This window comes from Bombina bombina, chromosome 1 (assembly GCF_027579735.1).
Source record: "Bombina bombina isolate aBomBom1 chromosome 1, aBomBom1.pri, whole genome shotgun sequence".
In the NCBI taxonomy this organism is placed as follows: Eukaryota; Metazoa; Chordata; class Amphibia; order Anura; family Bombinatoridae; genus Bombina; species Bombina bombina.
This window is the reverse complement of record NC_069499.1, coordinates 1,466,376,685-1,466,448,773: the sequence shown is the minus strand read 5'-3', so window position 1 is coordinate 1,466,448,773 and position 72,089 is coordinate 1,466,376,685.

The window sequence follows — 72,089 nt, the reverse complement described above, 5'->3', positions numbered from 1 at the left end:
CGTTATCACTTGTGCGATTTTGCGTGCAAAATTGAAAAAAGAACCTCCAAGAATGCAGAGGTAATAAGGGCCTAAAGGTAAGCAGTTTTAAATAATAAATAAAAACCCCACATTCAAATTTCTAAGCACAATTTCCAATACCGATACTGTATTTTATGACACTTAAAGGAAAATAAAAACAACCTGTCTCATAGCCAATATATATATATATATATATATATATATATATATATATATATATATATATATATATATTTATATATATATATATATATACATACATATACATTCAGAACTTTACAAAATAAAGTGCCTTTCCATAGCTGAGAGTGTCCCTTAAAAAAGATATATACTTACCATAAGACACCAATCCACATATAGCAGACAGCCAAACCAGTACTGAAATATATCAGCAGAGGTAATGGTAGAAGAGTAATAATGTTGATCTGTAAAGGGAAGCAGCATATGAATCCCTGCAACCAAATTTACAGAGAGCCTTATGAATAGATTTCCCATAGGTAAAAACATGGTATCATCAGGCAATACTCCCTTCACATCGCTCAGATAAACACTGTACTTAGAGAGGAACTGGGCTTCAATATGCTTATAAGCACCTTTAACTGAAGAATCAAGCACATCATGCTTCACCACCTCCTAAGAAGGCAAAGGTTTTAAAACTGATGTATGAGTGAGGTGGGAGGTGTATTTATAGGCATTTGAGGTTTGGGAAACTTTGCCCCCTCTTGGTAGGAATGTATATCCCATCAGTTACAAGCTCATGGACTCTTGCCACCTACATGAAAGAAATAATAACAATTTAGTATACACCTATAGGCTTACAGAATTCCATGCCTATATGAAAACATTGTAGAAACCTAAACATTATTACTAATACTGTTAAAACATTAAACATCACCTAATGACATATACATATATATGTTTATATAAATTTATAACAGTGTTCCTAACCCAAAAATAAAATGTGGTTATGTGTCATGGTTGCTATATGTAGCACACCCACCCATACTTTGTTGAGGGGGAATGTGTAAATATACCTAATAAGGGTCACAAAAATGGATACAATCATGACATAAAGGATAACCAAGGGATAGGATTTTTATTTTAACTTTTCTTCAAATATTTGCATTTTAAAGTTAAAAGAAAGCTTGTAAATCCAAGTCTATATTAAGACCCAGAGGTGTGAGACGGCATAACGTTTTATTCCAAAAGGTCTCCCTTTGTCACATTTTAAGCAATCTGTTGTGGTCTAACGGTTACAAGATCATGCACAATCTTTTAGGTGCTGTCATTTAACTCAAAGCTATTATGCACTGAAATGGACAAATATATTCCGTGATATTTAATTTTTTTTAGCCTTAATGGTAAAAAGACATATTGGGGTAGCTTTATCAATTAGCTGTGAGCAAGATGTCGTCCGTATACATAGATAACTTTTATTGCCAACAGAAATCCCTTATATCTGCTGATTCCATCTAATTTTGTTGGCTAAGACCTCAATAGAAAGTACAAATAGAAGTAGTGAAAGTGGACAGCCCAGCCTAGTGCCATTATGTATTTAGAATGATTTTGACAAAGTGCCATTCACCTTAACCCTTGAATTTTAGTGAGGTATAAAGAGCAAAAACTGTACTAAGAAATTTCTCTCCAAAATTTATCCTAAAAAGTGTAGTCTTCAGGAATTGCTATTCAACCCTGTCAAAAGCCTTTTCGGCATCAGTTGATATCAGAGCCATTGGGATTGAGTTGGTTTGTTAGTAGGGTATAAACTGTTGAACTTCAATGTTATTGTCCCTTGTTTCCCTACTAGGGATGCAGCTAACCTGATCAGATGAGACCAATGCATGTAAGAATTTATTAACCTGGATTGTCAAAATCTTTGCTAACATTTTTATTTCAATATTAAGCAACAAAATTGGCTGGAAATACTCTTGTTTCTCGGGAGGCTTGCCAGACTTAGGCAAAACTGTTATATGTGCCTCCAACAAGGTTTGTGGGAGTTTCCTGTGTTGGCAAGTTCATTAAACAATTTGAGTAATGCTCAGACTATCTGGGCATGGGCTTTTCCCTGTGGGCAATTACCGAATAGTCTCTGATATCTCTTCTGCCATTATGGGGGTATTCAAGTATTCAGTGTCTTCGCAAGACTGAGTTGAAAGTGATATACCTGAAAAGTAGTCCATAATTTTGCGACCCCTAGTATCCCGTTTTTCGATTATACTGTAATTTGAATGGTAACATAATACTCGCTAAATAATTCAGCTATCATCTAACTATCAGAGTACCTTTAACCAATCATACAATTTATGTACACAATATTTCAGTCTTCTCAAAACAAAGGCCTTGCATTGGTATTACTTCTCATTTTATGCTCAGAAGACACTTGATAGTATAACATTCTATAATGCCCTGTGACCTTACCCAGTGCTGGATCACACATTACTTCTGGTACAAAGATGGAGGCACCCAACGGAGTATGCATAGTGCAGGAGAAGCTTCCAGTACAGAACAAAGGGCAATGCATGCTTCCCACAACCAATGATAGCCCCAGCTACAGGGAACATGTAAGCAGTAGGGATGGGCAAATATTTTGCAACATTCGAAAAATTAAACACATTTTGACACATTTGTTTGTTAGTTTCAAATTTTGAATGTTTGTTCAACATTCTAACATTCGTTTAATGTAATAGTATTTCTAATGCTATCATTAAATGTAATATTCTATTCTAATTTTCCTAATTAGAAGATTACATAATAATACTATTATGTGTGTGTCAATTTACTAAATTCTCTACCTCATGAACTATTGAACTTCTGAATAGTATTTGTTAAATCAACTGTTATATTTGAAATTTCAAATGTGGATATTTGATCTAGTTATAAACATTTGAAAAAGGAAGTAACATTCAAAACCAGAGATATCATTTGATTACCGAGTTTTAATGGATTTTTGTTCTTACCAACATTAGATTGTCCAAAACGAATGTCCAAAGGATCACCACATTCGCCCATCCATAGTAAACAGTCGCTGGGAATGCACCTACAAGGAAGGTTTTCACCTGGTACATATTGGATAGTTTGGGCTAAGATAGAAAGATAAAACATTGCTTGATGAATTCCAAACAGAATCTATGCAATAAGGCACCTTGGCAGCTAAACAAGACTAATGAGTCAAAAAGTTCCTAAATTTATAAATTCTATTCTTTATAGTAGAAAACAGTTCACATATCTATGCTTTATGATGAGGGACAGAGAATTTTATTTGAGAATTATGCCAGATGAAAACATTGCAAGACCTGAGAGACACATCTAATTGAACAAACATTTGATAATAAATTCATAGTTGCAGCCTCTCTCCCTAGAAATCAGCAAATCTTTCATAATTACAAAAATATAATGATTTTTTTGTTATTACATTTTAAAAACAGTTCTCCCTTTTTTTAGTATTATTGCTTCCAAAGTGGCTAATTTAAAATAGGGTCTATGGGAGGTGATCTTCAGGTGAAGAGAGCACAGGTGTATGCACAGCCCCCAAGTATTAACCTGCAAAATATTTTATTACATTAGGGAAAGTTGCCTATTGATATCTCTTGTGCCTACCTTATCAGATTTAATGATATCTCTTATTCCTCCCTCAACTCTCCACTAGGCCAGATCACAGTGCTAAGCAGAGAGTTTGATCAGAATGTGTACTTCTTGGCTGTGCTATAAAATTCTGCAGGTTAATACTTCCGTGGGTACACACATGACAATACCCTCACCATCTGCTTTTATGCCAATGAATGTTCCCTACTTTTAAGACAATATTTATATTTACACATCTGTATATTGAGAAAAAAAAATTCTAATGCTTTTTGAAACGTACTGCTAGCAAATGTTTGAGCTAAGGTTGCAGGAGTTTACTTTATTAATCTAGGTATAAATAGTTCAGCTGCCACAATCCTGAAATCTACATTTAAATCTACATTTATTTACCTTCTTTACTTAGACTGTGTGCCAAATGTTATATATGTGTATTTCATCTAAATCCAGTTCTCAACTCTACCTAAAAGGGACAGTAAAGTCAAACAAAATTAAACTTTAATGGACTGAACAGAGCATGCAATTTTGAAGAACTTTCCAATTTACTTTTATTTTCAACTATGCTTAGATCTCTTGGTATCCTTTATTAAAGAGTAATCCGAGGTGAGTTCAGGAGTGTTCACGAGTTTCTAGCCATCTGGCAGCAATGTTTGCAACATTGTTTATTGTTGTACAAACACTGCTGCCATAGACTGCTAAAGACACTTGCATGTTAAAATTACAAGCTATGGGTGGATTTATCAAGCTGCGGTGGACAGTGGTATATATACACGCCCCTGTGCACCGCAGCTCGCCTCTGGCGGGCTGAATTCCCCTGGCAGAATTCATCCCGCCCCCTGCCCGTGCACCAGGATCGGCTCCAGAACAAATTTAATGGGGGGCATTTTTTGTTTCACAAGGGGGCACACATTTACACACACATGCACAGTCATACATACACTTATATACACACTTATACACATTTATACACACACACACATATATATATATATATATATGTATGTATATAGATATAACCAGCTAGCCTGAGTAAGTACACTGACTAGTGAACTGTAATCCACCTATCTTAGTATTAGATGAGGCTACAGGTGCAAGGGGGTTTATAATTGAAAATATAATTAGAAAAAGAAAAACACAGTAAACCCTGTCCAGCACAGCACATAAAGTCTCAATCAAATATAAATTCCCCGGGGCTGTAGACCACTCAAATCCACACACATAACACAGTTGTCAAGGTGCAACAAAGTAATTTATTCACTAAATGTAAAGCAAGAAATGCAATATATGAAACAAAACAAAATATGATACAATTCATTTACTGTATATATCACAAGTTCATTCATTACCCCATACACACACACAAGAGCTCTTATTCATTAGCCAAAAAATAGCAGTGCGTCCACTGATTAAGGTTAATACATCATATGCTTCTGATGCAGTATGTAAGCTGTAAAGTTAGTAGCGTAATAGCATGATAGCTTAGTTAGTGTAGTGTTCAAGCTGCATATCAAGAAGACCAATAGAGCCAATGTCCTCCTGTGTTGCGTGTTATAATGGATCTGAAGTCAGAGCAGTTCACAGTGGTATAGAGCGTATAGAGTTAGTAAAAAGTACACTGTCGGGGCCTTTCAGTGTCAAAGTCCTTATAAATAATCTCCACCACTCGCTCTAGTATGGAGCGAGCTGAACCAATGCCAAAGGGGTCGAGTGAGTCACTCTGCAAGGATAAACACTGGCCTGGTTACTCTCAGCTCTTACGTTGTGTCACAGGAAGCGTTAACATCCAATGCTATGCATATTACCTGTGTCCATAAGCAGTCCTAAGATTGTTTTCACCCCCGTGTAAACTTACTCAACCAGAAGTATAACCACCGCTCTCAATCCAGTAAACGATCCATTAACAAGGTATTGCCATTAGAACGCTGTAATCCAAACACAGCGTGGAAATCGGCGGCACGCCGAATCAACCGTTGTGCTACACGTTTTTCACCCCACGTCACTGAGGGCTTTCTCAAGCTGAATCGATATCCGGTATGACGATTCAGCTCCTTTTAAGTGCTGACAGCAGGTGAAATAGAAAACTGTATATAACATTGCACATTCACACAAAATACTTACTATAGCCTAAATAACATAAATACCAATAAGAAAGATATAATAATCGTTGCAGCTCTTGACAATCGTTTTCGGCACGCAATACAATTAAATCTGTGTATATACACAAAAATTGGTATGTACCCAACAAAACAGGGTATTGGTAGAAAAATATAAGTAAATCTACACAAATACACAGTAAGCGCTAGATTTAAAGTATAAGCTGTATAGACATAAGGGTCTATACACCTACAGAGACCTGAGTTATTTAGGTATTATTGAAGGGGTATTTATTAACTCCTAAAGATATAGATTGTTCTATACATTGCTATTCTACCAATTCATAAAAAGTATTCCATACCATAAAAGTATATATACTTAGCCTATGTTGGCATCCACAATATACATATATACAAAGAATTAAACATCAGTATAGTTAGTGGTGTGGAATCGCAGATAACCATATATTTAGTAATTACCTGTAAGGGGATCTACACTCACTATTTCCATATTAGTAACCAAGGAAAGGTGCATAATTCAATTCTTCATTTAGGCAATTTGGCTGCATCGAATTAAGATTATAAATCTATTTGCATTCGGATTTTAATAATAAATTATCCCAATCACCTCCCCTCTCACTGATGTCAATAAGTTCCAAACCCATGAATTTTAGGTCATGAACGCTGCTTTGGTGCATCTCAGAGAAATGTCTCGCAACACCACTATCCTTAATTTTAATATTAAGGATATCCTTCCTGTGTTCCTTCATGCGTTCCCTGAACTCACAATAGGTTTTGCCCACATAGGCCTAGATTTAGAGTTCGGCGGTAGCCGTCAAAACCAGCGTTAGAGGCTCCTAACGCTGGTTTTGGGCGCCCGCTGGTATTTGGAGTCAGTGATTAAAGGGTCTAACGCTCACTTTTCAGCCGCGACTTTTCCATACCGCAGATCCCCCTACGCCATTTGCGTAGCCTATCTTTTCAATGGGATCTTTCTAACGCTGGTATTTAGAGTCGTTTCTGCAGTGAGCGTTAGAGCTCTAACGACAAGATTCCAGCCGCCTGAAAATAGCAGGAGCTAAGAGCTTTCTGGCTAACGCCGGTTTATAAAGCTCTTAACTACTGTACCCTAAAGTACACTAACACCCATAAACTACCTATGTACCCCTAAACCGAGGTCCCCCCACATCGCCGCCACTCGATTAAAATTTTTAACCCCTAATCTGCCGACCGCCACCTACGTTATACTTATGTACCCCTAATCTGCTGCCCCTAACCCCGCCGACCCCTATATTATATTTATTAACCCCTAACTTGCCCCCCACAACGTCGCCGCAAGCTACTTAAAATAATTAACCCCTAATCTTCCGACCGCAAATCGCCGCCACCTACGTTATCCCTATGTACCCCTAATCTGCTGCCCCTAACATCGCCGACCCCTATGTTATATTTATTAACCCCTAATCTGCCGCCCCCGCTATCGCTGACCCCTGCATTACACTTTTAACCCCTAATCTGCCGCTCCGTAAACCGCCGCCACCTACGTTATCCCTATGTACCCCTAATCTGCTGCCCTAACATCGCCGACCCCTATGTTATATTTATTAACCCCTAATCTGCCCCCCACAACGTCGCCGACACCTACCTACACTTATTAACCCCTAATCTGCCGAGCGGACCTGAGCGCTACTATAATAAATGTATTAACCCCTAATCCGCCTCACTAACCCTATCATAAATAGTATTAACCCCTAATCTGCCCTCCCTAACATCGCCGACACCTAACTTCAATTATTAACCCCTAATCTGCCGACCGGAGCTCACCGCTATTCTAATAAATGTATTAACCCCTAAAGCTAAGTCTAACCCTAACACTAACACCCCCCTAACTTAAATATAATTTTTATCTAACGAAATAAATTAACTCTTATTAAATAACTTATTCCTATTTAAAGCTAAATACCTGTAAAATAAATCCTAATATAGCTACAATATAAATTATAATTATATTATAGCTATTTTAGGATTAATATTTATTTTACAGGCAACTTTGTAATTATTTTAACCAGGTACAATAGCTATTAAATAGTTAAGAACTATTTAATAGTTACCTAGTTAAAATAATTACAAATTTACCTGTAAAATAAATCCTAACCTAAGTTATAATTAAACCTAACACTACCCTATCAATAAAATAATTAAATAAACTACCTACAATTACCTACAATTAACCTAACACTACACTATCAATAAATTAATTAAACACAATTGCTACAAATAAATACAATTAAATAAACTAGCTAAAGTACAAAAAATAAAAAAGAACTAAGTTACAGAAAATAAAAAAATATTTACAAACATAAGAAAAATATTACAACAATTTTAAACTAATTACACCTACTCTAAGCCCCCTAATAAAATAACAAAGACCCCCAAAATAAAAAATTCCCTACCCTATTCTAAAATACAAAAATTACAAGCTCTTTTACCTTACCAGCCCTGAACAGGGCCCTTTGCGGGGCATGCCCCAAGAAGTTCAGCTCTTTTGCCTGTAAAAAAAAACATACAATACCCCCCCCCCAACATTACAACCCACCACCCACATACCCCTAATCTAACCCAAACCCCCCTTAAATAAACCTAACACTAATCCCCTGAAGATCTTCCTACCTTGTCTTCACCATACCAGGTTCACCGATCCGTCCTGGCTCCAAGATCTTCATCCAACCCAAGCGGGGGTTGGCGATCCATAATCCGGTGCTCCAAAGTCTTCCTCCTATCCGGCAAGAAGAGGACATCCGGACCGGCAAACATCTTCTCCAAGCGGCATCTTCTATGTTCTTCCATCCGATGACGACCGGCTCCATCTTGAAGACCTCCAGCGCGGATCCATCCTCTTCTTCCGACGACTAGACGACGAATGACGGTTCCTTTAAGGGACGTCATCCAAGATGGCGTCCCTCGAATTCCGATTGGCTGATAGGATTCTATCAGCCAATCGGAATTAAGGTAGGAATTTTCTGATTGGCTGATGGAATCAGCCAATCAGAATCAAGTTCAATCCGATTGGCTGATCCAATCAGCCAATCAGATTGAGCTCGCATTCTATTGGCTGTTCCGATCAGCCAATAGAATGCGAGCTCAATCTGATTGGCTGATTGGATCAGCCAATCGGATTGAACTAGATTCTGATTGGCTGATTCCATCAGCCAATCAGAAAATTCCTACCTTAATTCCGATTGGCTGATAGAATCCTATCAGCCAATCGGAATTCGAGGGACGCCATCTTGGATGACGTCCCTTAAAGGAACCGTCATTCGTCGTCTAGTCGTCGGAAGAAGAGGATGGATCCGCGCTGGAGGTCTTCAAGATGGAGCCGGTCGTCATCGGATGGAAGAACATAGAAGATGCCGCTTGGAGAAGATGTTTGCCGGTCCGGATGTCCTCTTCTTGCCGGATAGGAGGAAGACTTTGGAGCACCGGATTATGGATCGCCAACCCCCGCTTGGGTTGGATGAAGATCTTGGAGCCAGGACGGATCGGTGAACCTGGTATGGTGAAGACAAGGTAGGAAGATCTTCAGGGGATTAGTGTTAGGTTTATTTAAGGGGGGTTTGGGTTAGATTAGGGGTATGTGGGTGGTGGGTTGTAATGTTGGGGGGGGGGTATTGTATGTTTTTTTTTACAGGCAAAAGAGCTGAACTTCTTGGGGCATGCCCCGCAAAGGGCCCTGTTCAGGGCTGGTAAGGTAACAGAGCTTGTAATTTTTGTATTTTAGAATAGGGTAGGGAATTTTTTATTTTGGGGGTCTTTGTTATTTTATTAGGGGGCTTAGAGTAGGTGTAATTAGTTTAAAATTGTTGTAATATTTTTCTTATGTTTGTAAATATTTTTTTATTTTCTGTAACTTAGTTCTTTTTTATTTTTTGTACTTTAGATAGTTTATTTAATTGTATTTATTTGTAGCAATTGTGTTTAATTAATTTATTGATAGTGTAGTGTTAGGTTAATTGTAGGTAATTGTAGGTAGTTTATTTAATTATTTTATTGATAGGGTAGTGTTAGGTTTAATTATAACTTAGGTTAGGATTTATTTTACAGGTAAATTTGTAATTATTTTAACTAGGTAACTATTAAATAGTTCTTAACTATTTAATAGCTATTGTACCTGGTTAAAATAATTACAAAGTTGCCTGTAAAATAAATATTAATCCTAAAATAGCTATAATATAAATGTAATTTATATTGTAGCTATATTAGGATTTATTTTACAGGTAAGTATTTAGCTTTAAATAGGAATCATTTATTTAATAAGAGTTATTTTATTTCGTTAGATGTAAATTATATTTAAGTTAGGGGGGGTGTTAGTGTTAGGGTTAGACTTAGCTTTAGGGGTTAATACATTTATTAGAATAGCGGTGAGCTCCGGTCGGCAGATTAGGGGTTAATAATTGAAGGTAGGTGTCGGCGATGTTAGGGAGGGCAGATTAGGGGTTAATACTATTTATTATAGGGTTAGTGAGGCGGATTAGGGGTTAATACATTTATTATAGTAGCGCTCAGGTCCGCTCGGCAGATTAGGGGTTAATAAGTGTAGGTAGGTGTCGGCGACGTTGTGGGGGGCAGATTAGGGGTTAATAAATATAACATAGGGGTCGGCGATGTTAGGGCAGCAGATTAGGGGTACATAGGGATAACGTAGGTGGCGGCGGTTTACGGAGCGGCAGATTAGGGGTTAAAAGTGTAATGCAGGGGTCAGCGATAGCGGGGGCAGCAGATTAGGGGTTAATAAGTGTAGGTAGGTGTCGGCGACGTTGTGGGGGGCAGATTAGGGGTTAATAAATATAACATAGGGGTCGGCGATGTTAGGGCAGCAGATTAGGGGTACATAGGGATAACGTAGGTGGCGGCGGTTTACGGAGCGGCAGATTAGGGGTTAAAAGTGTAATGCAGGGGTCAGCGATAGCGGGGGCAGCAGATTAGGGGTTAATAAGTGTAAGGTTAGGGGTGTTTAGACTCGGGGTACATGTTAGAGTGTTAGGTGCAGACGTAGGAAGTGTTTCCCCATAGGAAACAATGGGGCTGCGTTAGGAGCTGAACGCTGCTTTTTTGCAGGTGTTAGGTTTTTTTTTCAGCTCAAACAGCCCCATTGTTTCCTATGGGAGAATCGTGCACGAGCACGTTTTTGAGGCCGGCCGCGTCCGTAAGCAACTCTGGTATCGAGAGTTGCATTTGCGGTAAAAATGCTCTACGCTCCTTTTTTGGAGCCTAACGCAGCATTTGTTTTAACTCTCGATACCAGAGTTAAATTTATGGTGCGGCCAGAAAAAAACCCGCGGAGCGTTAGCAGCCCTTTTACCGCCGAACTCTAAATCTAGGCCATAGAATCTTGGGCATGTACAGTAGGCAGCATAAACTACACCCTCACTACGGCAGGTGATATGGCCCTTAATCCTGTGTGGGCAACCCCTGTTGTCAATTATAGTCTGGCCCTTGTTAATGTGTTTACACATTTTGCATTTACCACATTTAAAACAGCCATCCTTCTTTTGGTGTGTTCCTTGCCAGTCTTTAGTAGCCTTAAAGTGGCTATGGACTAATTTATCTTGAATTGAGGGGGCTCGTTTCGCCATCATTAAGGGGTACTCACCTACTATTTTGTGTATATCTGAGTCAATAGTTAGGGTGTTCCAATGTCTACAAAGGATTTTTCTAAGTTCTCCCCGCTCAGAATTAAAAGTACTGATGAATCTAATTGCTGTATTGGGTTGTTTTTCTACCATGTCATACAAGATTTTATCTCGTGTGACATCTCTAGCTCTATGATAGCCCTTTTAAATGATTTTATTATGGTAGCCCCTAGCCTTAAATCTCAATTTGAGGTCATCAGCATATATTTTAAAAGTATCTTCTGAGGAGCAGTTCCTTTTTTGTCTCAGATATTGTCCAATAGGGATCGCATTAATTTGGTGTTGTGGATGATGACTGGAAGCTTTAAGGAGTGTATTAGCTGTTGTGCTTTTCCTAAATGTTTCAGTAATCAATCTATTGTCCTTCTTGGAAATTTTTAAATCCAAAAAGGACAAAGAGTCCTTACTCCATTCGTAAGTGAATTTAAGGTTCCAATCATTAATGTTAAGTTCTTGCATGAATTTAACCAGCGTATCAGATGTGCCCTCCCATAAAAGGAGGACATCATCGATATATCGAATCCATAATATGATCATTTGGTCATATTCAGTGGCTGTGTTCAAGATAGTTTCATTCTCCCATCTTCCTAAATACAGACAGGCATAAGTAGGGGCACAGCATGCGCCCATTGCTGTGCCCCTAATCTGTCTGTAAAATTTGTTGTCAAATTTAAAATAATTCCTATTGAGAACAAAGTTCAGGAGTTCCACTACGAATCTAGTATGGTCATTGAATTAAGGACCTCTTTGATTTAGTATTTCTTTAATTGTTTCAATACCTTTCGTATGGGGGATTGAGGAGTAAAGTGGCACCAGTCTAAATATTTTGTTACCCCTTCATTCAGTCCCCACAAACCCGATACTATTGGTCTACGGGGGGGGGGGGCACTTTCTGTTTATGTATCTTTGGTGTAGTGTAGAATGTTGGTATGACAGGAAATTTGACCTGCATGAAAGCAAGTTCTTTTTTGTTTATTAACCCCTCTGTTTGTGCTTTAAGTAGAATATTATCAAGTTCATCTTTATACAAATTGGTGGGGTTATTTCTCAATTTTTCATATTGGGACGCGTTATTTAATTATCTAACGCATTCAAATCGATAATCCTGTTTATTGAGTAACACCACGTTACCACCCTTGTCTGACGGTTTGACCTCAATATTTTGATCCAACATCAAATCTTTTAGTGCCCTCTGTTGTTCATTTGTCAAGTTGTCTATTCTATTTTTAGTGGTTGATAAAGTCTGCAAATCTTTCTCCACCAATTTAACAAAAGTCATAACAGTGAGTTCAGGGAACGCATGAAGGAACACAGGAGGGATATCCTTAATATTAAAATTAAGGATAGTGGTGTTGCGAGACATTTCTCTGAGATGCACCAAAGCAACGTTCATGACCTAAAATTAATGGGTTTGGAACTTATTGACATCAGTGAGAGGGGAGGTGATTGGGATAATTTATTATTAAAATCTGAATGCAAATGGATTTATAATCTTCATTCGATGCAGCCAAATGGCCTAAATGAAGAATTGAATTATGCACCTTTCCTTGGTTACTAATATGGAAATAGTGAGTGTAGATCCCCTTACAGGTAATTACTAAATATATGGGAATCTGCAATTCCACACCACTAACTATACTGATGTTTAATTCTTTGTATATATGTATATTTGTGGATGCCAACATAGGCTAAGTATATATACTTTTATGGTATGGAATACTTTTTATGAATTGGTAGAATAGCAATGTACAGGGAGTGCAGAATTATTAGGCAAATTAGTATTTTGACCACATCATCCTCTTTATGCATGTTGTCTTACTCCAAGCTGTATAGGCTCGAAAGCCTACTACCAATTAAGCATATTAGGTGATGTGCATCTCTGTAATGAGAAGGGGTGTGGTCTAATGACATCAACACCCTATATCAGGTGTGCATAATTATTAGGCAACTTTCTTTCCTTTGGCAAAATGGGTCAAAAGAAGGACTTGACAGGCTCAGAAAAGTCAAAAATAGTGAGATATCTTGCAGAGGGATGCAGCACTCTTAAAATTGCAAAGCTTCTGAAGCGTGATCATCGAACAATCAAGCGTTTCATTCAAAATAGTCAACAGGGTCGCAAGAAGCGTGTGGAAAAACCAAGGCGCAAAATAACTGCCCATGAACTGAGAAAAGTCAAGCGTGCAGCTGCCAAGATGCCACTTGCCACCAGTTTGGCCATATTTCAGAGCTGCAACATCACTGGAGTGCCCAAAAGCACAAGGTGTGCAATACTCAGAGACATGGCCAAGGTAAGAAAGGCTGAAAGACGACCACCACTGAACAAGACACACAAGCTGAAATGTCAAGACTGGGCCAAGAAATATCTCAAGACTGATTTTTCTAAGGTTTTATGGACTGATGAAATGAGAGTGAGTCTTGATGGGCCAGATGGATGGGCCCGTGGCTGGATTGGTAAAGGGCAGAGAGCTCCAGTCCGACTCAGACGCCAGCAAGGTGGAGGTGGAGTACTGGTTTGGGCTGGTATCATCAAAGATGAGCTTGTGGGGCCTTTTCGGGTTGAGGATGGAGTCAAGCTCAACTCCCAGTCCTACTGCCAGTTTCTGGAAGACACCTTCTTCAAGCAGTGGTACAGGAAGAAGTCTGCATCCTTCAAGAAAAACATGATTTTCATGCAGGACAATGCTCCATCACACGCGTCCAAGTACTCCACAGCGTGGCTGGCAAGAAAGGGTATAAAAGAAGAAAATCTAATGACATGGCCTCCTTGTTCACCTGATCTGAACCCCATTGAGAACCTGTGGTCCATCATCAAATGTGAGATTTACAAGGAGGGAAAACAGTACACCTCTCTGAACAGTGTCTGGGAGGCTGTGGTTGCTGCTGCACGCAATGTTGATGGTGAACAGATCAAAACACTGACAGAATCCATGGATGGCAGGCTTTTGAGTGTCCTTGCAAAGAAAGGTGGCTATATTGGTCACTGATTTGTTTTTGTTTTGTTTTTGAATGTCAGAAATGTATATTTGTGAATGTTGAGATGTTATATTGGTTTCACTGGTAAAAATAAATAATTGAAATGGGTATATATTTGTTTTTTGTTAAGTTGCCTAATAATTATGCACAGTAATAGTCACCTGCACACACAGATATCCCCCTAAAATAGCTAAAACTAAAAACAAACTAAAAACTACTTCCAAAAATATTCAGCTTTGATATTAATGAGTTTTTTGGGTTCATTGAGAACATGGTTGTTGTTCAATAATAAAATGAATCCTCAAAAATACAACTTGCCTAATAATTCTGCACTCCCTGTATAGAACAATCTGTATCTTTAGGAGTTAATAAATACCCCTTCAATAATACCTAAATAACTCAGGTCTCTGTAGGTGTATAGACCCTTATGTCTATACAGCTTATACTTTAAATCTAGCGCTTACTGTGTATTTTTCTAGATTTACTTATATTTTTCTACCAATACCCTGTTTTGTTGGGTACATACCAATTTTTGTGTATATACACAGATTTAATTGTATTGCGTACCTAACACGATTGTTAAGAGCTGCAACGATTATTATATCTTTCTTATTGGTATTTATGTTATTTAGGCTATAGTAAGTATTCGGTGTGAATGTGCAATGTTATATACAGTTTTCTATTTCACCTGCTGTCAGCACTTAAAAGGAGCTGAATCGTCATACCGGATATCGATTCAGCTTGAGAAAGCCCTCAGTGATGTGGGGTGAAACACGTGTAGCACAACGGTTGATTTGGCGTGCCCCCGATTTTCACGCTGTGTTTGGATTACAGCGCTCTAATGGCAATACCTCGTTAATGGATCGTTTACTGGATTGAGAGCGGTGGTTTTACTTCTGGTTGAGTAAGTTTACACGGGGGTGAAAACAATTTCAGGACTGCTTCTGGACACAGGTAATATGCATAGCATTGGATGTTAACACTTCCTGTGACACAACGTAAGAGCTGAGAGTAACCAGACCAGTGTTTATCCTTGCAAAGTGACTCACTCGACCCCTTTGGCATTGGTTCAGCTCGCTCCATACTAGAGCGAGTGGTGGGGATTATTCAAAAGGACTTTGACACTGAAAGGCCCCGACATTGTACTTTTTACTAACTCTATACGCTCTATACCACTGTGAACTGCTCTGACTTCAGATCCATTATAACACGCAACACAGGAGGACATTGGCTCTATTGGTCTTCTTAATATGCAGCTTGAACACTACACTAACTAAGCTATCATGCTATTACGCTACTAACTTTACAGCTTACATACTGCATCAAAAGCATATGGGGCTCGATCCGATATAAATCGTCGCCCGCAAAAGCCGGCAATGCCAAAATCTGCGCTAGTTTGGTATCCTATATACGGCGTAACCTAGAAGTCACGCTCGTATATTTCTGCCGTCGCCCGTAGTTTTTTGGGCCATAGACAGGTATACCAAACCTGTGCAGTTTGGTATCCAATATACAGCGTAAGGACTTACATGGCGAAAATGGAGAAATCTTACTCCATTTTCACCTCGCCACAAAAAGCAGCCGTAAAAAGCCTTACGCTGTCTATTGGAGCCCCGTAACTACCTAAACTACCTGCAAAATAAAACCTAACGCATGCGCAATGTCTATCTACCTGTCAACCGCGATCCCCCGCCGCAATCACTAATAAAGTATTTAACCCCTAAACCGCCGCTCCCGGACCCCGCCGCCATCTACATAAACTACTCCCCTACTGTGAGCCCCTAAAACTGCCACCATCTAACTGATCTATCCACTAATGTGAACCCCTAAAACCGCCACCATCTACCTTATCTATCCCCTAATGTGAACCCCTTACACCGCCTCCATCTACCTTATCCATCCCCTAATCTGACCCCTTACACCGCCGCCACCTATATAAAAATTATTAACCCCTAATCTAATCCCCCTATACCGCCGCCAGCTATATTAATATTATTATTAACCCCTAATCTAATATCCCTAAAGTAATAAGCTCTATTACCAGCCCTTAAAAGGGCCTTTTGCGGGGCTTTGCCCCAAAGTAAACAGCTCTTTTGCCCTATAACCTGCCCTCCCTACACCGCCGCCACCTATATTAATAGTATTAACCCCTAATGTAAGCCCCTTACACCCCCGCCATCTATATTAAAATTATTAACCCCTAATTTAATCTACCTACCCCGCCGCCAGCTATATTATCTATATTAACCCTAAGTATATTATAGTTAATATAGTTATTACATTATATATATTAACTATATTAACACTAATTATATTAGGGTTAATATAGTTAATATAGTTACTATAGTATTTATATTAACTATATTAACTCTATCTAACCCTAACACCCCTAACTAAATTCTTATTAAATAAATCTAATTCATATTATAAACTAAAATATTCCTAAATACTTACCTATAAAATAAACCCTAAGATAGCTACAATATAATTAATAATTACATTGTAGCTATGTTAGGGTTTATATTTATTTTACAGGTAAATTGTTAATTATTTTAACTAGGTATAATAGCTATTAAATAGTTATTAACTATTTAATAGCTACCTAGTTAAAATAATTACCCAATTACCTGTAAAATAAATCCTAACCTAAGTTACAAATACACCTACACTATCAATAAATTAAATAAACTACAAATATCTATCTAAAAATACAATTAAATAAACTAAACTAAATTACAAAAACAAACACTAAATTACAAAAAAAAAAGATTACAGCAATTTTAAGCTAATTACACCTATTCTAAGCCCCCTAATAAAATAATAAAGCCCCCCAAAATAAAAAATCCCCTACCCTATTCTAAATTATAAAATACCCAGCTCTGTACCAGCCCTTAAAAGGGCTTTTTGCGGGGTATTTACCCCAAGTTAACAGCTCTTTTGCCTGTAAAAAAAAGAACACAACACCCCCCCAACATTACAACCCACCACCCACATACCCCTATTCTAAACCCACCCAAACCCCCCTTAAAAAAACCTAACACTACCCCCCTGAAGATCTCCCTACCTTGTCTTCACCCAACCGGGCCGAACTCCTCATCCGATCCAGGCAATGTCTTTATCCAAGCGGCAAAGAAGAAGTCTTCTTCCCGGTGATGTCTTTATCCAAGCGGCAGCAAAGTCTTCTTCCATCCGGCAGCATCTTCCATCAAGTGGCATCTTCAATCTTCTTTCTTCGCTCCTCCGACGCGGAGCCTCCATCCCGGCCGACGACTGAACAACGAATGAGGTACCTTTAAATGACGTCATCCAAGATGGCGTCCGTCGAATTCCGATTGGCTGATAGGATTCTATCAGCCAATCGGAATTAAGGTAGAAAAATCTGATTGGCTGATTGAATCAGCCAATCAGATTCAAGTTCAATCCGATTGGCTGAACCGATCAGCGAATCAGATTGAGCTTGCATTCTATTGGCTGTTCCGATCAGCAAATAGAATGCGAGCTCAATCTGATTGGCTGATTCAATCAGCCAATCAGATTTTTCCTACCTTAATTCCGATTGGCTGATAGAATCCTATCAGCCAATCGGAATTCAACGGACGCCATCTTGGATGATGTCATTTAAAGGTACCTCATTCGTCGTTCAGTCGTCGGCCGGGATGGATGCTCCGCGTCGGAGGAGCGAAGAAAGAAGATTGAAGATGCCACTTGATGGAAGATGCTGCCGGATGGAAGAAGACTTTGCTGCCGTTTGGATAAAGACATCGCCGGGATGAAGACTTCTTCATTGCCGCTTGGATAAAGACATCGCCCGGATCGGATGAGGAGTTCGGCCCGGTTAGGTGAAGACAAGTTAGGGAGATCTTCAGGGGGGTAGTGTTAGGTTTTTTTAAGGGGGGTTTGGGTGGGTTTAGAATAGGGGTATGTGGGTGGTGGGTTGTAATGTTGGGGGGTGGTATTGTGTGTTTTTTTCAGGCAAAAGAGCAGTTTTCTTTGGGGTATGCCCCGCAAAAGGCCCTTTTAAGGGCTGGTAAGGTAAAAGAGCTTTGAACTTTTTTAATTTAGATTAGGGTAAGGAATTTTTTTTATTTTGGGGGGCTTTATTATTTTATTAGGGGGCTTAGAATAGGTGTAATTAGCTTAAAAATCTTGTAATTTTTTTAAATTTTTTGTAATTTAGTGTTTTTTTTTTTTTGTAATTTAGTTTAGTTTATTTAATTGTATTTTAGTTTAGATATTTGTAGTTTATTTAATTTATTGATAGTGTAGGTGTATTTGTAACTTAGGTTAGGATTTATTTTACAGGTAAATTGGTAATTATTTTAACTAGGTAGCAATTAAATAGTTATTAACTATTTAATAGCTATTGTACCTAGTTAAAATAAATACCAAGTTACCTGTAAAATAAATATAAACCCTAAAATAGCTACAATGTAATTATTAATTACATTGTAGCTATCTTAGGGTTTATTTTATAAGTAAGTATTTAGATTTAAATAGGAATATTTTAATTAATAATATTAATATTAGATTTAGTTTAATAAGAGTTTAGTTAGGGATGTTAGAGTTAGATAGGGTTATTATACTTAATATATATATAATATAATAACGGTATTAACTATATTAACCCTAATATAATTAGGGTTAATAGAGTTAATATATATAATATAATAACTATATTAACTATATTAACCCTAATATAATTAGGGTTAATATAGTTAATATATATAATATAATAACTATATTAACTATATTAACCCTAATATAATTAGGGTTAATATAGTTAATATAATTATTATATTATATATATATGTTAACTATATTAACCCTAATATAATTAGGGTTAATATAGTTAATATAGCTTTCGGCGGTGTAGGGGGATTAGATTAGGGGTTTATGTGTTTAATATAGGTGGCGGCGGTGTAGGGGGATTAGATTAGGGGTTAATACATTTATTATAGGTGGCGGCGGTGTAGGGGGATTTAGATTGTAGGCAAAAGAGCTGATTACTTTGTGACAAAGCCCCGCCAAAAGCCCTTTTAAGGGCTGGTAAAAGAGCAGTTTTCTTTGGGGCATGCCCCGCAAAAAGCCCTTTTAAGGGCTGGCAAAAGAGCAGTTTATTTTGGGGTAATGCCACACAAAAAGCCCTTTTCAGGGCTATTTGTAGGGTTAGACTTAGGTTTAGTGGTAGGGATAGTTTAGTATTTTAGGAGTTAAATAATTTAATATAGATGACGGCGGGGTAGGGGGATTAGATTAAGGGTTAATAATTTTAAAATAGATGGCGGCGGGGTAGGGGCTCACTTTAGGGGGTAGGTAAGGTAGATGTCGGCGGTGTAAGGGGCTCACATTAGGGGGTAGGTAAGGTAGATGGCGGCGGTGTAAGGGGCTCACTTTTGGGGGTAGGCAAGGTAGATGGCGGCGGGGTAGGGGCTCACTTTAGGGGGTTATAGATTTAATATAGCTGGCGGCGGGGTCCGAGAGCGGCGGTTTAGGGGTTAATAACTTTATTAGGTGGCGGGGTCCGGGAGCGGCGGTTTAGGGGTTAATACATATTTTATTGTTAATATAGTGAGGGGGGATAGCGGATAGAGGGTTAGACGTGTCGGGCTATGTTTGGGAGGCGTGTTAGACAGTGCGGGTGATTTCATACTTTAGTCAGGTTTTGTAGGCGCCGGCAGTTTCTAACGGGCCGTAAGTCACTGGCGACTCCAGAAATTTGTACTTAAGCAGATTTGTGGACATAGTTGGTTTATCCGACTTACGGCACTTTAGCATCTGACGGCGCCGTATATTGGATAGCTCGAGTTGCGAGCTGAAACTGCGGGCGACGTGGGTTCCCTTGCTTGCGCCGCAAACTATGCCGTATATCGGATCGCGCCCATGATGTTTTAACCTTAATCAGTGGACACATTGCTATTTTTTGGCTAATGAATAAGAGCTCTTGTGTGTGTGTATGGGGTAATGAATGAACTTGTGATATATACAGTAAATGAATTGTATCATATTTTGTTTTGTTTCATATATTGCATTTCTTGCTTTACATTTAGTGAATAAATTACTTTGTTGCACCTTGACAACTGTGTTATGTGTGTGGCTTTGAGTGGTCCACAGTCCCAGGGAATTTATATTTGATTGAGACTTTATGTGCTGTGCTGGACAGGGTTTACTGTGTTTTTCTTTTTCTAATTTTATATATATATATATATATATATATATATATGTGTGTGTGTGTGTGTGTGTGTGTGTATGTAATGCTTATGTGTATATATCTATATATATATGTATCTTTATATACAAGTTCGGTGTTTATACTGATCTAAATTCACCATATATTTAATACACAGTACCATATTGCCTTATAACTTTGGATAAACATGAAAAATCACTTTATTGCAAGTAAAAATTTACAGGGATTAACTTCTTCATTCAAAATAGATGAAACAATGATGAAGTTAATCTCTCAGTAAATTTTTACTTGCAATAAAATGATTTTTAATGTTTTTCCGAAGTTTCCCTTTCTTGCTATTTTGAATACTTTAAATTTAGGGGCAAGAATAACTATCAAGGTTCAAGATCAAGGCTTTTGTAAATTCCAAAAGGAGCATCTTAGAAAGGTGATCTCTTTTTAAAACATAAGTAATAGAGTTAAGCATCAAATGAAATTTGTCAGACAGTCAGACTCAGTTGTATTTAAAACTCTTCTTTAGCTCCCTACTTATAATAAGTAGCTAAAGAAGAGCTTTATATACAACTGAGTCCGACTTTCTGACACATTTTCATTTGATGTTTAACTCTAAATTTAGAGTATTCTTTCTACTAAAAACAAACTAAAGTCTGACTCTGAAGAGATGACTTGCCTCCGGTCCGGCAGCCCGTCAGCACCTTCACTTGCCGCCTAAGACCTCGCCCTGCCAGTGCTGCCAGCCTGCCACAAACTGCTATGTGCTCAGACTGAACCTCAGCCTGCTGCAGTTAAAATTGTGTGCGCATGGCGTGCCGCATGTGGGTGGGTGGAGCTTCAGCTGAGCAGCCAGCCAGGAGTCAGGAGACAAGGTGATCATCATAATATGTGGACCGGATTCAGGATTTATACACAGTAACCTGGTCCACATATTGCAGGGCAGCAGTAGAGCACTCTTGTCTGCCAGTGCCAAGCCTTTAAGTCAGTCAGTGTATTGTCAGTCATTGTCACTTGACTGATTGACTCACTTACTTACCGGCTCCTTCCTTCCATTCCTTCTCCAAGTCTTCACTCTGAGGCTGAGCTTATTATGATGGCGACACGCAGTCACGCACTAAGTCACACACTCTTCCCTCCCCCCCATCGAGAACAAAACCCAAAGGCCAAAAAAATATATATATACATATATATTACATACAGGGAGTGCAGAATTATTAGGCAAATTAGTATTTTGACCACATCATCCTCTTTATGCATGTTGTCTTACTCCAAGCTGTATAGGCTCGAAAGCCTACTACCAATTAAGCATATTAGGTGATGTGCATCTCTGTAATGAGAAGGGGTGTGGTCTAATGACATCAACACCCTATATCAGGTGTGCATAATTATTAGGCAACTTCCTTTCCTTTGGCAAAATGGGTCAAAAGAAGGACTTGACAGGCTCAGAAAAGTCAAAAATAGTGAGATATCTTGCAGAGGGATGCAGCACTCTTAAAATTGCAAAGCTTCTGAAGCGTGATCATCGAACAATCAAGCGTTTCATTCAAAATAGTCAACAGGGTCGCAAGAAGCGTGTGGAAAAACCAAGGCGCAAAATAACTGCCCATGAACAGAGAAAAGTCAAGCGTGCAGCTGCCGAGATGCCACTTGCCACCAGTTTGGCCATATTTCAGAGCTGCAACATCACTGGAGTGCCCAAAAGCACAAGGTGTGCAATACTCAGAGACATGGCCAAGGTAAGAAAGGCTGAAAGACGACCACCACTGAACAAGACACACAAGCTGAAACGTCAAGACTGGGCCAAGAAATATCTCAAGACTGATTTTTCTAAGGTTTTATGGACTGATGAAATGAGAGTGAGTCTTGATGGGCCAGATGGATGGGCCCGTGGCCGGATTGGTAAAGGGCAGAGAGCTCCAGTCCGACTCAGACGCCAGCAAGGTGGAGGTGGATTACTGGTTTGGGCTGGTATCATCAAATATGAGCTTGTTGGGCCTTTTCGGGTTGAGGATGGAGTCAAGCTCAACTCCCAGTCCTACTACCAGTTTCTGGAAGACACCTTCTTCAAGCAGTGGTACAGGAAGAAGTCTGCATCCTTCAAGAAAAACATGATTTTCATGCAGGACAATGCTCCATCACACGCGTCCAAGTACTCCACAGCGTGGCTGGCAAGAAAGGGTATAAAAGAAGAAAATCTAATGACATGGCCTCCTTGTTCACCTGACCTGAACCCCATTGAGAACCTGTGGTCCATCATCAAATGTGAGATTTACAAGGAGGGAAAACAGTACACCTCTCTGAACAGTGTCTGGGAGGCTGTGGTTGCTGCTGCACGCAATGTTGATGGTGAACAGATCAAAACACTGACAGAATCCATGGATGGAAGGCTTTTGAGTGTCCTTGCAAAGAAAGGTGGCTATATTGGTCACTGATTTGTTTTTGTTTTGTTTTTGAATGTCAGAAATGTATATTTATGAATGTTGAGATGTTATATTGGTTTCACTGGTAAAAATAAATAATTGAAATGGGTATATATTTGTTTTTTGTTAAGTTGCCTAATAATTATGCACAGTAATAGTCACCTGCACACACAGATATCCCCCTAAAATAGCTATAACTAAAAACAAACTAAAAACTACTTCCAAAACTATTCAGCTTTGATATTAATGAGTTTTTTGGGTTCATTGAGAACATGGTTGTTGTTCAATAATAAAATTAATCCTCAAAAATACAACTTGCCTAATAATTCTGCACTCCCTGTACACTGACTTAATTAGTGTAAAAACAATTTTTCTTCATTTTGCCTCACCTGCCCAGGGGAGAGGGCACAGCATTCCATCTGGGCGGGCATTCCCCCCAATGCCCCCCCCTGGAGCTGACCCTGCCGCGCACAGCTAATCATGTGCTGGCAAGAGCTGTCAATCTCCCCGGTCGGACAAGACTGACCTAGTGAATTTTTAATAATCTGCCTATATCTTTGCATTCTTTACTGGGTGTCAAACCTTTTCATTCTGCTTACATGTATCTCAGATGACTCAAAGTTTCAATTCTACATTCAAACTTAAAGGTTAATCCCAATTCTTTAAAAAATCTTATCAAATCATTTATCTACAAAAAATTTCTGTAGATAAACATTAAATACGTCAGCCCCTAGATGAACATACGCTGTATGTTTACCTTCTCTGTCTAGACTGTGTACTAATTTATTGTATTAATTTGAGCATGACTACCTTATTTCCTTCAGCATTCATTTTTTCTTCTTGTTTGGACCCATGTGGCTCGTATTCCCCACACCTACAGATATGTGACAAGAGAACCGGGGGGCTGCTAAGAACATAGAAAAAAGAACATAGCAATGTACTCATACATGCTAAGTATATATCACACTCATCAATAAGGTTAAATGGACAGTTTATCCAAAAAAATATCCCCTTTAAATTGTTGCCAATTATCTATTTTACCTGCTAGAGTGTATTAAATTGTTTACAAGTAGCTCATTTACCCCTATTTTGGCATTTGAAATAGCTGATTTAGCTTGTGGTATCCCCAACTATACTGAAAGTATGTATACTGGAGTCTAAGCTAATGAATAGCCTAAGAAAACACAGCCAGCAGAAGAAATTACACTCCCAGTGGGCTGCAGGATAGTTAAGTAATAAAATTATAATTTTCTATTGTTCTTTCTAAGTATTAAGCTTTGGTTTTCCAGACAAATATAAGATAATGAGACAAGTGTGTGTACACAAACTGATAACATAATGAGATGATATTACCTGAAACTCAACTCATTGTAAAAGGTTGTGGTTTAAAAGCACAAAACCAGCTACTTCATATACACAAATACACCTGAAAATCAATATCAAGTCATTGAAAATATATTAATATAAAAACTATTTTACAGTATACTGTCCCTTTAAAAAACTCTGCGTTCCTATCCAGACTTCAGGTGGTTTCAGTTTCCATCATGTAAAATTAAACAAATACAAGATAGTTTAATACTATTTGGAGAACCACTCCCTTGATTTCGCCAGAGTGTTACTCACCATAAAGCAAATAAATTCTTGCATTAAGAATTTCATTATTCATAGGAATGTTGTTCCTTATAAAATCTTCAAATATACAAATAATAAACCATCCCATTCCAGATAAATATAACTTAGCTCCAAATAAATTTTACTCAGTATGTGTCAGGAATAAATTCACATTCTTTCACAGAATTAAAATTTTAAGAACTATACCCGTCTCCTGCTTTTATACCCTTAGGCCACACCCTTAATCTCAATCATTTGTAATTAGATAATTAGACAATGAAAAAAACTGCTGGTCTAAACAAAGCATGAATCTTTATTTCCAATCCTTAAAAATACAAATGATAGATTAATCTTAAAATATCTACCAATACCTATCAATCAGAAATGTGTTTATGAGCATAGCAACAATATTTGATTTACATTTTGCCTCAAAATAATATAATATAGAAAAAATAATCAAGTTATTAAATTATACAATGCCTCTGAATTAGTTATAGACTAGTGCTTCCTCAAATACCTTCTCACTATAAGGCTCCTAGGTCATCTTCATCCTATTTGTACTTCTGCCTGCAGTTGTCGGTAACATTTAGTTTTTTATTTGTAACATAATATAAAAGGGGTAAAATGAATTTGAGAGTTTTCTCCAAGATGATGTTCTTCATTGTGTGATTGAACTTACTGTTTTAATTACTTCTTTAATTGTATCAACATGCTACATTCGCTGTAAATAGGATTTTGAGTATTTTATTATTTTAATGATACATTTCAAATGGTTTCATCATAGGTGTATCCTCTGCTCAACAGTCCTTAAAGGGACACTGTACCCAAAAATTTTCTTTCGTGATTCAGATAGAGTATGACATTTTAAGCAACTTTCTAATTTACTCCTATTATCAAATTTTCTTCATTCTCTTGGTATTTTTATTTGAAATGCAAGAATGTAAGTTTAGATGCCTGGGTTGTCCTTGCTGATTGGTGGATAAATGTATCCACCAATAAAAAAAGTGCTGTCCAGAGTACTGAAACCATAAAAAAGCTTAGATGCCTTCTTTTTCAAATAATGATAGCAAGAGAACGAAGAAAAATTGATAATAGGAGTAAATTAGAAAGTTGCTTAAAATTGCATGCTCTTTCTGAATTACAAAAGAAAAAAATTTGGGTTCAGTGTCCTTTTAAGGGACATTATACACTCATTTTTTTTTGCATAAATGTTTTGTAGATGATCTATTTATATAACCCATTTAAGTTTAATAACATTGCTCTGATTTTCAGACTCCTAAGTCCCAAAGTTTTATGAGAATACCGTCAGCTACCTTCTCCAGCTTGCTCCTGTTTGTTTAAAAGGGTCTTTTCATATGCAAAAGAAGGGGGAGGAGGGAGTGTCTTATTCCCCACTTGCAGTGGGCTTTCCAGCTGCCTTTTCAACAGAGCTAAACTGAGAGCTTCTAAGTAAGTTTTTAAACAGTTTTATACTGGATTTTTATATAAGTATCTGTGCATCTTATTCTTTATAGTAGTGTGTATTACATGCAGTTATATGAAAATGAGTGTATACTGTCCCTTCAACATTTAAAAACAAATGCATTTCTAATCACTCTTATCTTTCTGTCATTATATCCCAAGTGCCTATTCTCAATTTTCATATCCACCCTCTGTCATCTTACACATGATCTGCCTACTTCCAGTCTCTCTACCCAAATCTTGCAAACTATTTGAAGAATAAAATCAACACTTTGAAACACATCTATCCATACCACATAACAATATATATACCTCCCCCAATCCCCATTCCTATTGAAACACCTCCGCCTCCACTCCTTCAACTTTTTCCATCTCTCTAGATCAGAGCTTTCCAAACTTTTCATGTTGGTGACACACTTTTTAGACCTACATTATTTCGCGACACAGTAATTCAGTTGTACTAGCAAACAGGAGGTTAAACTAACTTGTTTTAAGAGATACGGACAAATACATAAATGATATAATAACGAAATGTATTTACAAGTAACAGTATGTATGTGCAAGAATTAACAAAAAAGCTTAATAACACCAATCGCTACTTACTATTTTAATGGGATGTATGAGGTTTTAATGGGATGTATGAGGTTTGTTGGGATATTTGGTGGAATATTAGATAAAGACACTCGCATTTTATCATCAAGCATTTTTAAGCTTCCACTTCCTATTCATATATCAAGAGCAGAAGCAACAATGCACTACTGTGAGCTAGCTGCAGAAAAAAAAACACTGACATCTGACTTCAGCTCAGCGTTTAAGCTGCCGCCCTTAGAGCTCTGCGAGTTGCACTGACTACTGCCCGCACTGCTATCCCACTCACTGACTACACATGCAGTCCCAAGCCAATGTGCCGCCAAAGGGAATAGTTTTAGTTCCCACTGAGCTGCGCCAATAGGTTAAGATGATCTGTGACCCACTAGGTATCAATCACGAGTCAACCATGTGATATGCGTAGCAAGCAGGAGGAAAGTCGGAAACCAAAAAAAAAAAAAAAGATCTAAAAATAATTTAAAATTCAAAAAAATTTGTGCTGAAGCAGGGACACCCCTACACACTGCTGCCGACACACTAATGTGTCACGACACACTGTTTGGAAAGCACTGCTCTAGATACTCTCATCTCATCCCTAACTTATTTAACTTATATTTTCAACTTATCTTTCACCTTTGAAAATGCCCTAGACTTTTCAAGCTTGCACTTATCACACCAATCTTTAAGTTCTCTCTTGATTAAAATCTGCCTTTGACCACCACCATCTTAAATGGACAGTCTACACAAAAATAGTTATTGTTTAAAAAGATAGATAATGGGGTCAATTTATCAACCCCCTCTCCCCACTATGGCTGCAGGTTCTCACAAGAGAACCTGCAGTCCGTATTTAACAAGCAGCGGTCTAAAGACTGTTGTTTCCCTAACCTTTCGCCACCTCTTAAGTGACGAATTTCAATCTACCCAGTCTTGTCCAACCAGGGAGATTGACAGATCCTGCCCAAGCATGATTGACTGTTCGCAGGCAGGTGGCGGGATTGCCCGCAAATGCAAAATAGCACTCGTGTGCAATGCTGAATTGACAGGGGTGCGTATGTGCGCCCTGCCCCTGCAGCTTGATAAGTCAACCCAATGCCTTTACTACCCATTCTTCAGCTTTGCACAATCAAAATTGTTAGAATAATATACTTTATAACATTTAAATCTCTAAATTTCTGAAGGTTTTAAGGACTCTATTGACAGCCTCTTAATCACATGCTTTTGTATTTGCTTTTCACAACAGGAGACTGATAGTTCATGTGGACCATATAGATAACAATGTGTTCACGCCCAGGAAGTTATTTAAGCATTAGCACAACACAGTACTAAATGCAACTCAATAGATTTTAAATAGTCACAGTCATGTGATCGGGGGCTGTTAGAAGATGCTTAGATACAAGGTAATCACAGAGGTAAAAAGTATATTAATATAACTGTGTTGGTTATTCAAAACTGGGGAATAGGTAATAAAGATATTATCTTTCTTTTATAACAAAAAAAATTCTATTGTAGACTGTCCCTTTAAACATTCTACAGAAATAAGCTCTCACATTAAAAGGTGGGGTATGTTGTTTTCTTGTGTATGTAAATCATAATTAAAAAAATCCAATTGGTGGATAGATAGATGATAGATATTTAGATTATTATCAGTTATTTGTAGCTGTGACATGAAGTGAGGTCAGAGGCTGGTGAGGCACTAGATATGATGCGCCGGAGAAACACATATACCGTGGGCCGCAAGTACCCCCAACAGGGCAGGTTTTAATTATAGCTGAACCAGTGCATAGATGAAATAATCAGCTGATGGGTGAGAGCAGGTTAGTAACCATGGTGTTACTGATCAGCTGATTATTTCACCTGTGCACTAGTTCAACTATAATGAAAACCTTGCCTGTTGGGGGTACTTGAGGACCACGTTTAAGATACATTGCACTTAAGCACTTGAATACAATATATACATAAATACCCAAGTCAGCCTGTTAACTACTTAAAGGCTTAGTACACTGACACAACAGGGTCATCTGGAAACATATTATTAGGGGAGAGGGTAAATTAAAAAAAAATCTTCAAGTATAATAATGTCAGACTTGTTGTCAGTGGCAATGCTCTAGATGGAATAAGGAATTACTCACTGGTAACTAGTGAATTTAGTTGTGCTGTCATACTTAGGCCTTGGGAAATATGCTGCTCAAAGCCTTGTGTACTCAACAATGAACTCAAGAGACAGTGTCAATAGGACAACCTCCGCCACCATACATGACACTGACAGTAGTTAACTTACCGGCGTGAGGCGTCCTCCAGCCATCCAGGGCAGTCAGTCAATGGCACTGGTCATGTGGTCTGGCTGCTGGCACTTCTAGTTCTACTAGGCAGTAGAGGCACTCACTGGGGCTGGGCAAGCCCAGGCTGAGCAGCTCCTCTTCATCTTCTTAACCTGAGTCCTCAGTCCTTGTGCATCATAATCTTGAAACCAAAAAAATAGCCAGTAACAGTTCTAGGGTGGTTCTTAAGCAAAAACAGTTTTTATTTTGGCACCTCACTCACAAAATTGCCAACATTTTGGAATTTTCCAGACCCATTTTTGTACATCCAATTCTCTACCCAGCCATCTTACTGGAGGTCCTGTGCCAATATTGATTAGTCCTATCCTACAGTCAATGAAAACAGAAAGGGCAGGAATCTAGACACTCAGGGCAGAAAGGGTTAATACAAGTATTAAAGGAAGAAGTTTACAGACTTCGAGAAACATTGCAATATTTCAAATATTGCAATGTTTCTTCAAGTCTGTAAATACAGTGATTACATGTATCTGGCTGTAATATAGTGTTGATTAAATTATATATTACATTTACAAAGCAGCAGCATCCGCTATTACCTATCCTGTCTCATGTGTTTAAACCCCTGTGTCTTGCTCTTTCCATCTTTCCTAGTTTTTCCTCTATGATATTTTATCTGCTGCTGTACAGTCACTTCCTTGGATCTTTCCTTTAGGACTTGTATTAACCCTGTCCCTTTCTGCCCTGAGTGTCTAGATTCCTGCCCTTTGCCATCTCATTGTCTGAAGGATAGGAAGGAATAATCAATAACTGAATAGTAGTTACTTTCATTAGAAAATTTAAGCAAGAGTAGGGCGGGCTTTATTATTTGAGTAAAAACATGTGTTTTCCACACATATATATATTGTCTTTATGTATGCATGTGTAATGTATTTAATTTAATAATGTCTTAGCTCAGCTGCAAGTGAAATATTATATTCACTTGCAGCTAACTTTGCTAAGACATTATTAATTTAAATTAAATACATGCATACATACAACATAAACACAATGGGCGCTATCCGATATACGGCGTAGTTTTCGGCGCAAGCGAGGGAACCCGCACCACCCGTAATTTCACCTCCAAACTCGAGCTATCCAATATACTGCGCCGTCAGATGCTAAACTGGCGTAAGTATGAAAAACCGGCGATCAACTAAAATGTGCGCAAATACACATTTTAGTCGTCGCAAGTACTTATGCCAGTATTTTGTTCACGTAAAGTCTCAATAAAGAGTAGTTTGATGCAAATTAGGCTACAATTCGTAAAAATTAACCGCCAGTTCTAAAAGATGCACCACGTAATTACGCCATTCAAAATTCATACATAAACCCATGCGCAGCCGCCATTTTCTTTAGTGTGTTTGGTTGGTTCTTGGAGCTACAGCACACTACAGTGAGTATAGTGATAATTAGTAAGAGCAGTGAGAGAGGCGCAATTCATCAAAGTTAGTTAGGTTGGATTTTTGGATTTGCGTTTGGTTAAGCCTGTACATTTACTTACACTTTTTATTACATATTGCACACATCTTGCATACATCTTGCATACATACATATACAAAATACACAACACTTTTTTTTTCTAACACCTCACACATTTTATTTATCTTTTACAGTGTGATGGGCTGAGTGTTTGGTTGTGATTGTGTGTGATTGAACTGGGAATGAGTGTGAGTGTGTGTAGTTTGAGGATGACAGGGAGAGGTAGGGCGGAGGGGAGGAGGGGAGGGGAGTTGCAGGGAGAGGATTATGGACAGGAGGAGCAGCAGGGTCTCCGTCAGGGAGTAAGTGTAGTGGGGAGAGGGAGAGCCAGAAGGGATGATGGGAGTGGGGCTGCCCCAAGACCAGGCACACTTAGAAGAGGGAAGGGGGTGCACATGGGGACAGAAGGGGGAGGAGGGAGAGGATAGGGAGGAAACCACACCAGGGACATCCCAAGGAGGAAGCCAGGCGGCCATGGACGATGAGCGCATGAGGTGCCCGAACTTCTCTTTTGCTGAAAATCTAGCGTTAGTCCAGGCCGTCATGGAGAACCACACTGTCCTCTTTGGCCAAGAGAAGGGCAAAGGAGTTGTCCGAAGGCATAGGGATGCATGGCTGTTGGTCGAGGAGGCAGTCAACAGCGTGGCCCAGCAGAGGAGGAATGTCGATGGGCTAAAGAAAAGATGGAACGACTGCAAGAGGCGGGTGAAGGAGAAAATGGGCCAAGAAGCCATGCACCAGAGGGGAACAGGCGGTGGTCCTCCCCAGGAGGCTGAATACAATGAATGGCAGGAGATAATACGCAGGTCCCTGAGCATCACAGCAGTCCGTGGACTTCTAGGGGCTCGTGACTCAGGGGCTGCAACATCATCATAGCATGCTGGTGAGTAACATCCCACACACCAGTATTATATGTATTTGAGATATAACATCCTTTAATGTCACACATTCATGTACACAATGAGGAGCATGGTATTTGGCCTACTAACAAAAACATCTACAATTATATTTCACATTAAAGGGACATTAAACCAAATCTTTTTATTTCATTATTCAGATAGAGAATACAGTTTTAAACAACATCCCAATTTACTTCTATTATTTAATTTGCTTCATTATTCTGATATTCTTTGTTTATTAAATATCAATGCACATAAGTGAGCCAATCACATGAGGCATTGATGTGCAGCCACTAATCAGCAGCTTCTGAGCCTATCCATATATGCTTTTCAGCAAAGAATATCAAGCGAATGAAGCAAATTAGGTAATGGAAGTAAATTAGAATGTTGTTTAAAATTGCATGTTCTAGCTGAATCATGAAAAAATAAAAATGGGTTTAATGTCCATTTAATGCTACTTAACACATTGAAATCCATGATATGAGGTGGAATAGTGAAATACTAACATGTCTCAGAGTAACACAGGCCACAAGCCACATGTAGAGTTTTCAGTAAATGGACACTATAGCCATCACAATACTTTTAGCTCAAGAAAGCACGTTATGTGCCTACATCAGGCTAAAGGAAATTGTGTGACCATAGTGTCACTTAAAGAACACATTTTCTCCATCACTGACATGTACACATAACTATTGTATGAAACACATACATGTATACTTTGCATATTAAAATCCCTCATATCACAAATCACAATGTGCACATGAATATTATAGAGTTTGACATGAGAATGAGTATAGGCCCTAGCATGTATCAATGTACATTGTATGCCCACATGGATATATATATGATTGTACTAATACCTCTCATCATTTGACTCCTCCACAGAACCTCCCGTCACCAGGGTGCAAACGGGCATGCATCCACCGCAACCACCAGTCCAGAAAATGCCTCCACCGCAACCACCAGTCCAGAGAATGCCTCCACCGCAACCACCAGTCCAGAGAATCCATCAACAAGGACAGTATGCTCCCAGGCATGAACTTGGTTGGATTGCCTCTGTTGAGGAGCCAGACATCATGCCACCAACATTTGCAGATGAGCCTTGGCAGGATCCCTAGCCGGAGGATTGTTCTTTTGGCTTTGAGGGGCAGCCAAGTCAGCCTCAAAGGGTACATGTCTTTACCCCCCCCCCCCCAATATCAGGCCAGTCAGGGCTTTTAAATACAGGACATGCAAACTGGACAGGCTGAGTGGTCGCACACCAGTGGAGAGCTCCACCATCCGCTTCCCTTGGAAGAGCTCCAGCATCTGAAGAGGAGCATATAGGTGTATTTGTTCCAGATGCAGCACCAGCTGTAGTAGTTCCTCAGGCAGCACCAGCTGAAGTAGTTCCTCAGGCAGCACCAGCTGACGTAGTTCCTCAGGCAGCATGAGCTGCAGTAGTTCCTCAGGCAGCACCAGCTGTAGTTGTTCCAGATGCAGCACCAGCTGAGGATGTTCCAGATGCAACAGCAGCTAGATGTGAACCTGCGCCTATGATCCCTGCTGGTCAACAGCCTGTAGATCCTCTGTATTCTCCCATGGGCGATGAATACATTTCCCTCCAGAGGAGGCTCATAGCAAGCAGCGAGAAAATACAGAGAGACCAACGCAGGTTTTACAGGAGCCAACAGACTTTACTCCAGCGTTCCATTGAGCTGCAACGGGACATGGCAGCATCTTTACATGGTATAGTCCAAAACCAGTCTCAGATGATGAGAGTTATTTCAGATATGCAGATGCAGACTGACAACAGATGGCGGGAACAAAACCAACTGTTGGGTGTGTTGGTGGAGCATTTCACACACCAGCAGGACACTGCCTCCAGCCTCTCATCTGTGGCCAGCACTCCTGCAGAATCCTCTGAATCCACACAACCCAGGAGACCCAGGAGAGCCACTCCAGGCACCTCAGCCCCCTCATCTAAGAAGCCTAAAAAAAAAAAAAAAATTGTTATATTTCAGCATAAATCTTGTCCTCTGTTATTTATCATATAATTGTCATCCACATCCATGTGAGGGGTGTTTTAGTACACTAATATTGTTGAAACATATAATAAGGCCTGTGTGGAAATGGCCCAAAAAAGGTAATATCATCATGTTTATGACATATTCATGTTCTATAAACCACATCACATAGTTGTGTATGAAGGGTACATATAGTGATATTCAATTATAAGATATAAATCAAGGTTTCTCACATCCAATAGAAATTGACACATGTGCAGAGATAGGCACGAGCCAAGGCTGTGGCGGACATTTTCTAAGGTAAAGACCTTTAGTGAAGGGCACCTTGCCTATCCCTGCACATATCTAAATAATAATGTTTTTACAGAAGGTGTGAACATAAGGTATAAACATCCATTTTCATTCTTCTAAATGATAGTCAATAAATCATAGTGACCAAAACATGAATTAAACTAATGATATATTTTCAGTAATTAGGGTGGTTAAGGGAATGGGGGTGGGATGTAGTAGTTTCACTTACATGCAGTGGAAATCCGCAGTATATAATTCGATGGCCAGCTGCAGCAGGGGCAGCACCATGACCAGGGACCTCAGCAGCAACTATAGAATCAACATGTGTAGACGGAACAACAGGGGATTGTAGAGCTTCCAGCACCCCTTGTGCCCAATGATGCACCCTTGTGCCCAATGATGCACCCCTTGTGCCCAATGATGCACCCTTGTGCCCCATGATGCACCCCTTGTGCCCATTGATGCACCCTTGTGCCCAATGATGCACCCCTTGTGCCCAATGATACACCCCTTGTGCCCAATGATGCACCCTTGTGCCCCATAATGCACCCCTTGTGCCCAATGATGCACCCTTGTGCCCAATGATGCACCTCTTTGTGATTGGTTTGACACACTTGCAGGGGCAGGAATAATAAATGCTTTGAAGAGGTTAACTATTTGTGATCAAGCTGCTGATATGTATGTTGTTAAGCATGCATTTGTTAGGCTTTCAGAGAGTTACGTTGGTTTCTAAGTCAGTGCAAGGGCTCCTGCGCCTGCAATTTGTGGCGAGATGAGAATGGAGTAGATTTTCTGAAATCTGCACGCGTAAGTCCTTATGCTGTATATTGGATACCAAACTGCGCGTGTTTTGTATGTCAGTCTATGGGCCAAAAAAATACGGGCGAAGGCAGAAATATACGCGCGTAACTTGTAAGTTACGCCGTATATAGGATACCAAACCCGCGCAAAATTTGGCGTCGCCGGCTTTTGCGAGCGACAATTTATATCGGATCGAGGCCAATATATGTGAGGAAAACGCATGTTTTACTTTTTACTCAAATAAATAAATAAATATAAATAATAAAGTCTACTGACCTACTCTTGCTTAAATTTTCTAATTAAACTATCAGTATAATCTTTATTAACAATTTGTGGGTACCCAGATTTCCTGCCAGGATAAAATTAAGAGGTTTTTCAATAATGGAGTAATAAGGGATTCAAATTTCTTCATCAAATGTTTAATGTATTTTCTAATTTAGTTGAATCTTTTGAAACTCTTACATTTAGGTTTTGATGTTCAGGTAAGCATTTTGTATTGTATATTTGCTATTGAGAAGTTAGTTATTGTAATGAAATAGCACATAACTTATAAGAGATGTCAAATTGGGAGGCATTTGTAAAATTGTTGAAACAATACATGGTTGGCAAACATTCAATTTCATGCATTGTTGTATCATTATGTGACACAAAATGATGCTGCAATAATGTATGTTAAAAGAGCTTATATACTGGTGAAGTAGGAATTATTGGTACAACATAAATACTTCTTAAATATCAAAACAATTAAAAGTTAGGGTAAGGAGAACTGTTTTATCTGCCTCTTGGAGAGTGTCTGCGTCACATGTGTGATTAATCAATCTAGCATATTATATTTTAAAAACTTTTGGATATTTGAATGTTCTTATAATTTTATTCCTTCCTAAAAAAATGTTGTTTTATCTCTGTATCTCTATCCCTTACATAAAAAAATAAGTCAATTCTATTTTTTTACTCAATATTTTGGATACCCAATAAATCAATTTGTAGCAGAATCCCTTAATTTTTTGGGTCAATCAAACATGCATTGGATAATAAACGGCTAGATTATGAGTTTTGCGGTATGAGTGAAAAAGCAGCGTTATGGCTCTTTTTTTTACTACCTCTGGTATTACAAGTCTTGCAGGTATATCTGTACCGCACACTTTTTTGGCCGTAATGCAACGTAACTACTGCAGCTTTTAAAAAGTCCTTTTTCAATGGGACTTCCACAGCGCCGGTATTACAAGTTTGCCTGTCCGGCCAAAAAGTGAGCGGTACAGCCAATACCATCAAGATCCATATCGTAAACTGAAATAGTTATGGGTTTTATGCTACAACGCCGTACCAAAAAAACTCATAACTAAAGTGCTAAAAAGTACACTAACACCCATAAACTACCTATTAACCCCTAAACCGAGGCCCTCCCGCATCGCAGACACTATAATAAAATGATTAACCTCTAATCTGCCGCTCTGGACATCGCCGCCATTATAATAAACATATTAACCCCTAAACCGCAGCACTCCCGCATCGTAAACACTAGTTAAATATTATTATCCCCTAATCTGCTGTCCCTAACATCACTGCAACCTACATTACTGTTATTAACCCCTAATCTGCTGCCCCCAAAATCGCAGCCACTATACTTAAGTTATTAACCCCTAAACCTAACCCTAAGTCTAACCCTAACACCCCAAACTTTAATATAATTAAAATAAATATAAATAAAAATTACTATCCTTAACGAAATAATTCCTATTTAAAACTAAATACTTACCTGTAAAATAAACCATAAGCTAGCTACAATATAACTAATAGTTACATTGTATCTATCATAGGTTTTATTTTTATTTCACAGCTAAGTTTGTATTTATTTTAACTAGGTAGAATAGTTAGTAAATAGTTATTAACTATTTACTAGCTACCTAGCTAAAATAAATACAAATTTACCTGTAAAATAAAACCTAGTCTCTCTTACACTAACACCTAACCTTACACTACAATTAAATCAATTACATTAATTAAATACAATTAACTAAATTACAAAAAAAAAAACACTAAATTAAACAAAATAAAAAATAAATTATCAAATATTTAAACTAATTACACCTAATCTAATAGCCCTATCAAAATAAAAAAGCCCCCCCCAAAATAAAAAAAAACCCTAGCCTACAATAAAAGGGCCTTTTGCGGGGCATTGCCCCAAAGAAATCAGCTCTTTTACCTGTAAAAAAAAAAATACAAACAACCCTCCAACAGTAAAACCCACCACCCATACAACCAAAACCCCCAAATAAAATCCTATCTAAAAAACCTAAGCTCCCCATTGCCCTGAAAAGGGCATTTGGATGGGCATTGCCCTAGGGCATTTAGCTCTTTTTCTGCCCAAACCCTAATCTAAAAATAAAACCCACTCAATAAACCCTTAACAAAAACTAACACTAACCCCCGAAGAACCATTTACAGTTTTTGAAGACCGGACATCAATTCTCAACGAAGCGGCAGAAGTCTTCTTTCAAGCGGGCCGAAGTCTTCATCCAAGCCGGCAGAAGTCTTCATCCAGACGGCATCTTCTATCTTCATCAATTGGGCGCGGAGCGGCTCCATCTTCAAGACATCTGGCGTGGAGCATCCTCTTCTTTCAACGGCTAATGAAGAATGAAGGTTCCTTTAAGGGACGTCATCCAAGATGGCGTCCCTTGAATTCCGATTGGCTGATAGAATTCTATCAGCCAATCGGAATCATAGGTAAAAAAATACAATTGGCTGATGCAATCAGTCAATAGGATTGAGCTTTAATCCTATTGGCTGATCCAATCAGCCAATAGGATTGAGCTTGCATTCTATTGGCTGTTCCAATCAGCCAAACTCGTAATCTAGCCGATAGTCTTTTACTAAGCTATATCTTTTACAGAAAAGTCTTCATTTTTAACATAATTTTAGGTGTTATAATAATTATAACACCTAAAATAATGTTAAAATTGAAGAAGAATAAAGATTTTTTCTGTAAAAGATATAGCTTAGTAGGAGACTATAATATTATCCAATGCATTTTTGACTGCCCCAAAATTAAGGGATTCTGCTGTAAAGTGATGTATTGGGTATCCAAAATATTGAGTAAAAAAACAGAATTTATGCTTACCTGATAAATTACTTTCTCCAACGGTGTGTCCGGTCCACGGCGTCATCCTTACTTGTGGGAATATCTCTTCCCCAACAGGAAATGGCAAAGAGTCCCAGCAAAGCTGGCCATATAGTCCCTCCTAGGCTCCGCCCACCCCAGTCATTCGACCGACGGACAGGAGGAAAAATATAGGAGAAACCATATGGTACCGTGGTGACTGTAGTTAGAGAAAATAATTCATCAGACCTGATTAAAAAACCAGGGCGGGCCGTGGACCGGACACACCGTTGGAGAAAGTAATTTATCAGGTAAGCATAAATTCTGTTTTCTCCAACATTGGTGTGTCCGGTCCACGGCGTCATCCTTACTTGTGGGAACCAATACCAAAGCTTTAGAACACGGATGAAGGGAGGGAGCAAATCAGGTTACCTAAACGGAAGGCACCACAGCTTGCAAAACCTCTCTCCCAAAAATAGCCTCCGAAGAAGCAAAAGTATCAAATTTGTAAAATTTGGCAAAAGTGTGCAGTGAAGACCAAGTCGCTGCCTTACATATCTGATCAACAGAAGCCTCGTTCTTGAAGGCCCATGTGGAAGCCACAGCCCTAGTGGAGTGAGCTGTGATTCTTTCAGGAGGCTGCCGTCCGGCAGTCTCGTAAGCCAATCGGATGATGCTTTTAAGCCAAAAAGAAAGAGAGGTAGAAGTCGCTTTTTGACCTCTCCTTTTACCAGAATAGACGACAAACAGAGACGATGTTTGTCTGAAATCTTTTGTAGCTTCTAAATAGAATTTTAGAGCACGGACTACGTCCAAATTGTGTAACAAACGTTCCTTCTTTGAAACTGGATTCGGACACAAAGAAGGTACAACTATCTCCTGGTTAATATTCTTGTTAGAAACAACCTTTGGAAGAAAACCAGGCTTAGTACGCAAAACCACCTTATCTGCATGGAACACCAGATAGGGCGGAGCACACTGCAGAGCAGATAACTCTGAAACTCTTCTAGCAGAAGAAATAGCAACCAAAAACAAAACTTTCCAAGATAACAACTTAATATCTATGGAATGTAGAGGTTCAAACGGAACCCCTTGAAGAACTGAAAGAACTAAATTTAAACTCCAGGGAGGAGTCAAAGGTCTGTAAACAGGCTTGATCCTAACCAGAGCCTGAACAAATGCTTGAACCTCTGGCATAGCTGCCAGTCGTTTGTGTAGTAAGACAGATAAAGCAGAAATCTGTCCCTTTAGAGAACTCGCAGATAATCCTTTATCCAAACCTTCTTGCAGAAAGGAAAGAATCTTAGGAATTTTTATCTTATTCCAAGGTAATCCCTTGGATTCACACCAGCAGATATATCTTTTCCATATCTTATGGTAAATCTTTCTAGTTACCGGTTTTCTGGCCTGAACCAGAGTATCAATCACAGAATCTGAAAACCCACGCTTTGATAGAATCAAGCGTTCAATCTCCAAGCTGTCAGCTGGAGGGAGACCAGATTTGGATGTTCGAATGGACCCTGAACAAGAAGGTCCTGTCTCAAAGGTAGCTTCCATGGTGGAACCGATGACATATTCACCAGGTCTGCATACCAAGTCTATCAAGATCACCGAGGCCCTCTCCTGTTTGATCCTGGCTACCAGCCTGGGAATGAGAGGAAACGGTGGAAACACATAAGCTAGGTTGAAGGTCCAAGGCGCTACTAGTGCATCCACTAGAGTCGCCTTGGGATCCCTGGATCTGGACCCGTAGCAAGGAACCTTGAAGTTCTGATGAGACGCCATCAGATCCATGTCTGGAATGCCCCATAATTGAGTCAATTGGGCAAAAATCTCCGGGTGGAGTTCCCACTCCCCCGGATGGAATGTCTGACGACTCAGATAATCCGCTTCCCAGTTTTCCACACCTGGGATGTGGATCGCAGATAGATGGCAGGAGTGATTCTCCGCCCATTGAATTATTTTGGTTACTTCTTTCATCGCCAGGAAACTCCTTGTTCCCCCCTGATGATTGATATACGCAACAGTCGTCATGTTGTCTGATTGGAATCTTATGAATCTGGTCTTATGAAGCTGAGGCCAAGCCCTGAGAGCATTGAATATCGCTCTTAGTTCCAGAATGTTTATCGGGAGAAGAGACTCTTCCCGAGACCATAGTCCCTGAGCTTTCAGGGATTCCCAGACCGCACCCCAGCCCACTAGACTGGCGTCGGTCGTGACAATGACCCACTCTGGTCTGCGGAAGCTCATTCCCTGGGATAGGTGGTCCAGGGATATCCACCAACGGAGTGAATATCTGGTCTTCTGATCTATTTGAATCACTGGAGACAAGTCTGTATAGTCCCCATTCCGCTGTTTCAGCATGCACAGTTGTAATGGTCTTAGATGAATTCGCGCAAAAGGCACTATGTCCATTGCCGCAACCATCAACCCTACTTCCATGCACTGAGCTATGGAAGGACGTGGAACAGAATGAAGAACTTGACAAGCGCTTAGAAGTTTTGACTTTCTGACATCTGTCAGAAAGATCTTCATTTCTAAGGAATCTATTATTGTTCCCAAGAAGGGAACTCTGGTTGACGGAGACAGAGAACTCTTTTCTATGTTCACCTTCCATCCGTGAGATCTGAGAAAGGCCAGAACGATGTCTGTATGAGCCTTTGATTTTGATAGGGATGACGCTTGTATTAGAATGTCATCCAAGTATGGTACTACTGCAATGCCCCTCGGTCTTAGAACCGCTAGAAGGGACCCGAGTACCTTTGTGAAAATCCTTGGAGCAGTGGCTAATCCGAATGGGAGGGCCACAAACTGGTAATGTTTGTCCAGAAAGGCGAACCTTAGGAACTGATGATGTTCTTTGTGGATATGAATATGTAGGTACGCATCCTTTAGATCCACGGTAGTCATAAATTGACCTTCCTGAATAGTGGGTAGAATCGTTCGAATGGTTTCCATTTTCAACGATGGTACCCTGAGAAATTTGTTTAGGATCTTTAAATCCAGAATTGGTCTGAAGGTTCCCTCTTTTTTGGGAACTACGAACAGATTTGAGTAAAATCCCATTCCTTGTTCCGTCATTGGAACTGGGTGTATCACTCCCATCTTTAACACAATGTAAGAACGCCTGTCTCTTTATTTGGTTTGAGGATAAGTGAGACATGTGGAACCTTCCCCTTGGGGGTAGTTCCTTGAATTCCAGAAGATAACCCTGAGAAACTATTTCTAGCGTCCAGGGATCCTGAACATCTCTTGCCCAAGCCTGAGTAAAGAGAGAGAGTCTGCCCCCCACTAGATCCGGTCCCGGATCGGGGGCTACTCCTTCATGCTGTTTTGTTAGCAGCGGCAGGCTTCTTGGCCTGCTTACCCTTGTTCCAGCCTTGCATCGGTTTCCAGGCTGGTTTGGTCTGTGAGATATTACCCTCTTGCTTAGAGGATGCAGAATTAGAGCCCGGTCTGTTCCTGAAATTACGAAAGGAACGAAAATTAGACTTATTCTTGGCCTTGAAAGGCCTATCTTGTGGGAGGGCGTGACCCTTTCCCCCAGTGATGTCTGAGATAATCTCTTTCAATTCTGGTCCAAAGAGAGTTTTACCCTTGAAGGGGATGTTAAGCAATTTTGTCTTGGATGATACATCCGCTGACCAAGACTTTAGCCAAAGCGCTCTGCGCGCCACAATTGCAAACCCTGAATTTTTCGCCGCTAATCTAGCTAATTGCAAAGCAGCATCTAAAATAAAAGAGTTAGCCAACTTAAGTGCGTGAACTCTGTCCATAACCTCCTCATATGGAGTCTCTCTACTGAGCGACTTTTCTAGTTCCTCGAACCAGAACCACGCTGCTGTAGTGACAGGAACAATGCATGAAATGGGTTGTAGAAGGTAACCTTGCTGTACAAAAATCTTTTTAAGCAAACCTTCCAATTTTTTATCCATAGGATCTGTGAAAGCACAACTATCCTCGATAGGAATAGTAGTGCGCTTGTTTAGAGTAGAAACTGCCCCCTCGACCTTAGGGACTGTCTGCCATAAGTCCTTTCTGGAGTCGACCATAGGAAATAATTTCTTAAATATAGGAGGGGGAACAAAAGGTATGCCGGGCTTCTCCCACTCCTTATTCACTATGTCCGCCACCCGCTTGGGTATAGGAAAAGCGTCGGGTGCACCAGAACCTCTAGGAACTTGTCCATCTTGCATAATTCTTCTGGAATGACCAAGTTGTCACAATCATCCAGAGTAGATAACACCTCCTTAAGCAGTGCGCGGAGATGTTCTAACTTAAATTTAAATGTCACAACATCAGGTTCAGCCTGTTGGGAAATTTTTCCTGAATCTGAAATTTCCCCATCTGACAAAACCTCCCTCATGGCCCCTTCAGATTGGTGTGAGGGTATGACAGAACATTTATCATCAGCGTCCTCCTGCTCTTCAGTGTTTAAAACAGAGCAATCGCGCTTTCTCTGATATGCAGGCATTTTGGATAAAATATTTGCTATAGAGTTATCCATTACAGCCGTCAATTGTTGCATGGTAATAAGCATTGGCGCGCTAGAAGTACTAGGGGCCTCCTGCGTGGGCAAAACTGGCGTAGACACAGAAGGAGATGATGTAGAACCATGTCTACTCCCTTCATCTGAGGAATTATCTTGGGCAATTTCATTATCTGTGGCAGTACTGTCCTTACTTTGTTTGGACGCTATGGCACAATTATCACACAATTTTGAAGGGGGAGACCCATTGGCTTTCATACATATAGAACATAGTTTATCTGAAGGCACAGACATGTTAAACAGGCTTAAACTTGTCAATAAAGCACAAAAAACATTTTAAAACAAAACCGTTACTGTCTCTTTAAATTTTAAACAGAGCACACTTTATTACTGAATATGTGAAAAAATATGAAGGAATTGTTCAAAATTTACCAAAATTTCACCACAGTGTCAGAGCTTTAACCCTTAAAATAACGAAACCGGAGCCGGTTACAGATTTAACCCCTATACAGTCCCAGCTACAGCCTTTGCTGTGACTTTACCAAGCCCAGAGGGGAATACGATACCAAATGACGCCTTTTAGGAACTTTTCCAACTACTTTCAGGTCCTCACACATGCATCTGCATGTCTTGCTCTCAAAAACAACTGCGCAGTAATGGCGCGAAAATGAGGCTCAGCCTACAACTGGGAAGGCCCTTCCTGACTGGAAAAGGTGTCTAACATAGTGCCTGACGTTAAAAAACGTTCCCCAAGTTTATAAGTGTGAATTATCAGCATAAACATGTATAAAATGTCCAAATAAAGCAATCGATTTAGCCCATAAAAGTGTCTACCAGTTTTATAGCCCATATTAAGCCCTTTATTCTGTTTGAGACTAAGAAAATGGCTTACCGGTCCCAATGAGGGGAAATGACAGCCTTCCAGCATTACACAGTCTTGTTAGAAATATGGCTAGTCATACCTTAAGCAGAAAAGTCTGCTAACTGTTTCCCCCAACTGAAGTTACTTCATCTCAACAGTCCTATGTGGAAACAGCAATCGATTTTAGTTACTGTCTGCTAAAATCATCTTCCTCTCACAAACAGAATTCTTCATCCTTTTCTGTTTCAGAGTAAATAGTACATACCAGCACTATTTTAAAATAACAAACTCTTGATAGTAGAATAAAAAACTACAACTAAACACCACAAACTCTTAACCATCTCCGTGGAGATGTTGCCTGTGCAACGGCAAAGAGAATGACTGGGGTGGGCGGAGCCTAGGAGGGACTATATGGCCAGCTTTGCTGGGACTCTTTGCCATTTCCTGTTGGGGAAGAAATATTCCCACAAGTAAGGATGACGCCGTGGACCGGACACACCAATGTTGGAGAAATAGAACTGAGATAAAACAACATTTTTTTTTTTTTTTAATACAACAGCTTTATTGGTCTAATTATAAGAACATTGACATTCAAATATCCAAAAGTTTTTAAAATAATTACTGCAAAACAAACTGTTTATGAAATGAAACAATTTATTTGATTTTGACATACAAAAAAAAATTGGATTCAGATAAAAATGCTAGTACTACTGAGTCAGCATTAAAATGGTTCAGTTAAAAGGCATTAGGTGATTAGGCCTGTCATTTATTTAGGCAATAAGGGCGGCATACTCATAGTTACATTGACCTAGATTTCAAGTTTTGCGCTATAGAGGGTGCGAAACGAACACAACAAAAGTTGCGTTATTTCACCCTCCATAGCGCTGCCATTATGAGTTTTGAAATAAACTCCTTGTGCGTGCGATATGGTTGCGTTAAGCTCCATAGCGCACAAAATACAAGCGCTGCTTTGACGTGCTCGGGCACGATTTCCCCATAGACATCAATGGGGAGAAAGTGTTAGAAAAAAACCTAACTCCTGTGATCGCGGAATGAAAAGTTGCGTAACGCAACCCTATTGATGTATATGAGGAAAAAAAGTTACGTTTAAACCTAACACCCAAACATAAACCCCACATCTAAACACCCCTAATCTGCTGCCCCTGACATCGACGACACCTACATAAACTTATTAACCCCTATTCTGCCACCCACAACATCGCTGCCACCTAAATAAATCTATTAACCACTATTCTGCTGCCACTATACTAAAGTTATTAACCACTATTCCCCCGCACCCCAACATCGCCCACACTATAATAAAGATATTAACCCCTATTCCGCTACTCCCCGACATCGCCGCCACTAAATAAAGTTATTAACCCCTAAATCGCTGGTCTCCCACATCACTGCCACTAAATAAACCTATTAACCCCTAAACCGACAGGCCCCACATCGCAAAAAAAAACAAATTAAACTTTTACACCTCTAAACCTAACAACCTCCTAACTTTAAATTCAAATTACAAGATTCCTATCTTAAAATAAATAAAAACTTACCTGGGAAATTAAAAAAAAACTAAGTTTAAACTATAAATTAAACTTACGTTACTATTATAATAAAATTAAAATAACTATCAATTAAATAAATTAAATTACTCATTAAAAAAAAACTAACACTGCTAAAAAATTAAATCTACTATTACAAAAAATAAAAAATACTAAATTACAAAAAATAAAAAAATACTAAATTACGAAAAATAACAAACGATATTATCCAAAATAAAAACAATTACACCTAATCTAATAGCCCTATCAAAATACCCCCCCCCCCAAATAAAAAAAAACCTAGCCTACAATAAACTACCAATAGCCCTTAAAAGGCCCTAAAGAAATCAGCTCTTTTCCCAGAAAAAAAAATGCAAAGACCCCCCAACAGTAAAACACACCACCCAACCATCCCCCCAAAATTAAAAACCTAACTCTAAAAAAAACTAAGCTACCCATTCCCCTGAAAAGGGCATTTGTATGGGCATTCAGTTATTTATTCTTGCCCTTAAAAAGGCATTCAGCTCTTTTAAGACAAGCCCAAACCCTAATCTAAAAAAAAAGCCGGATATTTTCAGGATGGAGCCGCTCCGTGCTGCCGGGATGAAGATAGAAGATGCCGTCTGGATCCTACACAGCAGAATATATTTATTTTTAATTATTTATTTTTTATTTTTAGAAAAGCTTTTTATTTCTGACAGTACTTAAGATGACGGGGGCAATTGTGGGGTAGGGGAGGAAAGAGAACTGTTTGAGAGGGATCAGGGGGTGGGATGTGTCAGGTGGGAGGCGGATCTCTACAGTAAAGCTAAAATTAACCCTTCAAGCTCCCGACAAGCTACCTAATTAACCCCGTCTTATTGCCCAAGAGTGGTCTCTTAGTAAGATTTGAAGGTTTAAACTTTTTCATTGGCATGTTGATGTACAGTGTGTATGTGCATATGTGATGCCTATGGGGGACAGTGTGTATGTCTATGGGTGACAGTGTGTATGTGCATATGTGCATCCTCCAAGAAGCCGGCAGAAGTCTTCATCCAAGTGGCCGAAGTCTTCATCCAAGCCTGCAGAAGTCTTCACCCAGACAGCATCTTCTATCTTCATCCATTCGGCGGGGAGCGACTCCATCTTCAAGACATCCGACGCGGAGCATCATCTTCGTTCGATACACACACACTACATAGCTTACACTTATATATGCAGATACACACACACACACTACATAGCTTACACTTATATATGCAGATACACACACACACACACACTTAAAGATACAGATAGACACACACACTACATCATATATGAGTATCTGTAATTCATTGTATGGGGTCCTGGGGTTGGCAAGCACATTAGCTGGCAGTCTGAGGCTGCCACTGTTCGTTACACTGGTGTTAGCACTGCTCATCTTATAAAACTGAAGGCATGCTAGTATTATCACCAGGGGTTAGACGTCATCACTGCCAGAGGTTAGAGGTCACCATTACCTGAGGTCAGAGAGTATACAGCCTTCTTACTCCTGCTTAACCCACTCACCATTCCTTTTCCACAGGGAACTTAACAGGTATCTAACCCTGGGAGAGAAAAGCCAGCTGCTTCTGAGTATGGGCCCAATAAAATAAAAAAATATATATATATATATTTTTTATTTTTTTAAATGCATGGGGCAATGCGGGCAGATGGCTAGCAAACCGGGACAGCGGGATAGACTCCTAAAATTGGGATTGTCTTCCATAATGTAAAGGAAGTTGATGTAATTGTTTTGAATGTAGGAATTACTGTTATGTTCGTTAAGAAAATTAGAATTCAAGGAACACAGAGGAAAGTCCCATCCACACCAAGAGCTTTTGAGGTCCAAAACTATTTGGAAAAATAGGTTAATGTGATGAAGTCTAAAGGTCGCCAGATCTATTTATAAAACACATCAAAGGATTGTTAGAGACTAAAACACTCTTCCTATTGAATAACCTCTGTATGTCTTAAGAAACCTGATTGATGATTAAAAACAATCAAAAACTGGTCAAGCTTCCCACTGATTTTTTCCATTTTAACTGATTGATTTTTTTCCACTTGCAGGGGCAATGCAGGTGCAGAAAATGCAGGTCTAGGCTGATCACCCTGAGTGAACTAGTAAATTGATGAAAAATAACTTGGCTGCTAACCCAAGATTCTAAACAGCATAAAATGAAAACATTTTCTTTGTTTTTTTAGTTTCTTTCTGAAAAGATATGAGAAGCATGCAGGATTTTTTCTTAAGAACAGTTCTCTGACTAGGGTGTAGAGGAATCAAATAGAGTCCTGACAAAATGGTTGGAAAGAGGAGAATGCTTGAACTCATGACAAATATCAACCACAACATCAAGATATCATCAAATGAGAGGCACATGAGTTGTGCAATATTATTCTTTTTCACCTTGAAATATGAAACTCAAAGCTGGACATAGAAGAAATTTTTGCTGTTAATTGAAAATAAATATTTAGTTTCTCCTTTAATGCTGTAAGGCAGAATGAATTAATGAGATAAACTTTTTACAAATGTCAGCATAAGTAAAAAACCAGCCATGCCAGCATCTAACACAAATGCTTTAAAGAGGAATAAAAAAAAAAATACTTTCATGATTTAGACAAAGCATACAATTTTAAACAACGTTCCAAATAACTTCTATAATCAAATTTGTTTCATCCTGTTAGTATCCTTTATTGAAAGTACAGCATATTGCCCACTACAATAAACTGCAAGGAGATAGCTGAACACATATGGTGAGCTAATGACAAGAGGCATATATGTGCAGCCACCAATCAGAAGCTAGATCCCAGTAGTGCATTTCTGCTCCTGAGCCTAAGTATACTTTTCAACAAAGGATACCAAGAGAACAATGCAAATTAGACAATATAAGCAAAATGGAAAGTGGTTTAAAATTGTGTGCTCCATTTGAATTATTAAATAACAATTTTTAATTTTATGTGCCTTTGACACCATTCTTTATATCACATTCCAAGGAAGCTTAAGGCTCAACAGAGTTAAAATGAAACTGATATTGAGTATAATGGCCCTTTAAATTCAGAAACTGCAAATTCCTCATGTGTACATGATAAATTAAATTAAAATAAATACTTAAATAAATACATAAATCCCACTCACCCAGACTCTCTAGGTATTTCCCAAAGATATAACCTGTCAATAACAATAGAGACGTTAGTGCATGTTATTTAACAGTGGTAGATAAGGATTCCCAACATACGAAATGAGCATGTGCAAGCATCAAGTGTACATTATATCAAACACTGGTGCACATATATGCTGCCATCAATATGCACATTGCAGAATAGTACGCATGTGTCTACCTTACTTGAGTGCATACATATCCATGTGCAGCACCACCAAACGTGGGAACTTCCTAACTCAGCAAGCAATAGCACAGTTCATGTGTCATTACATGTTGAGAACCCCAAAATAAATATGTTAAAACAATTTGTGTAAAGATAAGATCACCCCACTGCTCCATAATTTAAATGTATAATATGTTTGTATAAAGTCACATTGTCCTGAGAATAAAAAATAGAGCAATTAGCAGATCCATATACAGGGATTCGCCATAAAGGGCTAAATTACAAATGGCACGCTATAATAGCGCGGGATGCAATAAGCAGTAGCAAAGGATTGTACAAAGATTTGATTTTACAATTCCACGGTAAATCAGATTAACCAGAAAAAGTTTAGAGTGGCTGGCATTGCTCTAGTGCACCCTTTACTTTCAATGGATATTGCAATCATAGTAAATAGCGCCGATGTTACCAGATGAACGTTATGGAATGCACTCAAACGAAAGCCCAAATAGTGCTGAAAGAGCAACCTGAGAGATGAAGTAAATTGTTTCACAAAACACATGGAAAACACATTAAAATAAAGTATTACACTGAGATATAAAACATTTTAAATAAAAAAGATAACATGTATATTGATTAAAAAAAAGGTTTAAAAGGGTTAAAAAGGGATATAGTATATGGCAAGGTGTTTGACTGGAAGATGCTCCAATGTGTGTATATATATATATATATATATATATATATATGTATGTATATATATATATATATATATATATATATATATATATATATATATAACTTTAACCCTTTGTATTCAGAAAATCATTTCTATTTTCTTGCAGTTCACTGCTAGCTTAGTTTATTAATAATTATATTGCTGTAGGGGCATAACCTGTGACTGGTAGGTCTGCTGGATTTTTCCGGAGTAAAAACAGTTTTCAGTAAAGTTTAACCACTTGTGTGCAGAAACATTTCTTTTTACTTGGAGAAAACTGCATGTGTTTGACTGGAAGAGGCTCTAATGTGTGTATATATATGTATATGTATAACTTTAACCCTTTGTATTCAGAAAATCATTTCTATTTTCTTGCAGTTCACTGCTAGCTTAGTTTATTAATAAATATATTGCTGTAGGGGCATAGCATGTGAGTGATTTGCTGGGTTTGTGGGGGGGGGGGGGGGTAAAACAATTTGTAATAAAAGTTTAACCTTTTGTGTTAAGAAACATTTCTATTTTCTTGCAGTACGTTTTAAATTGCATGTTTAGTTTATTAAAAAGTAATTATATTGCTGGGGGGCATAGTCTGTGACAGATAGGTAGACCTGCTGCCTTTATTTGTAGAAAAACAAATTTCAATTAAAGTTTAACCCTTTGTGTGCAGAAACATTTCTATTTTTTGCAGCTAACTGAACGTTTAGTTTATTAATAATTATATTGCTCTGGGGGGATAAAAAAAAGTTTTCAGCAAAGTTTAACCCTTTGTGTGAAGAAACATTTCTATTTTCTTGCAGTTCATTTTAAACTGCAAGTTTAGTTTATCATATTGTAATTGTAATTGTATTGGAAGCATAGCCTGTGACCGATAGATAGGTTTGCTGCCCTTTTTGGAGGGTAAACAAGTTTTAATTAACGTTTATCCCTGAGTGAAGACTTCATTTTTTTCTTGCAGTTAGTGCACATTATTGCATTTTTTTCTATAGTTGTTATCTAGTAAATATATATATTTTATTATATATTATCTATCTATCTATCTATCTATCTATCTATTGTTAGAGAATATTAGTAGTACCCCTCATCTAATTGAAACTATAATTGCTACTGCAGTGGGGGCACCATCCAAAAAAAAAAAAAATCCTTATATAATTATTTTATTCTGTCATAAAATTGATAGTTGTCAGAGTGTGCTATGTTTCCGGCTGCCGCAACCACAGTAGTACCAGCACCGTCACTACCAGAGCAGAGTCCGTGTCTGCTTTTACTTGTGTAAGTGGGGCAAGCACTGTTGTCAAATATAATTTCAAATGCCATTGTCTGCTCTTCTGGCTCAATCATATTGAGGAGCAGCGACAGTTGAGGCAGCGATAGCAGGGTCATATTCAGCATCTGCTGTAGCATGCTTCCCCATGTCCATCAGGAGTATGAGATATGCAGGGCCCACTGCTACCACAACTGGTAGCATCAACAGCATGAGTAACATTAAAGCCCACCCATAAAACAAAAGCGGACAATAAGGGGAACTGAAGAAGAAGGTGCTGAATTGACAATGTTCGGCTCAATGTCTAATAGCAGGATTGGGATCCAAGATTACCAAGTGTCTTCTGTGTATATGTCAGCTCTTTACACGGTCTACTCCCAAAACCACCTGCACCAGTGTTCGCCCCAGTGCCACCATCTGTTCTATCATTGCCAGTTCCACCACTCTCCTGATTCCCTCTATGATTTATAGTAGCAGCCGGGTGAGTTTATCATAATTAGAAAGGCTGTCTCTGAGCAACCACAGCAGCAGCATCAGGGCTGAAGCAGTCAAAGAGAAGAGGGAAGTATTGAACCGGTTTCTTCCTCAGTCTGCATTATTATTATTATCATTTATTTGTATAGCATTGCCAACATTTCCTAGCACTGGGTATAGAAGTAGGGGTATGCAATGACAAAGGTTTGTGATAAGATACAAAAACATGACTATACAGATCTAGTACAGGAGGAAGAGGGACCTGCTCTGAAGAACTTACAGTCTACAGGTTGAGGGTGCAGAGACATATGGTTTGGCGTAGCTTGTCGTGTGAATTGTGGTAGCGGCAGTAATTCAAGGCACTTTAAGATTTATTTTGGCTAGGATGAAAAGCAGAGGAGAGATGGTAAACTTCTCTTAATAAGTTACTACAGCAGCCTCATCCACTACCCATGTTACCAATTCCAATAGTAGTGCAATCTCTGTCAGTACTAGAACCACTGGAAGTTCCACTACCACTATCACTGCCACCACTAGGAGAGGAAAAAGTGTTCCAGGGTAGTGGAAGAGAATTAGTATTTCCACATCTGTCCATGATACTAAGTGTATAATTAGCATAACTAAGGGAGTGGTCCTGAAAAGTTGAGATTGTGATGGGCTGTTTGTACCAATAAATCTATAATATTCTTAATTTTCTGGAGTGCTGCCTCATCCATTTGTAATTCTTTATATGAGATAACTGGGAAGTGGTTCCTGTGAGTGTACAACTAGAGTGTCAGGAGTGCTGGACTGACTTTCTATGTTTGACAAGGCATTGATGGCACCAGTCAGGTACAACATCCTAAATCACAACGTGTTCAGACAACATTTTGGGGGGGTTTCCCTCTAGGGTGATGTCCATGCAGCAATCCTGAAAATAACCTGTCTGATGGGTCATCTGGTAACAGTCATTGGTGCGCCCTTCGCCCAAGCTTGAAGGGGAGTGATTCAAGCAGTTGATGGAAGCAGCTGCTCCCCAATACCACCTCCCTTCATGCAGCACTTCATGCAGGAGCGTAGTCCCCTTACTATATCAAATCCTACATTGCTGTGTTAAGGTATTAGCTGGCAAAGACTTCTGGCCATTTAATGCACTTTACCACTGACTTTTGGAGTATTCCTAGGGGCCATCATGCCTTCCTCTCTCTGACGGCACACTGGTGGCAGTCCAGAGTGTGTGATGAGGATGAAGGTGATACTGCTACTGGTGGTTCAATTCAGGGCAGAAGTGGGTCAGTAGATTGGCAGGGCTACCGATCATTCCCCCTCTATGCCAAGATGTTGGATCAGCAGCATGCAGCTGAAAATATATTGCAGTCTCTAGGGAGGATGGTGGCACAGTGGGTAGGAGAGAAGGCAGGTACCAAGGTGGAAATAGGATTAGTTGTCACCAATAGAGCACCCAATATGGCGAAGGCTCTCAGTGAGGGTGACTTTATGTGCATTGTTCAGCTCACAACTTCAACCTGGTGGTGAAGGCTTCAATCTCTGAAGACAACTCTAGGTTTGCAAGTTTACTTGAACTGTACAGAAGGATTGCAGGCCACTTCCAACACAGTGTTAAAGCCAGTCAGCTCCTTATTCAGGAGCAGGAGAAGGCAAGGCTTCCCCAGCACCATCTTAAGAAAGACATAACTACTAGGTGGAACTCAACTTTGTATATGCTGGAGCGTATCTTGGAGCAGCAGATTATATCCATGCTATGGCTTCAGATCAATGCACTGGCATCGGAAGTCCAATAGGCAGAGATGAGTGGATCATGATTGGTCAATTAGTGGCATTCCTAAAGCCTTTTAGAAATGTGAATGAGAACTTGAGCCAAAACCATACCAGTCTGGGTCAAGTCATAACCTTGTTCACTCACCTATTGAGCAAGATCCTACCTGGAAAATTGGGAAGTTATTCCTGGTGGGGTACTAAAAAGTGAGCTAGCAGCACTTGTGAGGAGGCTGAAGTAGCATCTGAAAGGTCACATGCGGTGCAGTCTGGAGAAATGCTCAGAACTGTTGATGGCCGCCTTGTTTGATCCCAGAATTAAGGGGGAAATGGCACTCAGAACTGATAACCTGCCAGCTGGGAGAGACATACTGATTTTTAGGGTTCCTGCGGTCAAAGAAAAGGAGGGCATCTGTTTGAGTGAGAAGTGCAGCAGCAGGAGGCATATATAATTTTTTCATCTCATACCAGCAGCTGCAGCAACACAACACAGATTAGTGAAGCAGCTGCATTTTGGTTAGAGGAAGTAGACTGTTTGGTGGGACCCTCTGAAGCCCCCTCAAGAAGAGGGAGTAGTACAGGTTCCTCAGACATGGAAAAGGGTTATCTTTGTTAACCTCCTATTCCCCCTACAGCAGACTCTTTTAGCTATTGGGATGACAGGAGGACTGTGTGGTCTACTCCTTTCTTGTCCCCCAACCACCATGCAAAGTGAGCAAGGGTTTTTATTAACTGGTTATATACTGAACCCTCAGCGCTCACAAATTCCTCCACAGCTCAATGAGAAAATGGCATTTCTCAAATTTAGCATGCCAATGCTAGGTTACCCTACCCTTATTATTGAAACCGATAAATTTTGAAAAGTTTTACACTCCTGCTGCTTTGTGGTGGTCATCATCTGTCAATGCCAATGTCAATGCTGTCAATGCTGAGTCCTCAGGGAACTGCTGTCTGCTGTGTCCAAGGGGCTGTAGGCACGTGTCTGCCCTTCTCCTCTCCTGGAGGTATATTTTTGAAGTTCATGTACTTTTTAGTTCAGTAACTCTTTGAGAAACCTCTGATCAGATTATGTAAGTTTTCTTGGCCTTACAGTCCTTTTTGTGTCCTTGACCTCTCCTGATGCTTTAAGTTTCTTTATAACAGCTTGAATACCACATCTTGAGCATCCAGTTTGTTTGCTGATTCCCCTTTGAGAGTGGCCTTGCTGATGCAAAAGTATAATTTTATGTCTGTCAAATGCTGTGATCTTTGGCATTTTTAATCGCATGAAGTGATTGAAAGTTGGTCTTATTAACAAGCTTCAAATGAATTAAACTCATACCACATGTATATGTAATGCTCAAACATGTCTTGCACAAACCTTGTGTAATAGACCTTTTTTCACAGCAGTCATTTTAGGACAAATACAGGTTTTAGAAATGACATTTATAAGGGTTCCATTCAATTTAGGTGTCCTAAAGCCAGATTCCTGCTATTGCTCAAGTGTAAGGGGAGGTCACACTAAATACTTACCACTTTAGCCTATAGAAGCTGTTTTTCTGATAAAGAGACTGAGAAATAATTATATATGGTAATTATACCATTGCTAAAACATCAAATCTAATGGTGGCCTAATACTTTTGCACAGTACTGTATATATTTGTATAGGTATAGATAATTAGAAATTATCAACAAAATATGAGCAATTTCTATATCTTGGCTCATATCCCTGGGTAAAATCTACAGTAAGAACCCCTCCCCAAAGGGGTGTAGAAAGAACTGCTCACTCCCCTGGTTACCTGTATAAAAATAACTCTTAAGTATCACCCACACTTCCTCCTAGGGATGTTCAGCTAAAATGGTGGACGAGGCAAATGCAAGGGAGTCTGGTTGGTATTACCCAGGGATATGTCCCTAGTTATAAAAATTGGTTATGTTTTGGTGATAATTTTTAATTATCTTGCCCCCCCCCCTCCCTGATACTAGCTATCAGTGAGAAGAATAAAAAGCAGTACATTTTATATCTAAATAAATGTGGTAAAAAAGACACAAATATAAAAGAATATGCTGCAAAATATAATAATAGTTTATTTAAGATAACACAGATGACAAAATCTTAAGGCCAAATTTAGCAGAAGCAGATTGACAAACATCCAGTTTATGACACAAAGGTGTGATGAGACTTCAAACCACAGCCTACAAATTTCTTCAGATGTTGCATCTGCCTCCAAAGCCAATGATGTTGCAACTGCCCTTGTAGAATGTGCACCTGTTCATCCTTTTGTTTTTTTGTTCTGGAAATGGTTCGAACAATCCAATTGGAAATAATAGATTTGACAGGAGCATGACCAATTCAAGGACCTTTATAGAAATATTTATTTAGGAATAATATAACATATTCTGCTATGTGAAGAACATTGGAATGTATAGCTATGAGTGGGAGCTATAAATTATGCTCCACTCATAATCTAGCCCATAGTGCAAACATACAAGTAAATGCTGTAGAACAAAACACAGCAATTGAGACATAGAATAATGTAATACATTACAAGCAATACTAGGCCATAACAGCCAAATTAGCTTATAACAGATCTGCAGGTCTTCATGGGGTATAGGATTTGCATCCAGGCAATCCAAAACTGAAGCTCAACCAACAAGTCCATGCCAAGACTAAAGAAACAGGTACATGCACTAAAGGCAGGCCTCAGGCCATTACCTTGCAATATAGCAGTCTGATGATGATGCAGTAACATGGCGGCATCCACAAGAAAACTTAAGATGGAGGATCCACTGCTAGTGACCCAGGTTCAAAGTAATAGTGGCGCTGAGAACAACAGGGAAGTAACTACCACATTAGTGAAGGTATTTAAGCGGCCCAGATGAGAAAAGAAAAAAAAAAATCATATAGAGAGGGACCCCTAGTCCAGATCACCTTGTGCGTGGACATAACTAGGTGGAGGAAGGGATGATGCTTAAGAGTTACCTTTATACAAAAAAATATTTATATATATATTAAAATAAAATATTTTTTTCTAAGTGATGAATATTGGACTATGAAGTATTCCTAACGCTCCTTCGGCTTTAGAGCAGTTGGTCTAGCTCAGTTTCAGGTTATGTAATAAATAGCGGGCCCCATAGAAGTCTATATGGAGCGGGAGTTAGAGCGGTCGCAATATCTGAAGTCCTGAAGTGAATGCTAACTTTTTACTTTCTATTTGTAATACCAGCGCTAACCTGAGAGCGCTAATTTTTTACCTTGAACTCAGTTAGTGGTCCTGAGCAATACAAATGTATCGCTCCACTTGCAATCTAGGCCAAAGTTAATAGTTTTCCATTATGGCACCAAAAAAATCTCATTTATCCTCGATGGAACTATAATAAAGAAAAATATTTATGTTGTATACCTGGGTTTTTCTTATGTTAAAACTAAGATAGTCACACATATTCTGTGAGCAGTCCAGGTACTTTTTTTACATTAATCTTCATTGTGAAAAAAATCAGCATCATTAGTGCATTAGTGCACATTCGGGTAGATTATGAGTTATGTGCGCTATAGGGAAATTAACGAAAGCAACAAAAGTTGCGTTATTTAACCCCCTATAGCGCAGCCATTACAAGTTTTCAAAAGCTCCATACCACACAAAAAACAAGTGCTGTTTTGAGGTGCTCGTGCACGCTTCCCCGATAGACATCAATAGGGAGAGCGGTTCAGAAAAAAGTCTAACACCTGCGATCGCGGAAAGAAAAGCTTTGTAACGCAGCCCCATTGATGTCTATGGGGAAAATAAAAGTTAAGTTTAAACCTAACACCCTGACATAAACCCCGAGTCTAAACACCCCTAATCCCCCCCCCCACCGACATCGCTGGCACCTACATAATGTTATTAACCCTAATCTGCTGCCCCCAATATCGCCGCCACCTAAATAAAACTATTAACCCCTAATTTAGCGCTCCCGATATCGCTGCCACTATACTAAAGTTATTAACCCCTATTCCCCTGCACACCAACATCGCCCACACTATAATAAATATATGAACCCCTATTCCGCCGCTCCCCGACATCGCCGCAACTAAATAAAGCTATTAACCCCTAAACCTTTGGCCTCCCACATCACTACCACAAACTAAATCTATTAACCCCTAAACCACCACCCCCCAAATCACAAAAGTCTAAATTAAACTATTAGCCCCTACACCTACCCCTAAACCTAACGTAACCCTAACCCTAAACCTAACTGTAAACGTAACCCTGACCCTAACACCCCCTAACTTTAACATAATTAAAATAGAGCTAAATTAAACTTACAATTATTAACTAAATAATACCTATTTAAAACTAAATACATACTTACCTGTGAAATAAAACCTAAGCTAGCTACAATATTACTAATAGTTATATTGTAGCGAGCTTAGGTTTTATTTTTATTTCACAGTTAAGTATGTATTTATTTTAACTAGGTAGAATAGTTAGAAAATAGTTAATAACTATTTAATAACTACCTAGTTAAAATAAATACAAACTTACCTGTGAAATAAAACCTCAGGCCTAGATTTAGAGTTTGGCGGTAGCCGTCAAAACCAGCGTTAGAGGCTCCTAACGCTGGTTTTTACCGCCCGCTGGCATTTGGAGTCAGTCAGGAAAGGGTCTAACGCTCACTTTGCAGCCGCGACTTTTCCATACCGCAGATCCACCTACGCCATTTGCGTATCCTATCTTTTCAATGGGATCTTTCTAACACCGGTATTTAGAGTCTTGGCTGAAGTGAGCGTTAGAAATCTAACGACAAAACTCCAGCCGCAGAAAAAAGTCAGTAGTTAAGAGCTTTCTGGGCTAACGCCGGTTTATAAAGCTCTTAACTACTGTGCTCTAAGTACACTAACACCCATAAACTACGTATGTACCCCTAAACCGAGGCCCCCCCACATCGCCGCCACTCTATTAAAATTTGTTAACCCCTAATCTGCCGCTCCGTACACCGCCGCCACCTACGTTATCCCTATGTACCCCTAATATGCTGCCCCTAATACCGCCAACACCTACATAATATTTATTAACCCCTAATCTGCCGCCCCCAACGTCGCCGCCACCTACCTACACTTATTAACCCCTAATCTGCCGACTGGACCGCACTGCTACTATAATAAATGTATTAACCCCTAATCCGCCTCACTCCCGCCTCAATAACCCTATAATAAATAGTATTAACCCCTAATCTGCCCTCCCTAACATCGCCGACACCTAACTTCAAGCATTAACCCCTAATCTGCCGACCGGAGATCACAGCTACTCTAATAAATTTTTTAACCCCTAAAGCTAATTCTAACCCTAACCCTAACACCCCCCTAAGTTAAATATAATTTTTATCTAACGAAATAAATTAACTCTTATTAAATAAATTATTCTTATTTAAAGCTAAATACTTACCTGTAAAATAAACCCTAATATAGCTACAATATAAATAATAATTATATTGTAGCTATTTTAGGATTAATATTTATTTTACAGGCAACTTTGTATTTATTTTAACCAGGTACAATAGCTATTAAATAGTTAATAACTATTTAATAGCTACCTAGTTAAAATAATTACAAAATTACCTGTAAAATAAATCCTAACCTAAGTTACAATTAAACCTAACACTACACTATCAATAAATAAATTAAATAAACTACCTACAATTATCTACAATTAAACCTAACACTACACTATCAATAAATTAATTAAATACAATACCTACAAATAAATACAATTAAATAAACTAACTAAAGTACAAAAATAAAAAAGAACTAAGTTACAAAAAATAAAAAAATATTTACAAACATTAGAAAAATATTACAACAATTTTAAACTAATTACACCTACTCTAAGCCCCCTAATAAAATAAGAAAGACCCCCAAAATAAAAAAAATGCCCTACCCTATTCTAAAATTAAAATAGAAAAGCTCTTTTACCTTACCAGCCCTGAAAAGGGCCCTTTGAGGGGCATGCCCCAAATAATTCAGCTCTTTTGCCTGTAAAAAAACCCATACAATACCCCCCCAACATTACAACCCACCACCCACATACCCCTAGTCCACATACCCCTAGTCTAACCCAAACCCCCCTTAAATAAACCTAACACTAAGCCCCTGAAGATCTCCCTACCTTGTCTTCACCACGCCGGGTTCACCGATCGATCCAGAAGAGCTCCTCCAATGTCTTGATCCAAGCCCAAGCGGGGGGCTGAAGATGTCCATGATCCGACTGAAGTCTTCATCCAAGAAGGAGCTGAAGAGGTCCATGATCGGGCTGAAGTCTTCATCCAAGCGGGAGCTGAAGAGGTCCATGATCGGGCTGAAGTCTTCTATCAAGCGGCATCTTCAATCTTCTTTCTTCCGGATCCATGTTCATCCCGCCGACGCGGAACATCCATCTTCACCGACGACTTCCCGACGAATGACGGTTCCTTTAAGGGACGTCATCCAAGATGGCGTCCCTCGAATTCCGATTGGATGATAGGATTCTATCAGCCAATCGGAATTAAGGTAAGAAAATTCTGATTGGCTGATGGAATCAGACAATCAGAATCAAGTTCAATCCGATTGGCTGATCCGATCAGCCAATCAGATTGAGCTTGCATTCTATTGGCTGATCGGAACAGCCAATAGAATGCAAGCTCAATCTGATTGGCTGATTGGATCAGCCAATCGGATTGAACTTGATTCTGATTGGCTGATTCCGTCGGGAAGTCGTCGGTGAAGATGGATGTTCCGCGTCGGCGGGATGAACATGGATCCGGAAGAAAGAAGATTGAAGATGCCGCTTGATAGAAGACTTCAGCCCGATCATGCACCTTTTCAGCTCCCGCTTGGATGAAGACTTCAGCTGGATCATGGACATCTTCAGCCCCCGCTTGGGCTTGGATCAAGACATCGGAGGCTCTTCTGGATCGATCGGTGAACCCGGCGTGGTGAAGATAAGGTAGGAAGATCTTCAGGGGCTTAGTGCTAGGTTTATTTAAGGGGGGTTTGGGTTAGATTAGGGGTATGTGGGTGGTGGGTTGTAATGTTGGGGGGGTATTGTATGTTTTTTTTTACAGGCAAAAGAGCTGAATTCTTTGGGGCATGCCCCGCAAAGGGCCCTTTTCAGGGCTGGTAAGGTAAAAGAGCTTTTCTATTTTAATTTTAGAATAGGGTAGGGCATTTTTTTATTTATTTTTTGTAAAATAAACCCTAATATAGCTACAATATAAATAATAATTATATTGTAGCTATTTTAGGATTAATATTTATTTTACAGGCAACTTTGTATTTATTTTAACCAGGTACAATAGCTATTAAATAGTTAATAACTATTTAATAGCTACCTAGTTAAAATAATTACAAAATTAACTGTAAAATAAATCCTAACCTAAGTTACAATTAAACCTAACACTACACTATCAATAAATAAATTAAATAAACTACCTACAATTATCTACAATTAAACCTAACACTACACTATCAATAAATTAATTAAATACAATACCTACAAATAAATACAATTAAATAAACTAAAGTACAAAAATAAAAAAGAACTAAGTTACAAAAAATAAAAAAATATTTACAAACATTAGAAAAATATTACAACAATTTTAAACTAATTACACCTACTCTAAGCCCCCTAATAAAATAAGAAAGACCCCCAAAATAAAAAAAATGCCCTACCCTATTCTAAAATTAAAATAGAAAAGCTCTTTTACCTTACCAGCCCTGAAAAGGGCCCTTTGAGGGGCATGCCCCAAATAATTCAGCTCTTTTGCCTGTAAAAAAAACCCATACAATACCCCCCCCAACATTACAACCCACCACCCACATACCCCTAGTCTAACCCAAACCCCCCTTAAATAAACCTAACACTAAGCCCCTGAAGATCTCCCTACCTTGTCTTCACCACGCCGGGTTCACCGATCGATCCAGAAGAGCTCCTCCAATGTCTTGATCCAAGCCCAAGCGGGGGGCTGAAGATGTCCATGATCCGACTGAAGTCTTCATCCAAGCAGGAGCTGAAGAGGTCCATGATCGGGCTGAAGTCTTTATCCAAGCGGGAGCTGAAGAGGTACATGATCGGGCTGAAGTCTTCTATCAAGCGGCATCTTCAATCTTCTTTCTTCCGGATCCATGTTCATCCCGCCGATGCGGAACATCCATCTTCACCGACGACTTCCCGACGAATGACGGTTCCTTTAAGGGACGTCATCCAAGATGGCGTCCCTCGAATTCCGATTGGATGATAGGATTCTATCAGCCAATCGGAATTAAGGTAAGAAAATTCTGATTGGCTGATGGAATCAGACAATCAGAATCAAGTTCAATCCGATTGGCTGATCCGATCAGCCAATCAGATTGAGCTTGCATTCTATTGGCTGATCGGAACAGCCAATAGAATGCAAGCTCAATCTGATTGGCTGATAGAATCAAGTTCAATCCGATTGGCTGATCCAGATTGGCTGATTCCGTCGGGAAGTCGTCGGTGAAGATGGATGTTCCGCGTCGGCGGGATGAACATGGATCCGGAAGAAAGAAGATTGAAGATGCCGCTTGATAGAAGACTTCAGCCCGATCATGGACCTTTTCAGCTCCCGCTTGGATGAAGACTTCAGCTGGATCATGGACATCTTCAGCCCCCGCTTGGGCTTGGATCAAGACATCGGAGGCTCTTCTGGATCGATCGGTGAACCCGGCGTGGTGATGATAAGGTAGGAAGATCTTCAGGGGCTTAGTGCTAGGTTTATTTAAGGGGGGTTTGGGTTAGATTAGGGGTATGTGGGTGGTGGGTTGTAATGTTGGGGGGGTATTGTATGTTTTTTTTTACAAGCAAAAGAGCTGAATTCTTTGGGGCATGCCCCGCAAAGGGCCCTTTTCAGGGCTGGTAAGGTAAAAGAGCTTTTCTATTTTAATTTTAGAATAGGGTAGGGCATATTTTTATTTATTTTTTGTAAAATAAACCCTAATATAGCTACAATATAAATAATAATTATATTGTAGCTATTTTAGGATTAATATTTATTTTACAGGCAACTTTGTATTTATTTTAACCAGGTACAATAGCTATTAAATAGTTAATAACTATTTAATAGCTACCTAGTTAAAATAATTACAAAATTACCTGTAAAATAAATCCTAACCTAAGTTACAATTAAACCTAACACTACACTATCAATAAATAAATTAAATAAACTACCTACAATTATCTACAATTAAACCTAACACTACACTATCAATAAATTAATTAAATACAATACCTACAAATAAATACAATTAAATAAACTAACTAAAGTACAAAAATAAAAAAGAACTAAGTTACAAAAAATAAAAAAATATTTACAAACATTAGAAAAATATTACAACAATTTTAAACTAATTACACCTACTCTAAGCCCCCTAATAAAATAAGAAAGACCCCCAAAATAAAAAAAATGCCCTACCCTATTCTAAAATTAAAATAGAAAAGCTCTTTTACCTTACCAGCCCTGAAAAGGGCCCTTTGAGGGGCATGCCCCAAATAATTCAGCTCTTTTGCCTGTAAAAAAAACCCATACAATACCCCCCCAACATTACAACCCACCACCCACATACCCCTAGTCTAACCCAAACCCCCCTTAAATAAACCTAACACTAAGGCCCTGAAGATCTCCCTACCTTGTCTTCACCACGCCGGGTTCACCGATCGATCCAGAAGAGCTCCTCCAATGTCTTGATCCAAGCCCAAGCGGGGGGCTGAAGATGTCCATGATCCGACTGAAGTCTTCATCCAAGCAGGAGCTGAAGAGGTCCATGATCGGGCTGAAGTCTTCATCCAAGCGGGAGCTGAAGAGGTCCATGATCGGGCTGAAGTCTTCTATCAAGCGGCATCTTCAATCTTCTTTCTTCCGGATCCATGTTCATCCCGCCGACACGGAACATCCATCTTCACCGACGACTTCCCGACGAATGACGGTTCCTTTAAGGGACGTCATCCAAGATGGCGTCCCTCGAATTCCGATTGGATGATAGGATTCTATCAGCCAATCGGAATTAAGGTAAGAAAATTCTGATTGGCTGATGGAATCAGACAATCAGAATCAAGTTCAATCCGATTGGCTGATCCGATCAGCCAATCAGATTGAGCTTGCATTCTATTGGCTGATCGGAACAGCCAATAGAATGCAAGCTCAATCTGATTGGCTGATTGGATCAGCCAATCGGATTGAACTTGATTCTGATTGGCTGATTCCGTCGGGAAGTCGTCGGTGAAGATGGATGTTCCGCGTCGGCGGGATGAACATGGATCCGGAAGAAAGAAGATTGAAGATGCCGCTTGATAGAAGACTTCAGCCCGATCATGGACCTTTTCAGCTCCCGCTTGGATGAAGACTTCAGCTGGATCATGGACATCTTCAGCCCCCGCTTGGGCTTGGATCAAGACATCGGAGGCTCTTCTGGATCGATCGGTGAACCCGGCGTGGTGAAGATAAGGTAGGAAGATCTTCAGGGGCTTAGTGCTAGGTTTATTTAAGGGGGGTTTGGGTTAGATTAGGGGTATGTGGGTGGTGGGTTGTAATGTTGGGGGGGTATTGTATGTTTTTTTTTACAGGCAAAAGAGCTGAATTCTTTGGGGCATGCCCCGCAAAGGGCCCTTTTCAGGGCTGGTAAGGTAAAAGAGCTTTTCTATTTTAATTTTAGAATAGGGTAGGGCATTTTTTTATTTTATTAGGGGGCTTAGAGTAGGTGTAATTAGTTTAACATTGTTGTAATATTTTTCCAATGTTTGTAAATATTTTTTTATTTTTTGTAACTTAGTTCTTTTTTATTTTTTGTACTTTAGTTAGTTTATTTCATTGTATTTATTTGTAGGTATTATATTTAATTAATTTATTGATAGTGTAGTGTTAGGTTTAATTGTAGATAAATGTAGGTATTTTATTTAATTTATTTATTGATAGTGTAGTGTTAGGTTTAATTGTAACATAGGTTAGGATTTATTTTACAGGTAATTTTGTAATTATTTTAACTAGGTAACTATTAAATAGTTATTAACTATTTAATAGCTATTGTACCTGGTTAAAATAATTACAAAGTTGCCTGTAAAATAAATATTATTAATTAATTATAATTTATATTGTAGCTATATTAGGGTTTATTTTACAGGTAAGTATTTAGCTTTAAATAGGAATAATTTATTTAATAAGAGTTAATTTATTTCGTTAGATTTAAATTATATTTAACTTAGGGGGTGTTAGGGTTAGACTTAGCTTTATGGGTTAATACATTTATTAGAGTAGCGGTGAGATCCGGTCGGCAGATTAGGGGTTAATTATTGTAGGTAGGAGGAGGCGACGTTGGGGGCAGCAGATTAGGGGTTAATAAATATAATATAGGGGTCGGCGGTGTTAGGGGCAGCAGATTAGGGGTACATAGGGATAACGTAGGTTGCGGCGGTGTACGGAGCGGCAGATTAGGGGTTAATAATAATATGCAGGGGTCAGCGATAGCGGAGGCGGCAGATTAGGGGTTAATAAATATAACATAGGGGTCAGCGGTGTTAGGGGCAGCAGATTAGGGGTACATAGGGATAACGTAGGTTGCGGCGGTGTACGGAGCGGCAGATTAGGGGTTAATAATAATATGCAGGGGTTAGCGATAGCGGGGGCGGCAGATTAGGGGTTAATAAATATAACATAGGGGTCGGCGGTGTTAGGGGCAGCAGATTAGGGGTACATAGGGATAACGTAGGTTGCGGCGGTGTACGGAGCGGCAGATTAGGGGTTAAAAGTATAATGCAGGTGTCACCGATAGCGGGGGTGGCAGATTAGGGGTTAATAAGTGTAAGGTTAGGGGTGTTTAGACTCGGGGTACATGTTAGGGTGTTAGGTGCAGACTTAGGAAGTGTTTCCCCATAGGAAACAATGGGGCTGCGTTAGGAGCTTAACGCTGCTTTTTTGCAGGTGTTAGGTTTTTTTTCAGCTCAAACAGCCCCATTGTTTTCTATGGGAGAATCGTGCACGAGCACGTTTTTGAAGCTGGCCGCGTCTGTAAGCAACGCTGGTATTTAGAGTTGCAGTGGCGGTAAATATGCTCTACTCTCCCTTTTTTGGAGCCTAACGCAGCCCTTCTGTGAACTCTAAATACCAGCGGTATTTAAAAGGTGCGGGGGGAAAAAAGCATGCGTAGCTAACGCACCCCTTTGGCCGCAGAACTCTAAATCTAGCCGTCAGTTACCTTACACTAAAACCTAAAATTACAAAAAATAAAAAAACACTAAAATCACAAAAATAAATTAAAAAAATATCATTACAAAAAAAAGCAAAATGATACAAAAAAATAAAAAATATTCCTTTTCTAATACCCTTAAAAAAAATTAAAAAGCCTAATCTAGAATAAACTATCAAGGGCCCTTAAAAGGTCCTTTTTTATGGCATTGCCCTAAAGTTAACAGCTCTTTTGCTACAAAAAACAAACACCCCCTAACAGTATACAAACCTCCACCCCCCAAACCCACAAAATAAAAATAAAGTAAAACCTAATCTACCCATTGCCCTGAAAAGGGCATTTGTATGGGCATTGCCCTTAAAATGGCATTTAGCTCTTTTGCTGCCCAAACCCTAATCTAAAATAAAAACCCACCCAAAAAAACATTAAAAAAAGCCTAACACTAACCTCCGATGATCCACTTACAGTTTTTGAAGTCCCACTTGAACGATCTTCATCCAGGCGGGGAGAAGTCTTCATCCAGGCGGCCTCTTCAATCTTTATCCCGGCAGCGCGGAGCAGGTCCATCCTGAAGACAGCCAGCATGGAGCATCCTCTTCATACAGTCGCCGCCGTACACTGAATCTTCAATGCAAGGTACGCGATTCAAGATGGCGTCCCTTGCATTCCTATTGGCTGAAAAATTTGAATCAGCCAATAGGAAATTGAGCTGCTAAAATCCTATTGGCTGTTCAAATCAGGCAATAGGATTCAAGCAGCTCTCATTCTATTGAATGATTCATCAGCATAGCGGTGACGATGTCAGGGAGCGGTGGAATAGGGGTTAATAATTATTTTTAGTGGCGGCGATGTCGGGAGCAGCAGATTAGGGGTTAATAGATTTACTATAGTGTTTGCGATGCGGGAGGGCCTCGGTTTAGGGGCTAATAGGTAGTTTATGGGTGTTTAGTGCACTTTGTAGCAGTTTAGTTAAGAGTTTAATGTTACAGATTTGTAGCGTAAAACTCATAATTACTGCTTTTAGATGGCATTACGGATCTTGTCGTTTTAGGCTGTAACACCGTTTTTTTTAGCCAGAACGCAAAACTCGTAATAAAAGCGCTATGGGAATCCCATTAAAAAAACGTCATTTTTAAGAGTGCCGTACTGACGTTGTGTTACAGGCTAAAAGACTTGCGGTACACCTATACCTTCAAGACTCGTAATGGCTGCATTGCTGTTTTAACGTTGAAAATACCATATTTTCAACGTTAAAAGACGAACGCACAGATTTGTAATATAGCTGATTCTGTTTTATTGTGACCTTGTGAACTTTTCCCATAGTCTTGTGGTTGCTCACCATGATCTTGTGAGACTTCATAGTAAACATCCTTGAACGGAGGAGGAAAATAAAGTCACTGTGCCTGCACATGGCAGATGCACAATACCTTGCAAGTTCTGGAAGAAGTATCCTGACTGGATGCTTAAAGTCTCTCTACAATGGGATGTGGCTACTAAGGCTACTTTAAAGTAAGACAGCTTCCTTTATTTTGTTATAGATATTCATGTGATGTGCTGCATCATTTCAGGGGGATACAGCATATGAGTTACATGTCCCTTTAAGACTTGTCAAATGTGGAGGATTACTTTTTTTTATACCTACTGTAAAGGGCCAAACATACGATAAGGGAATATTGAACTATATTATTTTAAAACAGGCGCATCCATTATAGTGTAAATTTTATTTATATGGAATATTTATGAGCCTGTCACTAATTTCATTGAAAACCTTTTAAAATTAAACGTGTTTATATTTTAAACACCTAAAATTAATAATGGAAGATGTATTAAAATCCAAGTGTAATGATAAATGCTATATTCAAAGAATAGCAGTTTATATTTATATCATTTACGGATCATTTTAACAACCCCCTCTGGGTGCATTTATAATCTAGTGAAGCCCAACAGCACCTGGTTGAGAATCACAAATATAAAAAAAAGTATCAATATTAAAAGTACGGTAGTCTGAATAAAACTGTGTATACCTCTTTTGTTACTTTCAAAGATTTATTGCTGCAAATAAAGTTTTCCTTTTTATATATCTTTTAAGAAAAGATATCATAAAATGTTTTTCCTCACTGTATGTAATATGTGTTCTTGGCAAGAAGCACTGATTGAAATTATATCCTCTTACTTAAAGGTATTAGTCTTTGATCAATTCCATCCACCCACGTCTTATGTAGGATCTCTCCTCAGCTCAGGCAGTGAGATCTTCAAACTGCATATTATGATGCAAATACATTGTGAAGATTGTGCAGCAGAAAAATATGCCCTTGGAATGATGAATGACAAATGACATTAACCTCAGAAACATGACAGCAGAGGAGTTTTTACAGTTGATTCCAGGGTTGTAATAACACTGGGAAATATAGCAATGCATTCAACCAGAATTCTTAATTACAGAATAAAATATATACATGGTAAGCAAAACCATAAGTCAAATCGGCCGAAACAGACAGTACCTTATCAAGTTCTGATGTCTCCTCCGGAACCAATACACTGAGCACTATGGAGCTAGGAGAACTCCCGTGGTCAGTTAATAAATCAATCAAAAATTGTTCACCTCAAATGGTACAGAAACATGTTCCAAAAGTATAAAGAGTAACGGCACTTTGCTAGTAGGAAGAAAATAAATAAAACATACGTTTATTGGATTAGTGTTAAAAGTAACAATCTTACGGAAAAAGACATTAACCTAGAGCGTAGGTACAAGTGGAGTGTGACGCGTTTCAAGCCGTTCTGGTGCTTTCTCAAAGATAGGTGTGTGGGATAACTCTGCCTTCTTTTACGGTATAATTCTAATCTAAGCCACCACCTCTAGGTACTGACGTACCAATCACATTTCACCATAGTGTATCACATAAAAACGTAACAAACTAACAGCTAGATTACAAGTTTTGCGTTGTGGATTTTAACGCTGAAAATATGGCATTTTCAGCGTTAAAACAGCACTGCAGCTATTACAAGTCTTGTCGGTATAGCTGTACCACAACACCTTTCCTGTATGTGCAAAAATTAAGTTTTTTTTATGGGATTTCCATAGCGCCGGTATTACGAGTTTTGTGGTGAGGCTAAAAAGTGAGCATTACAGCCTAAAACGATACGATCTGTACCGCCATCTAAAGTCAGTAGTTATGAGTGTTACGCTACAAAGCTATTAACCCCTAAACCGAGGCCCTCCGGCATTGCAAACACTATAATAAACTCATTAACCCCTAATCTGTCGCTCCCGACATCACTGCCACTAAAAAAATTTGATTAACCCCTATTCTGCCGCTCCCCGACATTGTTGCCACTATAATAAATGTATTAACCCCTAAACCGCCGTCCTCCTGCATTGCAAACACTATTTAATATTATTAACCCCTAATCTGCCATCCGCCCACACGCCGCTATAATAAACCTATTAACCCCTAAACCGCAAGCCCCCACAACGAAATATACTAAAATAAACTATTAACACCTAAACCGAAAGCCCACCACAACTAAATAAACTAATTTAAACTAGTAACCCCTAAACCTAACAAACCCCTAACTTTATATTAAAATTACAATTTCCCTAGCTTAAAATAAATTAAAATGTACCTGTCAAATAAAAATTTATTTTAAACCAACAATTAAACTAATATAATTATAAAACTAAAATTAAACTAACTACCAATTAAATAAAACTAAACTACCAATAAAAAATCCTAACACTACTCTAAAAAATACAAAAAGTATCTAATTACAAAAAATAAAAACAAACTAAATTACAAAAACAAACACTAAATTACAAAAAATAAATAACAACTTATCAAAAATAAAAAAGAATTACACCTAATCTAATAGCCCTATCAAAATAAAAAAGCCCCCCCCCAAAATAAAAAACCCTAGCCTACAATAAATACCAATGGCCCTTAAAAGGGCCTTTTGTGGGGCATTGCCCCAAAGATATCAGCTTTTTCACCTGTAAAAAAAATACCAACACCCCCCAACAGTAAAACCCACCACTCAACCAACCCCCCAAATAAAAAAACTATCTAAAATAACCTAAGCTAACCATTGCCCTGGAAGTCTTCATCCAGGCGGCCAGGCAGCCTCTTCGATCTTCATTCAGCCGGGGCGGAGTGGGTCCATCCTGAAGACATCCAGCGCGGAGCATCCTCTTCATACGTTAGCCGCCGTACACTGAATCTTCAATGCAAGGGACGCGATTCAAGATGGTGTCCCTTGCATTCCTATTGGCTGAAAAATTTGAATGATCCAATAGAATGAGAGCTGCTTAAATCCTATTGGCTGATTTGAACAGCCAATAGGATTTTAGCAACCCTAATTCCTATTGGCTGATTCAAATTTTTCAGCCAATAGGAATGCAAGGGATGTCATCTTGAATCACGTCCCTTGCATTAAAGATTCAGTGTACGGTGGCAATCGTATGAAGAGGATGCTCCGCGCCGGATGTCTTCAGGATGGACCCGCACCGGCTGGATGAAGATCGAAGAGGCCGCCTAGATGAAGACTTCTTGCCGCCTGTATGAGGACTTTGCCGGCTGGATGAAGATAGAAGAGGCCGCTTGGATGAAGACTTCGCCGGGATGAAGATCGTTCAAGCGGGACTTCAAAAACTGTAAGTGGATCATCAGGGGGTTAGTGTTAGGCTTTCTTTAAGGGTTTATTGGGTTGGTTTTATTTTTTAGTTTAGGGTCTGGGCAGTAAAAGAGCTAAATGCCCTTTTAAGGGCAATGCCCATACAAATGCCCTTTTCAGGGCAATGGGTATATTAGTTTCTTTAGATAGTTTTTTGTGTGGGTTTGGGGGACTGGGGGTTTTGTAATGTTAGTGGGTCTTTGTAAATTATTTTCAATAAAAGAGCCGATATCTTTAGGGCAATGCCCTACAAAAGGCCCTTTTAATGGCCATTGGTAGTTTATTCTAGATTAGGTTTTTTATTTTGTTTTGTTTTTTATGGGTATTAGAATAGGATTAATTTTTTTATTTTTGATAATTTGTTTGTTACTTTGTGTAATGTATATTTTTAGGGGGTGTTTTTTTGTTTTTTGTTTTTTTTGCAAAAGAGCTGTTTATCTCAGGGTAATGCCCTACAAAAGGCCCTTTTAAGGGTCCTTAGTAGTTTGGGGGTGAGGGTTTGTATAGTGTTAGGGGTGTTTGTATTTTTTTTTGAGTAAAAGAGCTGTTTATTTAAGAGCAATGCCCTAAAAAAGGCCCTTTTAAGGTAGTTTGATCTAGAGTAGGGTTTTTTATTTTGGGGTGGGTTTATTTTTAAGGGTATAAGAATAGGATAAATCTTTATTTTTTGGATAATTTTTTTTGTAATGGCAGGTTTTTTTTAATTTTTTTGTAATGGTATTTTTTTTGTTTATATATGAAAAATAGAGAGAGTAGTATATACCACTTTAAAACCTCTCGGTACTTCCCTCAAACAGTAAATGTGTATATAAAAAACAAAAGAAAGGAAGGTAGGGCATATAATAATCCCCTACAAAAGAAAGGGAATAAAGAAACAGCACACATGAGATAATGTCTAACAGTTTTATTAACTAACAAAACATATCAAAAGCTGGTGTTAGCCCACTAATGTCCTGCAGCCCTGCATAAAGCAAAAGCATGTAGACAAACAATTATATACATATATATATACACAAAAGAACCAATCTCTATTGTCTATGATACAGGCCTGTACCATGCCGTTAAACAAATCGCAACTATGTCTGAATAACAATAATAATCAGAACCAGTTAGGATATATGCCTACCAACATCAATACATATTCCATGAGCAAAAACAAATATATATATATATGGAGCAACAGAAGAGCAAATAGATATGCATGCATTAAGCAACAGTGAATAAACACTCCACAATCTATAATGTGAAAGATGACACATAAGGCAGTCTCTTTTCCCAAATTTTGACCGCAGATTCACCTGCTCTCACGGTCATAATTAGCAACAGTTGGAAAATGACTTGTATTGGTTTGGGATTCAGTTCTTATTGTAAGATAATATCATTGCCTTGATCAAGTAAGCACATTAGTAAGTTGCACACTTAAACGTAGAGCGCACTGTTTATAAGTATTATTTCACTTATCTTTCAAGCAGATTTCAGCCTTCATGTATCCTCTGAATATACACAGTGCACCTCCTCAGTGTGACGACTCACATGGGGGAGTGATCCAGCTACCAATCCTCCCCTGATTGGCTAGCCTTTTATATTCACACAAAAGTAGCGGAATCCTCCACGCTGGATACAGTGTATCCGATCTTACCACAGATGTACCTTATAGGCAGGATTACATATCCAGACACTCATAGTGTTAAGCAGATCTTACCACAGATGTACCGTTCCTTTTTAGCATATAGCACGCTACTTGCTCCGCACCAGGTCTCCGCCCACTGAAGTGCAAAGGCGGTCTGGCAAACTTTTGCACTTTTGCTCCATATATCGCCATTAGGCTAGTACACTTGGCATGATGACAGGCAGTCATAAAGATAATGGTTCACACTTAGATACACTTGGAGACAGTCGACTCACTCCATAGTATATAAACACATTAGTGTAAAACACATAAGTGCCAACGCACGTTTCACCCCCACAGTTAAGATGTGTCACAGGAGCTCGTCAGGGCATGTTAGTCATCTTAGGGCCTCCTCCTTTTATAGCACCTGAAGGTGTTTAATTAAGGTAGCCACTACCTCACCTCCTTGCATGAACTTAAATGAACAGGTCAACACATATAGTTAATATATTAAATTCACTGCCCTTATTTTTCAAAAAAGATAGTATATCTATGCATACAATATTAAAACTTTCCTGAGATACTTAGATCAAACTACTTAAACATAATTCCTAGTATGTAGTAAATTTCTATCTCATTTTGTTACATGCTCTCACTTCATATATGGCACCCACCTCACCGGATAAACTGCTGGTGTATTCACCACATCTTAGCATTTCAAAACTTGTCCATTTCAAAACTGTTTTTGCTGTCCATGTGGACACAGTACACACAGTGTCCACATGGAAAGCTTCCTTTTATCCCTCTATCTTTCCTCAGCCAGTCTGAGTTTGAGGGTCCTCTAACAAATTGGCTTTTTACTAGCCTATCCTTCAGATTTGGAGCTTTTCTAGCCACCATTTGTGGAAATTCCCCTACCACATTTTTGATTCTGTCATCCAAACTGACGATATGCCAATTCTGTTTCATTATATTTCTTATTTTCTCCCACTGGTTGTTATATCTGGAGATAGACCTAATCTGACCACTCTCATCTTTTTTCCTCTCATTATATAGGAGCTTGTCTCTTGATAAGTTCCTTGCTCTCCATAGTGATTTTTTTAATACACTTATTTGAATTACCCCTCCTGAGAAATCTCTCCTTCATCAGTGAGGCATGGTAATCAAATTTTGATAACGAGGAGCAATTCCTCCTTAAACGCAGGAACTGGCCATATGGGATACCCCTTTTCAGGTGTTCCGGATGGCCACTTCTAGCATGCAGAATGTTATTTGTGGCATTGCTCTTCCTAAAATTCTCTGTTACAATGGCCTTACCCTCTTTTCTTAGAGTTAGATCCAAAAAGGTCAGGTCCTTATCAGTCACTTCTGAGGTAAGAAAGATGTTCTTGTCATTGTTATTTAGAGTGGTGACAAAGTCTTCAAATTCACACCTAGTGCCATCCCACAATACAAGAACATCATCCACATACCTAAGCCACATTAGCACCTTCTCTTCAAAGGTGCCACTGAGGGTTTCAAAAATGTCAAACATTTCCCATGCCCCCAAATGGAGACATGCATATGTGGGGGCACAAACTGCCCCCATTGCAGTCCCCCTCACTTGGCGATAAATGTTGTCATCAAAGGAAAATACATTATTCTTTAAATCAGTATGTTCCCTAAATGAGGGACCCCTTGTTTCCAGAAA